Source organism: Acipenser ruthenus, chromosome 45 (genome assembly GCF_902713425.1).
Source record: "Acipenser ruthenus chromosome 45, fAciRut3.2 maternal haplotype, whole genome shotgun sequence".
Classification (NCBI taxonomy): domain Eukaryota; kingdom Metazoa; phylum Chordata; class Actinopteri; order Acipenseriformes; family Acipenseridae; genus Acipenser; species Acipenser ruthenus.
Window position 1 is genome coordinate 9662782 of NC_081233.1, and position 68790 is coordinate 9731571.

General features: G+C 46.0%; 5 protein-coding genes across 15 annotated transcripts in view; 3 read left to right on the forward strand and 2 right to left on the reverse strand.

The window, feature by feature from the left end:
• Positions 1-9366: 9366 nt before the first annotated feature.
• On the reverse strand, positions 9367-15496 carry LOC117971063 (coatomer subunit zeta-1). The gene is made up of 9 exons (XM_059013158.1): positions 15390-15496; positions 13529-13597; positions 12339-12420; positions 11816-11907; positions 11451-11506; positions 11097-11174; positions 10758-10809; positions 10305-10343; positions 9367-10185 (listed from the first exon to the last, which is right to left on the reverse strand). Exons 1-9 carry the CDS (start codon positions 15405-15407, stop codon positions 10138-10140), a joined length of 534 nt encoding a protein of 177 aa, XP_058869141.1. The 5' UTR covers positions 15408-15496; the 3' UTR covers positions 9367-10137.
• A 9535-nt stretch (positions 15497-25031) lies between these two features.
• Positions 25032-33906, forward strand: LOC117967086 (transcription factor NF-E2 45 kDa subunit-like). Of its 2 annotated transcripts, XM_034914270.2 has the most exons (4): positions 25032-25364; positions 28638-28716; positions 29547-29699; positions 30885-33906. In XM_034914270.2, exons 2-4 carry the CDS (start codon positions 28669-28671, stop codon positions 32112-32114), a joined length of 1431 nt encoding a protein of 476 aa, XP_034770161.2. In that variant the 5' UTR covers positions 25032-25364; positions 28638-28668; the 3' UTR covers positions 32115-33906. The 2 variants fall into 2 exon arrangements, with proteins under 2 accessions (XP_034770161.2, XP_058869095.1); XM_059013112.1 differs by lacking the exon at positions 28638-28716 and having other exon boundaries at positions 25033-25364.
• A 122-nt stretch (positions 33907-34028) lies between these two features.
• Positions 34029-44067, reverse strand: LOC117401033 (heterogeneous nuclear ribonucleoprotein A1-like). 7 transcript variants are annotated; one of them, XR_009319741.1, is made up of 13 exons: positions 43938-44067; positions 42772-42888; positions 42216-42362; positions 41139-41349; positions 40237-40332; positions 40017-40109; positions 39817-39888; positions 39242-39295; positions 38935-39096; positions 38285-38422; positions 37851-37926; positions 34502-34575; positions 34029-34146 (listed from the first exon to the last, which is right to left on the reverse strand). XR_009319741.1 is itself a non-coding variant. In XM_059013128.1 (12 exons), exons 1-11 carry the CDS (start codon positions 43950-43952, stop codon positions 37862-37864), a joined length of 1152 nt encoding a protein of 383 aa, XP_058869111.1. In that variant the 5' UTR covers positions 43953-44067; the 3' UTR covers positions 36600-37022; positions 37851-37861. The 7 variants fall into 7 exon arrangements, 6 of the variants coding, with proteins under 6 accessions (XP_058869111.1, XP_058869110.1, XP_033857318.3 ...); XM_059013128.1 differs by lacking the exons at positions 34029-34146; positions 34502-34575 and adding an exon at positions 36600-37022 and having other exon boundaries at positions 40255-40332; XM_059013127.1 differs by lacking the exons at positions 34029-34146; positions 34502-34575 and adding an exon at positions 36600-37022 and having other exon boundaries at positions 39823-39888.
• A 698-nt stretch (positions 44068-44765) lies between these two features.
• On the forward strand, positions 44766-53119 carry LOC117967088 (chromobox protein homolog 5-like). Of its 2 annotated transcripts, none has more exons than XM_034914274.2 (5): positions 44766-44923; positions 48988-49187; positions 49952-50156; positions 50762-50862; positions 51240-53119. In XM_034914274.2, the coding sequence occupies exons 2-5, from the start codon at positions 49036-49038 to the stop codon at positions 51391-51393; spliced, it is 612 nt and encodes a 203-aa protein (XP_034770165.2). In that variant the 5' UTR covers positions 44766-44923; positions 48988-49035; the 3' UTR covers positions 51394-53119. The 2 variants fall into 2 exon arrangements, with proteins under 2 accessions (XP_034770165.2, XP_058869135.1); XM_059013152.1 differs by lacking the exon at positions 44766-44923 and adding an exon at positions 45257-45445.
• Positions 53120-68092: 14973 nt separating this feature from the next.
• LOC117971639 (single-strand selective monofunctional uracil DNA glycosylase-like) overlaps positions 68093-68790 on the forward strand; it is a 4608-nt gene continuing 3910 nt past the window's right edge. Inside the window, exon 1 of one of the 3 annotated variants that reach the window (XM_059013144.1) lies at positions 68093-68659. In XM_059013144.1, the coding sequence (XP_058869127.1) occupies positions 68591-68659 (69 nt within the window). In that variant the 5' untranslated portion in view covers positions 68093-68590. The remainder of the gene's footprint in view (positions 68660-68790) is intronic. The other 2 variants (XM_059013142.1, XM_059013143.1) reach the window with 2 other exon arrangements.

A 68790-nucleotide genomic window follows, 5' to 3' on the forward strand; every position in this document is an offset into this window, starting at 1 on the left:
TTATTATTTTAAATTTTAATATAACTCTAGTGCTTGACCAATCGAGAGAGATGCCTACAAAGCTGTAATAATAACTCCCTACCCTCCAAGCATACACAGGTCCAGCGAATGGCTAACCTTTGAAAACTGACACCCTCAATAATTAACTCTCCCACAGGCCTTACCTGTTTCTCAGCCCCGGTAGCAAATGATGCGTTGATGCCAAGGTTAAAAGTTCACCAAGTAAATGGGAAACTGAAATGTAATTCGAGGGAAATTGCTTTAAAAAAAAAAAAAAAAAAAAAAAAAAGTAAAAAAATATATAGTAAACGAACAACAAACGTTTTGTAGGTCTACTGTCTGTCGTATACCGCGTTACGATTGTGGGGACATTAAAAAAAATGGTTAAATATTTACCTAAAACCAAATACAGCGAGTTTGTTGACGCCAAAAACAAAATAAAATTAAAAGGTAGACTTACTTGTGTTGGAAAGACGTGGAAATGACCGGGAACGTTCTGCTCTGTTTGCCGCCGTCTCGGTCCGTGACGCCCCGGTCAGCGCGAGAGCCGCAGACACCTTGAGCGTGACTGCGGCGGTTGGTCTCCTTCCCGCGCTCTCGGAGCGAGACGACCCGACACGAAAACACAGTACAAAAAAACAAAATATATATATAGATAAATAATATATAAATATATAAATAACGGCGATAATTCATTTGAGTGAGACTGAAGTACGGAGCATATCGACCCGAGGACCCCGAGGCAGCGTTTAAGAGAAACAGGTTACTTTTTAATCCGTTTTTTTTTTTTTTTTAATATGTGTTAATGAGTTTGTGACTCCTCTTAAAATTCCCTGGGAAATTGCTCCGCTGTTTAATTGTTTGTAAATACTGTAGGAAGGATGGTATCTTTTTCAGGTGGGGTTTTGGGGTTGAAATATATATATATATATATATAGAGAGAGAGAGAGAGAGAGAGAGAGAGAGAGAGAGAGAGATCTATATCTGTCTATCTATCTATCTATCTATCTATCTATCTATCTATCTATCTATCTATATATATATATATATATATATATATATATATATATATATATATATATATATATATAAATGTAACGTGCACACATACCAATTTATTTTAATACTATAGTTGACAGATTATTTAAAATGGGCCATACTGTACCAGGCTGTGTATCACGGCTTCTTAATCGAGTCATTGCATTGCTGTATTAATATTATTGAAGTGCTAGTGTCTGTCTACCTGCATTGCCATTGGTGAAGTTAAACACAACATTATATAATCGATCAAATCAGGAGTTCAAAAGATACATCGGCAGTTAAGAGTCACACGGAGTTAAAGTTTCATGTCTGGTCTCGTTCGATACTTTCGTTTTTATTGTAGTGGGAAAGAAGGGGTCAAGTCTGAGAGATACGGGCACAGCTGGGGTTGATCAGCTAAGAAGCACAGATAATTGCATGAATGTGTCATTTTTTTTATAAAAGAAAAAAAAAACCCTCTTGAAAATGTAATTGAATTCTAGGCCACTGTGAAAGTGGTGTGGCCATTCAGGAGAAATTCTATACCAGAGATCGATAAATTATGGGGACGAGGGATGGGTGGGAGTTATAATTGAAAAATCTAATTCAAGTCTTGGACACAAAGCACATTTTCACTTTCAGGTTCCGTGATGAGTTGCAATATTATGCACTGCTGGGTTTCTATCAACGCCGTTTGTAAGTAATGTCTTATTACTGGGACTTGGTAGCATAAGTATACCTTACATATATCAATTATAATATCTGACATAAACATGTTTCATTGTACAAAAACAGACACATTAGAAAAAGGGATCAGCTGTATTACTGTACAAATACACGATCTATGCGATGTGATCTATACAACATTTTTTTTTTTTTTTACCATATTCAAAAAGAGGTACATTATCTCAATAAATATGATCTATAACTTAAACAAGGAACAATTGAGACTAACTTGGCCTTTTTAATATGTTCTCACAATTTTTAGAAAGGCGGGCCAAGTCTCAGTGTAAATATATCTATCTATCTATCTATCTATCTATCTATCTATCTATCTATCTATCTATCTATCTATCTATCTATCTATCTATCTATCTATATACTGTGTGTATATCTATCTATCTATCTATCTATCTATCTATCTATCTATCTATCTATCTATCTATCTATCTATCTATCTGTCTGTCTATCTATCTATCTGTCTATCTATATATCTATATATGTAGAGAGAGAGAGATAGATAGATAGATAGGTAGATAGATAGATAGATAGATAGATAGATAGGTAGGTAGATAGATAGATAGATAGATAGATAGATAGATAGATAGATAGATAGATAGATAGATAGATAGATAGATAGATAGGTAGATAGGTAGATAGATAGATAGATAGATAGGTAGATAGGTAGATAGATAGATAGATAGATAGATATACACACAGTATTGTGTAGGGAGCTATGGTGCTATAAGCTGTTATCCAACCATGAGAGATTTGAGAGGTTTCTGGTAGAACTAGAGTAGGGAGGAAATGAGCTTGTATCTTACAGCACCCTGTACTACATAAGAATAATGAAGCAGCACAGCGAGCATGACCTCATCCCCATCTGATAACAATCTGATACAAAGACATTTCAGATGGGGTCTGCTATATGAGAATTGAAATGACTTTATCCATTGCATATATCATAGATTACACCTCTTGATACTGGCATGGAGAACACGACACAGGGGTGGCAAAGTATGGTGTCGAAAGCAAAACACCAACGACCATTACAGAGTGTGCATTGGGGGGGGGGGGGGGGGGGGGGGTAAATAAGTGAAAGATTGTTTTCCTGCCTGCATGTTGCAGTAAAGCCTCCGTCTGCTAACACTTTTCTTTTATGTCGCCCCTCCGAGCTGAAATAGCTGACCCCCGAGCTTGGAATAAAGTTTTAGTGCCCACATAAACACTCAGTGCCGCCAGGGTGCCCCTCTACCCCGGGGTAATCAAAGTGGGTTTGCTGTCCGCAGTATATTTCTGCAGGACAGGCCGTTCAGCAGAGGCACGCTACCTTCACAAACAGCTCGCCTCTCACGCTGGTTCTGTCCTGCATTAAAAAAAAAAAAAAAAAAAGTATCGCATGTTTTTTTAGTTTTCTGTTTTTGAATGCTTTAACGACCTTGTTCATAATGGGCTGTGTTCAGTTGCTCGTTGAATCTAAGCACTAACATCATTTAAAGCCATTGGATTAAAATCATTCTTTCACAGTTTTTTTTTTTTTTTCTCCCTATATTTTTACACAGATAAGTGAGCAAGGGGACTAACGTGCACGGTTCGATGTTTTGTAACCTTGTGGCTCGTTATACAGCAGTGAGAATTAGAGTTAAATTCACCGGCGTTTAGATCACTCGAATGTGCCTCGGTATCCCCAGAAATGGTCAGTTCAAAGTCCCAGTGGCTTGCACACAGACACCCTGTATTTGTCTCTTCCTGCTAGTGTAAATCCACTGCTGTTGTCAAGCTGATTCTAAAGGGTTTACCCTATACACGCATTTGTGAGGATAGGTTTTATATGATACCTACTGTCACAACTGAAAAAGTTTTACATGTAGTGTAAACTTAAAATAGATGAATAACAAAGCCAAAAAAAAAAATGATCCTTTATTATCGTATATTTTATAAAATCAAAATGGATAGGTAGATATTAAACCAAATCGATCTAAAAAAAATACTGTAAATACACTATACTGTATATTGGCTTTAAAATACTGAAATTACCCCCCCATCCTCCCTGCATCCTCTCTCTCCCTCTCCCCCCCCCCCGGGGAACAGTCTTTCAGTTTCTTTACAGCTGTAACTCGACACCGTTTCTGTGTCCTATCAGCAACAGGGTCGTAATTCACATCACGAAGCACCCGGCGACCAATCACAGGGAGTCCATAAATTAGCCTGTCATCCCTCAGCCAGTCAGGAGCGAGCATTAAATCAGAGCTGTCACGCAGGCGGCCAATGGCGTCGCGGCGGCGGTAAATCTGCCAAAAGCACTCGATTGTCTCTTAACAACCAAGCCGCCCGCTGGGGATTCAGCGAGGCTGGCGAGGGGCACAGCACCGCGGCACTGGAGAATCCAGGACCGCAAGAAAAATAAAACCGGCACACGAACACCTCGCGGAACCGTCGGATTGAGATAGCTGGGACCGTTCTGAACAAAACGATACCAAACACGACCCATGGGCGGTGTTTTACTTAAAAATAAATACAACAACTTTGTGTTAAAACACACGGTTAAGATTTAAAGCTAGATATTGTTTAACAGGAAGTCCACATGTAAACATTTCTTTTTTTTTTTTTAATTTGCAGTATTTTCTTGATTGCAATATTTGTTTTTGAAACGATTTAATCAATCTCAACACCATACAGAACTCCCACAGATCCAGTAAGCCAGGCACAAAGCATGCCAATGTGAAAACAGCTTCCTCAGCCGAACCTGTGTCCTCATGCCAGGGTATGCGGTGGGGAAGTGATGTACTGATGGGGATCAGTGTATGCAGCCCAGCCAATATTCCAGTCCCTTTATTCTCACTGTTTTATTACAAATCGATGCAAATAATTCTTACAGTCTTCCAGGTGAATATCAGGGAACACTGGGGGTGGCAGAGCAGCTGTGCGAATGCTAACAGCTGTGTTGAGTGTAAATATCCAGAGAAGTTAAATCGGGTTACTACAGAGTGGGAGCCAAGATTCTGGAATAAAAAAATAAAAATAAAAAACAAGACCTAAATCTTTTAGAAAAAATTCAGGTTAAAATAAGTCAAAAAAATGCTACCCCAATAAGGGGGGCAACTGGGTGGGAACGTGACCCAATACTTAAAGAATCCGGCTTCATTACACTTTGCAGTCGGAGTTCTCTGTTTTTTTTAAAATCCCTGGCCTATGTAGAGCTTAGAGATGCATTAAACTCTGTTTTCTTGGCAGCCACACTGGATAGTTTTAAACCTTACTGACTATGCTAATTTATCGATGGATCTCACACTCACACTCACACACACACACTAGCCGTACGCATGCATCAATTACACGTTTATGACTATCACACACACCGCTGGCACTTTTATGGTGGTTTATGTGCAGGGTGTCATACAGTCGCGTTTTGGACTGCGATACTCATTCCTGTATAATTAATATAAATTACCTTTTTAGTTTTTATCACCTCGCTCGGATAATTAGCGGTTATTTCGCATGAAAGCGAAGGTCTCTTTTTTTCGTGCCCTAGAGTGATGGAATTTGATAAGAAAAAAAAAACCTCATACTGGCGAACTCTAACAGATTAATGACTTTCTCTCTCTCTCTGTCTCTCTCTCTTTCTCTCTCTCTCTGTCTCTCTCTCTCTCTGTCTCTCTGTCTCTGTCTTTCTGGGAGTTTAGCTAGTTTTAAAGCTATCATAATTATGCTTCTTCATTTGCAGTCTGGTGTTAGATATGGGGCCGTGGGCACACAATGCAGCAGGGCAGAGGCTGGGATCAAACCAGCAGCCACACACACCCAGGGATGAAAATAATAAGACTCCTATTGCACAGCAGTTTCACCCATTCCAGGTTTTAATACAAGCCGCAGTGTATAGGGAACAAGCTCCAGCTGCTATGCAATGGGAGCCTTCATTTCCACCCTGCACACACTGCAAGCGAGCATGTTTTGCGGTATGAAACTGAAGGTACTGCACTTCAACAGGGAATAAGCTACCCATCTTTCTATCTGTCAGTCTGCCTCGCTCCGAGTGTTCCGAGTTGCTTTCAGGCTGTTTCGAGTCATTACCTCCTCCTCCCACCTTCCTCTCTGCCGCTTGACTGAGATCGCCCCTGTCAAAGTCCTCTGTCATCTGTCAAAGAAATCTGCAGTTTGAGACTGAGAGACAGGCGCCTGGAGGAGGGCAGCTTTACTGTGCATCTTGCACCTCGTAATCACAGGCACCATGCTGGCAGACATCACACAGGTTCCCATCGCTTCCAGCTTGGCACCCCCGTGGAAGAATGCGGCAGAGGAATGAAGCCATGTGTAGCTGTTATGAAACGAGCAAGATCACTAAGTTTGTTGTTGAAGAAACTTTATTTCTCTTTAAAAATATGTTTTAGAGGTTTTAGCACAGAGCAGAGGGAGGCTTTTAAGAGAGTATAAGAGCCTCCCTTTCTGTTTCTCTGCTGCTCCACCAGCACAGAGCAGAGGGAGGCTGTCAGGAGAGTATAAGAGCCTTCCTCTCTGTTTCTTTGCTGCTCCACCAGCACAGAGCAGAGGGAGGCTGTTAGGAGAGTATAAGCGCCTCCCTTTCTTTTTCTCTGCTGCTCCACCAGCACAGAGCAGAGGGAGGCTGTTAGGAGAGTATAAGCGCCTCCCTTTCTGTTTCTCTGCTGCTCCACCAGCACAGAGCAGAGGGAGGCTGTTAGGAGAGTATAAGAGCCTCCCTTTCTGTTTCTCTGCTGCTCCACCAGCACAGAGCAGAGGGAGGCTGTTGGGAGAGTAGGAGGGAAAGCTTGCAATGGCACCTACACGTAGTTTCTTCAAGCTGCTGGAAGTTTCCTCGTGCTTCATGTATCTTCCGTTCGGCATGCAGGTTGGGAGCATGGGTTTGATTTACTGCAAAGGAAGTTGCTGTCACTCTAATAATGAAGCTCCCCTGCTCCTTTGACCCCCGCCCCCAGAGAGCTCCCGGGCTGATGGATGTGGTAAGGGAGTGGGGGGATGTTCTGCTGGGGAGTGTCGGCACTGGGCATGGCTGAGCGCACAGGGAAGGGGGCACAGAAAGTCATTAACTTTTGTTATTGTGTTAAAACCTTGCTGAGGGGAATCTGCTGTTGTCTGCAAGACCCATTCCACCTCTACAAAGTTTACAAATGTTTTTTTTTTTTTTTTTTGCATGCAGTGGCCCCTGTTCATTCACAGCTCAAGATCTCCTCCATAGGGCGATTTCTAGTATAGAAGCATCTTAGTAGTTGACAGGTCTTTATTTTTCAATATCTTGTTTTGAAATAATAATAATAATAATAATAATAATAATAATAATAATAATAATAATAATAATAAAGACACTTGTTTTCTAGACTGTAGAGAGCAACCCTGGTCCTGGAGAGCCCCAAATCCTCAGGTTTTATGGGTGTCTATGTCATGAATGGCTAAAGATCTGGAACACCTGTTAACCTTGACTAATTAAGCCAATAATTAGTTCAATTAAGTAACAGAGCTGGGTTGAAATGAAAACCAGAAGTCCCAGTAGCTCTCCAGGAGCAGGGTTCGAGACCCCTGCTTGTAGAGCTTCTTCAGTTTGCAAAGCTTTGTATCCCAGAGTGCAGTTGATACCCAAAAGGGTTGAAAGGTCACGGGCAGCATCACGTGACTTTCTGGAATGAAGAAACCAAAAGCATGTTTCTCAGAAAATGTATCTGAAAGCCAGCGATAGGATGAATAATAAAATTAATAATTAAAAACAAAAAAAAAGCCTGTTAACATTGCAGCAACAGAACCACTCCTGGAACGATTTCAAACATAACAGAACTGTAAATACCGTTTGAATACCATAGACCCTTTAAGCAGTGTAACTGGAGTTATAAATCATGTGCTTAGATTCTAATCCTTAGAAGGTCTCATAATAATTGGGGATCAGTTTAAAAGTGACTTCAAAGCCCTGGTCGTTTTTGGGAGAGAGAATGAGGAATGTGCGTGTGTGTGTGTGTCAGGTGATAAAAGTTAAAGCCGAACCTGTAATCAGAGGTGATATATCAGCAGCAGGGCAAGCCCTGTGGGGCGTGTCAGGTAAATTGGTAGCTAGGAAGCGCGTGTCATTTCAGGCTCACTTAGAAGTGGGTTCCAGCAGATTTAAGAGCGATGCATTTTTGGGGGGGATACTTGTGAAAAGGTGAAAGATTGAAATCCACAGATGGGGTAATTGTATTGTAATACAATTGTAATTGTATTTCTATTCAGGACTGCCCAGGACCGGAGGGAGCACCCTTTCTCTTAGGGGTGTGAGGGAGGGAGTCAAAACATACAAATCTTGAATTCATCGTTTTTTGACTATAAATAGTATCCTGTGAAACGGCATTGAACAGCGGAGCACTTCTCAAAAAAAGGCCGCCAGAGGGCGCCATAACCATGTCAATGCTATACACAGAATAGAGCCGCAGTTTACCTGCAATTTATAATCCCAAATCGTAATGTGAGCTCAGGTAAACGAAAACTATTTAAAGTTCTACCAAAAAGTATTTAAATTTTTGTATGTAAGGTTTTATGTATTAATTTTGCGAGAAATCATTTTGCTGCTGTTTTATTTTCGATCCCAGCAGAAATAAACAGAATGTTGTTGTGCATGTAATTTCAGTTACGTGTCGCTAGATGGCAGCCGAACCTACGATATAAAATCACTGGTACAGCGGGACGCTGTAGATTCACCACACGGGTATTAAGATGTGTGTACAGTACAGACAGTTTTCGCTTCAGAAAAAAAATACAAAAATACATAAATCCAATGTTAAAGCTAATTCAATTAAACCCAAAGCATGTAACACACGTTTGTCAGAAAATAAAATAAAAATCTATATGTATAATTTTGTGTTTTTGGTTCCAGGTGTTGGTAAATCTTTCAGAAAATGGTTGGAACAAATACCGCCTCTGGAAAGGCAAGACAAACTATTTAATACAGGTGTTCTGTTTTAATATGTTTTAGCTCTATTGCCATGACCATTAGAAACGTGAATGAGTTATATTTTTTTAGGGACATGTTTATTTTTCTCAGTCTCTTGTATTCTTTTCTCCAGTTCTCGAGTTTTTTTTAACCATAACCTTTTACAAAGAAAAAAAAAATGCAGCGTGGCATAAATACACTGAGCTGAAGAAACTTCTCTTTGTTGTTTTTATACAGAGTGCATGCAAAGCCAGCTTGCTGTTCCTCAATCAATGCAACCCTTCAAGAGTGCCAGGATCAATGAGCTGCTAGCAAGCGTAATGACAAAAGCACCAGCCCAGGCATTAAGCTTGTATGCATTGTACTGAACCAGCATAGACACCCGGAGACAGACATCTCGTTATCAAGGGGCCCGGCAAGAGAAGGTAAGCGAGAAACGACAAGACAAAATCAACGACAAAAAAAAAAAAAAAAAAGTGATCATTCTCGCTAGCCTGCAGCGGTCTTGCACTATCTTACACTGTCTCCAGTACGCCTTTTTGAAGTTACAGATGAACTAGCTCTATGTTCCAGAACGCGAGGGTCGTCCGAGATCGGTGCCCCTCGGGCTCTGTGAGGCCGTCGCCGACGCAGGGAAAAGCACAGCAGCCGTCTACAGAAGATGAGCACTCAAAGGAAGAAGCACCCGTACGCCTTCGGAGAGTTTGAAGACATCTTTTATTGAAATCCATTGTGAATTACACAGTACATGCTGGAGCGTCGCTGCTGTCACGTGATCCACCTGCCCCCTAATCAAGGGGAGGGGAGCCGCATGCCCTTGTGAGCGAGCACCTAAAAATACTCATTGATTTACCCAACATTTCCAATAATCGCCCCGGAGAAATCCTACGCACTTGCACATGGGGGGGAAAAAAAAAAAAAAAAAAGTAGATCGCTTTCTTATAGGCGACGGACAGAAATGGTTTACAGTGTTCATAGGACCAAAAAACCACAATGCCTTTGATCAGAACAGCCGTTAAAATGCAGCAATTTTTGTATTAAGAAGGGACTGAACGGTTGTTCTCCGTTTCTTCACAAATATTTAACCAGCAAACTGCTCTAATCGGGACTGCACCCGCTTTTAAAAAGAGGTCCCTCACCCACTACACAGAATGCTAAAGGGAGCTGCGCTCGTGAATATTCATCAGCAAGGCGTTAATATTCATGAGAGTGGGCGGGTCCAGAGGCCGTGACAGCAATGCACCACACTTTATAAAACCAGGCTCATGTCATCAAATCAACCGGAAATTCTGAACAGTCTCGCCACTGTTCAACACAAACTTGGAATGAAAGATTACAAAAAAATACATATATATAATTACAAAGAAACAACAACATTGATGAGGTCCCTGTGTCTTTCTGATTGGTGGAGAGAGAGATGGGGAGGGAGGCTGTAGTTCCCCCTGGAAGGAAAGCTCTCGTTTTCAAATCTATCGTAGCAGAGACCACTTGATCTGCTCTTTCGCAGACTGAAGAACCTGAAGAGAGAGGGGGAGAGGCCCAGTGGGGTTAATAGAATATATACATATATAAACCAGACATTACTGGCAATAGCAACAATCTGAATTGGTTCCTCTTTGCTTAAATACCTACATACCTGAGTGACAGTCTGCTCTGTCAGAGGAACATCGTCTCCCTGGAAGAAAACGGGAGAGTGAGAAACGAGCAGGAAGGACGAGTCAATACGACCGTCTGTGTGACTGTAATGTGAAGCTGATTGAAGTCACTGTTTGTTAGTCAATGAAAGCAGCTGAACCATCACAACAACTATTACGTCTGTAAAATATTCAATTTTCAATTGTGTGTCAGTGCCTGTGTGTGTGTGTGTCTCTGTGTTGCAGGCAGTGTGTGTGTGTGTAGCAGTGTGTGTGTGTGTGTCTCTGTGTTACAGGCAGTGTGTGTGTGTGTGTAGCAGTGTGTGAGTGTGTGTCTGTGTTGCAGGCAGTGTGTGTGTGTGTGTGTGTGTGTTGCAGTCAGTGTGTGTGTGTGTAGCAGTGTGTGTGTGTGAGTGTGTATCTCTGTTGCAGGCAGTCATTGCTTCCTCTCTTACCCTCAGTGCCACGCGATGCACCACCTGCTGAGGATCACTCTCCAGAATCACCCTGCGAGAGACAGAGAGAGGAGAGAGATTCAATCACAGTGTTGGAATAAAGACTCCTGTTTGATAGCAGTTTCACCCAGTCCAGGTTTTACTACAAGCCTGATTAGCCCCAGTGTGATGGTAACAAGCTCAGGCGTGTGTCTTATTAAAAGCAGGAATGGCTCACACTGCTATGCAACGGGGGGTGTCTTATTTCCATCCCTGGATACACATTGGATGGTCACTAAGCAGCCACACATTCACAGCTCCTCTGGCCCATGAGAAAGAATTCCCTCCCCGGTGACTCACCCTCCATCCACGATCTCGTCCACAGCGAGAAACAGCCCCTCCATGTTCTCCAGCAGAGCCCTCTTCTCAACGTTCTTCCTGCGGGACACAAGACAGGGCTGGGAATGAGACAGTGTCACCCAGTCCAGGTTTTACTACCAGCTCAATTAGCCACAGCGCGTATCGCTAACAAGCTCAGGGGTGTGTCTTGTTAAACTCTCAGTGAAGCCAGGAATGGATCACACCGCTCTGCAGCGGGAGTCTTACTTTCATCCTTGTGATCATGGAAACTGTTTTCAATAGAAGTTTATTCTCTTAAATAAACAAACGCATTCCCTGTAACAGCCATTATTACAAAACATCCGAGTCTCTTACCTTAACATCTGACTGAGCGAGTCAAACAGGCAGTTCAGCACCGACATCAGCATCAGCTGAGAGGGGAGGAGGAATGGGGAGGGTTAGAGCACACAAATAAAACCAGCCCCGCACAGTGCATCACACGAGGAGTGAACACCATGCAAAGCACCCCCTGGTGACTCCTGGGTTAACTTAGTGAAACTACAAGACAATTCAGCAGCATATCTGTGAAAAAAAAAAAAAAGCTGCAATACTGTGAACTGGTAAATCTACACAATTACCAAACAAGACTGCCTGTCAAACTAACACTCCTTCATTGAGATTTGTATTTTTTAAACACATTGTGTTCCCTGTTTGATTCCTCTCTGATGGTCTTGCTTTACCTCGTTCTCGTATGAGCTGCCAATCACATAGAAGTACAGATCGATGCTGCTCTTATAGATGACAGTCAGCCCCTCCAGGAGAGCTATCTCACCTGAGAGAGAGAGGGAGGACGGACACACAGTTCTGTTTAATAAAGACCGCGGGGCTGATGTTTGTATTCTATAGTGTTTTGATGCATTTGCTTTGTCTCCCTGCAGGAGGGCAGGCTTGCTTGCAGGGTCGGGATCAATCCTTGTTTTTCAATTCCAATTCCTTTGATAAGATCGTGGTGATTATTATTCAACTGCTTTCATCTGAAGCCCGTTTAACTGACTGAGAAAACAGCGACTTCGGCTGAAGTCATTTGGTTGTCTGCGAGAAGCTCATTTAAACAGAATACCGCCAAAGTGCAATTCTGATCAGTGCGGTGTTGTAACAGATTCATACGGAATGGGAATGGCAATCCTTTTCAAAAGGAATTGGAATTGAAAAAGCAGGAATTGAGACGACCCTGCCTGCTCGCTCGCTCGCTCGCTCCCTTACTGTCTGTGCGGTGCGTCTTGTTGAAGATGTTCTTCTCGAAGGCTTTCTGCTCCTTCACCGTGGGGTAAGTGTCATCATAGTACTGCAGACACAGAGCACAGCGAGGGGGGGTGAGAGAGGGCAGGGCAGGGGGTAAGTGTCATCATAGTACTGCAGACACAGAGCACAGCGAGGGGGGGTGAGAGAGGGCAGGGCAGGGGGTAAGTGTCATCATAGTACTGCAGACACAGAGCACAGCGAGGGGGGGTGAGAGAGGGCAGGGCAGGGGGTAAGTGTCATCATAGTACTGCAGACACAGAGCACAGCGAGGGGGGGTGAGAGAGGGCAGGGCAGGGGGTAAGTGTCATCATAGTACTGCAGACACAGAGCACAGCGAGGGGGGGTGAGAGAGGGCAGGGCAGGGGGTAAGTGTCATCATAGTACTGCAGACACAGAGCACAGCGAGGGGGGGTGAGAGAGGGCAGGGCAGGGGGTAAGTGTCATCATAGTACTGCAGACACAGAGCACAGCGAGGGGGGGTGAGAGAGGGCAGGGCAGGGGGTAAGTGTCATCATAGTACTGCAGACACAGAGCACAGCGAGGGGGGGTGAGAGAGGGCAGGGCAGGGGGTAAGTGTCATCATAGTACTGCAGACACAGAGCACAGCGAGGGGGGGTGAGAGAGAGGGCAGGGCAGGGGGTAAGTGTCATCATAGTACTGCAGACACAGAGCACAGCGAGGGGGTGAGAGAGAGGGTAGGGCAGGGGGTAAGTGTCATCATAGTACTGCAGTTTCAAAAAGGTGCAGGAACTGACATTTCTAAATCAATTGTGGCACCTGCAAAATTCTCCATAACTCATTGTATTCTGCTACCTAATTGTGAAATGACTCTTAATTTCTAATATATATATATATATATATATATATATATATATATATATATATATATATATATATATATATATATATATATATATATTTACATTGGAAAGTTTGGGCTCAGCCTGTGTAATAACATTAAACAAGCCACTGAGCACAACGTGCTGTTAAAATGGAGAGGGTTATGTTTTAAACGAAGGTATCACTGACCGCTCAACACTGAAGAGCAGCCCTCTCTCCTGCATGCTGGTCCACAGTCACTACAGCCCCCCACCCCAGAGTGATAAACTGTGCACCCGGGCACTCTGACACACAAGCCCTGGACTCTGTACCTTTGCATAAAGCCTCTCGCCATCATTGTCAAGGATCAGAACAGCCTTCACTGTGTACAGAGAGGGTTCCTGTTGATAAAAGGGGACACATTATTATTAATTAGCAGACGCTTTTATCCAAAGCGACTCACAGAGACTTGGGGAGAGCTATGCATTATCAACAACTACTGCTGCTGCTGCAGAGTCACTTCCAATAGGACCAAGTTTGTTTTACTTCTCATCTGAACCCAGAACCTCCTGGTATCGAGCCCCTTTCTCTAAAAGGGGACGCTGTCACTGGCATCTATCATGTATATTTTATATATATACACACACACACACAGAGTACACAGCCTAATTAAAACATGCAAATGCTAACATGCAGTACACCTGTCAGCTTTTCCTGACTGACTGTAGTAAACGGAGCTGCTGCAGCCCCTGCCTCTCCTCGCTCTCCTGTGCTGGTCAGATCGGTCCCCTCGCTCGAGTCCCATGCAGCTGCAGCACCTGAGCTCCCGAGACAAAGTTCTGTGATGCACTGACTTCCCCAGAGTCACAGTCCGAGTGTATAACAGAACTCCACCTCAAACGCCCGCTCCGCTACGAGGAGGAGGGAGGGCAAGACCAAGACCACACACGACACGCTTCTTCTTATTATTTATTTAATATACGCGCCTTGCGGGGGTTTCCTTGACTTTATTTTGATCTTGTTTTTAACCCTACGCACAACAGTAGTATTTTGTGATGTCGCGCCGGCAGTTCTTTTCTGTTTTTTTGAACTGCACGACACAGCACGATGATATGAAAACAATGAAAGAGTATTGAGACGCCCCGGCCTTATCTTCAGCTCCAGAGGCAGGGAGGCGCTGTCAGCTCAGATAGTAACACGAGAGCTATGCCGAGGTGTTGGGAACTGCTTACTTTTGAGAGGGGAGGGGGAGTAAATATATATATATATATGAGAAAATAAATATATGGGAGCCAGCCACTGATCGGTGGGTTGAGATTTAGGACTTGCTGTTGGGTGTGTAATGCTGACACACTAACGATAGGGTTGATGTACTAAAGATTATTGTTACAGTATACCGCTAGCGTAGCATACACACACACACACACACACACACACACAAAACAATGCAACTCCAGACGATCAGACGTAAACAATCTATACATTTTGATGATGATGATTATAATGATTATTATTATTGTCATTATCATGTTCGACACGGCAAATGCGCTGTGCAGGGATCTGTACACACAGTTCAGGGAAAGTCCACGGTTCAGGTATTCCTGCCACACGATGTCACCTGCAATTTAAAAGCACCCTCGTTTATAAGAATTATTATTACTGTTATTGATACAGGACGTGTTTTAAACACGTAGGACGGCGGCAGGCTATGCCCGGTCACAGCGCTGGATCCTAAGCATCGAGAAACAGAGGACTCCTGCTTTTATATAATAACATTAATACACAAACACAGCATGTTTGTGACTCCCATTCATGCCATACAATCCATACAATCGAATCATCCTCGACTTCGGACTTGTGTCGGACATTTCCTCCCTCGGATCATCAGTCTAAGATGATTTTTTTTTTTTTTTTTACAACACCGAAAATTAAACAAAACGACTCCCAAGGAAAAGCGGGACCCTGTTAATCGGTTTCCGAGCACTTCCTCCCCATTTCTCTCCTTGCCTAGCGCCACTTTAGCCGGAGGCTTTACTTAGCGTGCAGGCCACGTATCGAAACAGCGCGCCGTTTGGACCGAACCGAGACATAAACCCGGAGTCAAACCAAGGGGCTTCGACTCCTCGTCCCGGTTATTTTAATAACCTCGAAACCCCGTTTCCTTTCCCCCTTCAGATCCCACAGTTACCCTACCAGTATAAGCGAGTCCATCTTCGAGCAATGCCGACGTGTAGCTGGTCCAAAAGGTAACTTGCTTCCGATTGGGTAGGGTGGCCTGCCAATCACACATTTGTTCTTTGCTATTGGCTGATAGTGGAAGTCAGTCACTATTCCGAACCCGCCTATAAAATACAAGACCCGGCCTTTTCGGGATTGAATCTGGAACACCCGCCCAAGAACCCGAATCCCATCCTTTATTGGATAATATCGCTGTCAGTTAACTGAAAGTGTTATATGATTGGTTGAAGTAGGGTGCAGTGGAACGGCGTACCACCCACCATGCGGTTGCCAGGTAACAATACTGTGCGTTCAACGGTGGAAATCTGAACGGTAAAATATTATAATATTTGGAAGGTATTTCCGTTCAAATAGCTATAAATACTAACAGACAGTGGCAACGAGTTACTTCAGCTGAAGTCTCTGTTTGTCAGTCAATTAAATTGGTTTCAAATGAAAGCAGTTGAACGATCATAGCGATCACGTCGCTAAAATATAAATTACAATTCCTTCAGATTGGGGATTGATTTTGGAAATGGAACTGGAACATGGAATATATGGAATCCAGCATGCCAGCCCCATCAATTGAGCACACAGCGAGATCAATCAGGGTACACAGATCGCAGGCGCACAGACATGAATTGCTTGTCAATGCTATAGCAGCGATGTTATCAATGTTTTCCATTGGAGGAATCTTTCTGAAGAGATTTTAAACCCCTCTTCCGTTCGGAGGTCCTGTTTTTTGTGTCCTGTGTCTCCTTGTTTTAGCCAACTGGTCTAAAGGGTCTTATATTGATCAAAGCGTTTACTCCAAGCTTAATTAACTGCTGTTTATTTTATTTATTAAAGAGATGAAACGGCTGTGGATTTTTACAAAACTAGAACCAAACAACTAAGTGATGTCATCAGAGCTCTCATGCCGGTTTTGTTTTTCATTTTGTAACATGTAAATATTTTTTTTCTCCTTTCTAAAAAGAGGAGTGAATTAAGGAATGGAGGAAACGCTCTGAAGATAGGTCCCTTGTCAGCCCCCCTCTTCCCCTCCTCCTCCTCCTCCTCCGCACACGCACACACCTAGTTTTCTCTGAAAAGGGGATGTTTCTCTTTCAGGAAAAGGCAGGCGACCTACTCTGGTTTTTACGAGACAGTTTGGCGTTGTGAAATCGGACAGGAAGCTGAACAGGCTTCGGAAACTAGCATTTCACAAGAGAGAGAGAGAGAGAGAGAGAGAGAGAGAGAGAGGGGGGGGGGCAGAGGATCCTGGGATACAGGAGGTCTTACCATGGAAGCTGGTGTTTTGTTACCATTGTCTAGTGTTCTTGTTTCCAGGCTTACGTACTTGTGTTCAAACCACAAAACTGGCCCATCAGCTAGCAGCAGTGAATGTCAGAGAGCAGTTTGCGTTTAAGATGTTGTCTTATAAAAGGTTCCTGCAAAGTGTGATAAAGCACAGTGAAACCATGGTAAAGCATAGGGAAGCATTGTAAGCACAGAGAGGCATGGTATAGCATAGGGAAGCATTGTAAAGCACAGAGAGGTCTGGTAAAGCATAGGGAAGCATTGTAAAGCACAGAGAGGTGTGGTAAAGCATAGGGAAGCATTGCAAAGCACAGAGAGGCATGGTAAAGCATAGGGAAGCCTTGTAAAGCACAGAGAGGTCTGGTAAAGCATAGGGAAGCATTGTAAATACAGAGAGGTGTGGTAAAGCATAGGGAAGCATTGTAAAGCACAGAGGTCTGGTGAAGCATAGGGAAGCATTGTAAAGCACAGAGAGGTCTGGTAAAGCATAGGGAAGCATTGTAAAGCACAGAGAGGTCTGGTAAAGCATAGGGAAGCATTGCATAGCACAGAGAGGTGTGGTAAAGCATAGGGAAGCATTGTAAAGCACAGAGAGGTCTGGTAAAGCATAGGGAAGCATTGCATAGCACAGAGAGGTGTGGTAAAGCATAGGGAAGCATTGTAAAGCACAGAGATGTCTGGTGAAGCATTGTAAAGCACAGAGAAGTCTGGTAAAGCATATTCCCATATTGCATAACAATGGGAAAAACATGTGTGCATGCACAGTGGCGATCATTTGATTACAATTTGGCTGCTGATGAGAAAATGTCTTGTGCTTGTCATATCAGATTGTTTGTGCGTTCCTCAAGTGCGTTTCGAAATGGGTGCAGATGGAGGATTGTGAAAGGGCTCCCTGGCATTGCAGCAGGCTCTGGTTAGCCACAGTGCTGCTGTGTTGAAAGGGAGGGGGGGGGGGGGGGGGGGGAGAGCAACTTGATAAAAATAAGACTTACAATTTCTGTTATCAGTTTGCACTGACCACCTCTATCAGTGTTAAAGGAGTGATGATAACTGAGGCTTCTAATTCTCTCTCTTGTAATTCTCTCTCTTGTAATTCTCTCTCTTGTAATTCTCTCTTGTAATTCTCTCTCTTGTAATTCTCTCTCTTGTATTCTCTCTCTTGTAATTCTCTCTCTCTTTAGCTGCAGTTCAGCTCTCGATTGGTAGCAGTATAAGTGCAGCAGCTTCGAATGCCGTCTGCTTTTTGTTCCACTTGCTTTACTATTTCTTGGTGTTTTGAGTTATTATCGGGGTCCAGTTTGTGCCGGATCACACCGGATTCCAGATCCGGTACCTTTTTATTCTGAGACGAGGAGAGAATTACAGAGTTTGCAAATGATGAACGGTATAAAATATATATATAAGAACATGTACAATAAAAACACATGTTCTGGAACGATATAGTTTAGGATGCAACATCAGTGGGTAAGAAAGTGTATTTAATTTAAGGGGGCATGTCGGAGTCTAGAATTGCTATTGCTTTATTTTTATGGTATTGTGTAAACAGCCATGAGGATCGCTGGCCCCTGTGTGTTCTGTAATATATTTTTTTTAATTGTCACACCTGGTTTCCCCTTCATCTCAGCTGGTGAAGTGACCTTTGCGTATAAGTACATATGTATCTATGACTGTACGTGATATTCAACTGGTCCTGTTATAAAGTATCTCAAAACAACAAAACAGCGACACCGAAAACCCCCTAAAGGGTTAATTCCGTTTCCCAGAAGAGAAACAGAAAAGCCCCTGTGAGCAGTGCAGCCTGGGACTGAACCACAGTGAGGAGGTCAGGCGGTCAGGCAGGCAGGCAGGGTTCCTGTAAACACTGCCCTGTGTTATACCCTCCTTCTCCTCCTCCTGTCTCCTCCCCTCCCTTCTCCTCTCCTCTCCTACACCAGTGGTTTTCAACGCGTACCAGTACTGGTGCGTGACAGGCTTGCAACTGGTCCACACTGGCAGCTGTTTTCTATGATGATATTTTGAGCACAGTACTCCCCTAATCGTAATGCATCAAGCTGTTTGAACCGCTGAAAAACAGAGAAATGAGAAATTATGATGAGAGGTGTTTGTTCTGAACTTTCAAAGTTACTGATGGGGAACCCACGCAACCACTCTGTGTTGTCAAAATAATTTGATGATGCCGTCCCATTTTCAGTGAGAAAACCTGGTTGTAACGGGGTAGGTCTCTGTTTTACAACAGCTGTTTCAGATTGCACATGGTTACTGGTGCACCTGGTGGTCCCCTGCTGGAAACACTGGTACTGGAGATGAAAAGGTTGAAAACCACAGCCCTGCTTCACTGCCCGGAGCCTTTGAGTGTCGCTATCTGTGCTGCACGCTGCTCCCCTGGGCTGTGCCTCGCTTATACCTTGATTCTCGGGACTCGCATTGTGTTTTAATGTCCATTTCACAATGTGTGTGCAGACCAGGCAGAACTCAAAGGGGATCAACAGCAAGGTTAGAGGCTTGACAAGCAGCCTCAGTGCCGGTGTGCTGCAGTGTAGAGAGTCTCCCGTCTGCTGTGCCACTCGGAGCTGGGCTGTGGTTACGTTTACAGATTTGGCACTTGTAGGGTAAACAAGCCCAGAGCCAGTAATTACAGTGCCGGGAAGGAGAGCACAATGACTGGCAGGATGGAGCCCGCAGTGACATCACTGCCATGAGGTCACACCAGCCCTGGCCACAGTCCTGTTCAGACTGCCACAGTCTCAATCCGCTCTGGGGTACAGTTCAAGCAGCAAAGGTCGTACCACAGGGCTCCTCTTTCACAGGAACTTGGGTCACCCCGAGTCACACAACCCTACGCAGGCTGGAAAAGGGGCTTCAATTTCTTTTTTTTTCTTGTTTAAAAAAAAAAAAAAAGTAGTTATAACAGAAACATGAACAACCTGATCTTAATGAAAGCCTGCTGCACGTTATTTTTTAAATTTATTTTTGTTGCAATGGGCGGAGTACATCGTTTTCGGGGTACCCTTACCTGCTATTTATTTCGGGTTGTAAAATTTGGGTTCTGTATATTCCGTGATTTCACCGTGCTGGATTCGAACCCAGATCCTCCAGAGAGGTATTTGTAGTGTGATTATAAACATGGTAAACTCCCCTCTCCAGTACAGTCAAACCAATAATCTTTCTTCCTCGTATTATTTTGGTAAACGCTTTTCATTTATTTATTCAAACTCATTTCAATGCCTACATTTCGTTCCTCTATTTGAATTTCCTCTTCTACACAATCCTTGCGCAACCTGGGGAGGTGAAAACCTACCGGTGCAAAGAGGAACACGGTCAAAAGGGTCAACGAGGAGAGAGAAAGACAGGGAGACAGAGAGAGGGACAGACAGAGGGAAATGGCTGTTCAATGCTTCTGTTTTGAGGGGCAATGTTAGCACAAGTATACGGCAGCCACAATGGGATGAGACTGGCATGGGTCGAATGCGAACATTTGTTATATTTTTGACACACCAAAATAATAACTGTAAACACGTGTTAGGACCACGACCAGTATATCGCTAACATTGCAATACTGCATTTCACTTCTGCAGCCCTGTTTGCGTGGCTGGCTGGTGATGGGAGTATCTCTGTGCAGTGGTTCGTAGGCAGGGAGTGAAATGACTGTGCGCGGCTCTTTAAACTGCACAGCAATTCACACTGTGAAGCGTGTGAGCTCTTCTCAGCACACACGCTTCCCTTCCCCCTTCTCAAAGAACACATCTTCCCACTCTCTCTTCCAATGAGTAATACCTTTCCAGACTCGTACAGAGTTCCACGCGATGACACGCGCGTCGCACTGCACTGTCGCCAGTATTCTTTATCGTAAGTCCCACCCCCTTTTAATCTGGCAGGACCGGTAAGCTAATTGCAGCCTGATGTTTATTTTTCAGGTGCTCTGGGAGCCTGGAGGTGTGCAGGTGTGTGTGTGTGTGTGAGTGTGTTTGTATCAGCGTGAGTGTTTGTGTAACTGTGTCTGTGTGTCTGTGTGTCTCTATATCTGTTTCAGTGTGTCTGTGTGTCTGTTTTTCAGCGTGTCTGTGTGTGTGTGTTCCAGTGTGTGTGTTTCAGTGTGTATGTTCCAGTGTGTGTGTTTCAGTGAGTGAGGGCTTGTGTTTCAGTGTGTGTGTTTCAGTGAGTGAGGGCTTGTGTTTAAGTGTGTCTGTTTTTCAGCGTGTCTGTGTGTGTGTTTTCCAGTGTGTGTGTGTTTCAGTGCGTGTGTTTCAGTGCGTGTGTTTCAGTGTGTGTGTTTCAGTGAGTGAGGGCTTGTGTTCCAGTGTGTGTGTTTCAGTGAGTGAGGGCTTGTGTTTCAGTGTGTGTGTTTCAGTGAGTGAGGGCTTGTGTTCCAGTGTGTGTGTTTCAGTGTGTGTGTTTCAGTGTGTGTGTTCCAGTGTGTGTGTTTCAGTGCGTGTGTTTCAGTGTCTGTGTTTCAGTGCACGGATGGGCTGCCAGGTTGAAGCCCAGCCCAGCCACACAGTGACACAATGGGCTGCGGATGAGAGGCTGAGCAGCAGCAGCGCGGAGTGAAGAGCCCCATTGTCTGGGAGCAGGACCCCCGCAGGAGGCCAAATTACAGGTTAGGATCCCCCACAACCCCCCCACCTCAACAGGCAGGCCTTGTCAGAGACTATAAAGTCAAGCATACATAGATAAGTATTCTCAGCGTAATTATAGGGCTGCATATGTAACATGTAACACACAGGCAGGGCATTGATAGCATGCCATGAATGCAAGGCAAACCAAGACCACTGAAACACAGAAATAAAAGAACAGATCATCCGAACATCTGGAGTACGCTTGACCGTGCTTGGGGCTGGTGCATCGTTCAGTTATTATGGTCGGGGTGGGGTGGGGGGGGGGGGGAGGCGTGGACTTGAAAAGGGGCCGGCTCTCAGAACCCCCCCCCCCCCCCCCCCCTCATGAAACCCCCGGCTCGCTGCCCGCCTCCCAGGGTACTCTTCCGATCACAGGCCTGTCTCTCCCCCTGCCAGTCAGTGCGGGAAGGAGCCGCAATGATATCATCCAAAAACCAGCGGGCAGAAAAAAAGGGAACCAGGTCGCGTCCCACTCGCTGTCCCACTCAGCCTGTCAGGGGATTGCCAGCCCCACCAGCAGGGTCACCGCAGCGTACTCACTAAAAGAAAGAGAGCGTTTTGTTTGTTTTTGGTTTTAGAAAGCCCACAGCAGTCAGTACATTTGTTTAAATGTGCTTTACAATGCTTCCCTATGCTTTACCAGACCTCTCTGTGCTTTACAATGCTTCCCTATGCTTTACCAGACCTCTCTGTGCTTTACAATGCTTCCCTATGCTTTACCAGACCTCGCTGTGCTTTACAATGCTTCCCTATGCTTTACCATACCTCTCTGTGCTTTACAATGCTTCCCTATGCTTTACCAGACCTCTCTGTGCTTTACAATGCTTCCCTATGCTTTGCCATGATTCCACTGTGCTTTATTACACTTTGCTGTGCTTTTTCTATGGGAAACTTTAGGGTTAGTTTACCATGGTTTGTTTTTTAATATCCCCTTTAGTCTCTGTGTGTAGACTTGCACCATGTTAAGTTTCCTATCTTGTATCTATTTTACAATGCATAATGTTTTTTTTTTGTTTTTTTTTCAAAGTTTTGGCAGGACAACTTCTCGAACTCCGTAGAGTTCACACGAACCGTTTAAAAATTTCTAAAACCTAAAATAAAACCTTGTGACCGAAGGGGGTATGCTTTGCAGTGCTGGTCTGTGCTGAAGCATGCTCCTGTAAGTGTGGGTCTCAGCGGTGTCCCCGGGTGGCTCCAGTGCGAGGATGTGGTTAGGGGAGCGGCGTGCGGAAGACCTGTGCAGGGCTGATAGCGCGGCTGCACGAGGAGAGGCACCGGGACAGGCTCCTCGCACTGCGGTTTGGCACGAGAGCCGAGAGGAATGGAGGCTGCAGGAACCGTGCCGCTATCACTGAGCCACTCCCCTCCCCCCCCCCCCTCCACCTCCCCCCCCTCCCTCATCTCTCCCTGCCTGAGAAGCTCAAACTCATTGCACAACACTGCAGGACATGGGGCAACACACACACACACACACACACACACACACAGATCTCTGTCATACACACACGCACAAACACACTCACTTGTTTGGAGGTTAGGCAGAAGAGTAGGCTTTTCATTATTCACTCCTGAGGTGCATTGGGGTTCAATGACAGTTAATAAGGGGCAGAAGTGAATGCTGCTGCATTCCGACCCTCATGTGCTGCCACTGCTGGAGACGTCCCCAGTGCTGGCTGGGCAGTGTTGCAATGGGGGACCCCGCTGTGATGGAGCTCAGAGAGGGTCAGTCTGAGTGCAGGCTCATGCTTCATGAAGGTTTGACCACAGAGGAGGTGGGACAGCGTCTAGACTAGAGTCCTCCACCCTGGTCAGTGGTGACACAGACTGGGGGAGACACACACACACACACCGGGCCACTGTCTTCCTGCCTGTCAGACACAGGGAGGGTGGTGGGGATGCAGTAATCCCAGTCCCAGTGGTTTCAGTGTTGGGGCTGGGGCAGCTGTAATCGGCCCAGTGTTCCTGGCAGCTTGTGGTTAGCACTCAGTCCCAAGCCAAGGTCTGGGTGACGAGATAATGACTCCCTTCGGAGCTGCGTCCCTCACAACAGTGTCCTCGCGGTCGGCTTTCATGGCTGTTATGCAGTTAGCCGGGGTTTTCCTTCTCATGCAGGTACTGTTATTGGAGTTTTATTTGACAGTGCTTTGCCATGCTTCCCTGTGATTGCTTTTACTGTACAATGCAATTCAGTACAAAGGTATTTTTATATATATGTTTCTAGAGTTACACACAAAGCAAGAGAGCTCAGTAAACAATACACTGCAGTTACAACCAATGATCTAAAAGCTCATCCCGAAAAGTGTGTTTTCAATTTAGACTGAAAACAATCCAGCGTTTCAACCTGCCTAAATAATGAAGTCCTTTTTTTAACCCTCATGAGAAATTATTTTAAATTTGAGTAAAAAAATGATTTTTTATTGTAAATTCGAGGAATTGATTTTTTTAACAAGTATGCTAAATGTGAGTGTATTAAAATCTGAAGCATCTTACGTCGTTTTTCACGTCAGTTTTGGTTGAAATATAACGTTAGAATTGTTTTGTTCTCACAAATTCCGAGAATTTTTGCCAAGTTTCTCAGACATTTGTCTTCAGTTTAAGGTCAACTTTTATGTGAATTTGCCCCAATGCTACCTGGATGAATTTGAGAGCCCTGCCTCCAGCCCTTCTGCCTCACTGCGAGGGCGAGTGGAGTTGCAGGCTGGGAGGCAGGGAGGCAGCGAGGCTGAGGCTGGGAGGCAGGGAGGCAGCGGGGCTGAATCTGGGAGTCTGGGAGGTAGCGAGGCTGAGGCTGGGAGTTTGGGAGGCGTGGAGGCTGGGATGTTTGGAGTCTGCCCCCCACCCCTCCAGTTCTCGCTTTGCTGGCCAGGCAGGTGGAAGAACAATGCGGCCTTTCTGCACAGCGGAGGTGCACATTCCAGCCCTCCTGAATTAAAGTCACAGCGTCCCCTCCAAACCGACGGACTTAACCCTTTGGAGTCACAATTCCCGGAATTAGATTCTTGGTGATATAGAGAGTTAATGAGAGTTGTGGCTGCCATTGGTAGAATGTGGTGCAGTTATACCAAAGAGATCCAATTGCAGCCACCCTGTACCTGCTACCATTACCCCACAGTACAGAACCATTGCCACTGTCGTGTCTCTGTCTGTCTGTCTGTCTGTCTGCATTGCCATCGAAGATCATTCAGGAAGGCAATAGCTAGCACACTGTGGTCCCATTCAACCAATGGCAGCCTCCCCCCATGGTAGCTGCCCTGTACTTGTGCTCCTCTCATTGCCTGCCTCATGCGTTGGAGATCGCTGGGGAAGGGCAGAGCGAGCATGCTGTTCTATCACTCTGACAGTGTCTGTCAGACCGGCCGGCAGGCAGCCTCTCTGTAGCTGGGGTGAGATAGAGGCTGCAGCAGGACATGCATCTGCTGTGGAATGCAGGATATGTGTGGTTTTCGGGTTTGCTGTGTGTGGAGTGGGGGTTATATTACTTACAAGGGCTTGTGTGACTGTTTCCTTGAACAACCACCAGATTACCAGAAGGGAGGGGAGGGCGGAGAGGGGTGGGGGGGTGGGGGGGTGGGGGGGACCTTGTGGGTTTAAAAGTTTATGTTTTTTGTCTTTAGCTTATAGATAATGCTGGGGGGGTGTGTCTGTGTGTGTGTGTGTGTGTGTGAGGAGGAAGGCTGGTTATATCATAACCCTTCCCAGTTATGTAAGATTAACCATCAGAGATAGGCAGTGTGGAGAGAGAGAGTTAGAGAGAGTTAGAGAGAGAGAGAGAGAGAGGGAGGGAGAGAGAGAGAGAGGGAGGGAGGCAGACAGGCAGACTCACAGGGGACACACAATACTACAAACACCTGCTGGAAGTTTGCTGTTTGTTTTTTTTTCTCCTGACGGGGAAAATCCACCTTTTTTTTTTCTTTCTTTTCATCAGCCCCTCTCTCGGATTATTCGACTCGTCGGATGTGAAAGTCGTTCGCCCCTCTCCCGGTTCTCTGCACAGTCACCTGCTCTGCGCGCGGCGCTGGAGAGAAATGATTCTCAGGTAAAGACCGGTTTGAAAAATGTGTGCTTGTTGGTGATAATGCTGCTGTGTTAACAAACTGCTTTGCATGGGAACTGCTTCCAAAGGATGCCTAGATTATTATTATTATTATTATTATTATTATTATTATTATTATTATCATTATGTAATAATGAAGTTAAAAATAATATGCTTTCAGAATCAGTGGCAGTTTTCTTATTTTTTACAATAATAATAATAATAATAATAATAATAATAATAATAATAATAATAAAGTCCTAGAAGTTCTTCTTTTTCTTTATTATTAGTTGTATATTATTATCTGTAGCAATAATAGTGATACTAGTTGTAGAATTGAACTACTCTGTTTGCAAATTCAGGACGTTCTGGAAGAGGAAAGTAGGTTTTTATGCCTGTGTTCACATCCTTTATAAAGTATTACATGTTGAAAAGAGCGTGCAGGTCTTTATTGGTGTCGGGACCCTGTGTAGTGACTGCAGCACAGGTTTTAAAATACTTTACACCTTCCTGTACCAACACCGCAGCCCCTCAGTGCACTGAGACCACGGACATGCCAGGAACCCGACCCTCTGCATGGCTGGACTCTGTTAGGCTGGGACCATTTCAGATAGGCAGGAACAGCGCTGAGTTTGTGCAGCTGCTTAAGCTCAATGTGAAGCTGGGATCAGCCCGGGTTTGCATGCAGTTAAACGAAAAACATATGATGTGAAAATGAGTGCCCTGTCTAAAGAAAGTTATGTGAAGAATGTTTTGTATTTGTCAAGGTTACAGGATGGGTTTTTCATTATTTATTTTTTTCAGTGTGTCTAATGCTGCAGAACAGTGGATCCAGTTTATTGCTATTAAAAAAAAATGTATGCATTATTAAAATAGATACCTAGCTAGAAAACTTAACCTGGTAGAATTATACACACCGTGACTGAAAGGGGTATTACTGATGCAAAACAGTGCATTTACTGTGAAACACGAATCAAACCCTGAAGATAATAAAACACACAGCAAGCCTGGCGAAGGTGTGCTGGGTGAATGTGCACGCGTTAGGGCTTGCAGAGTGGCACTGGCAGCTCACTAACTCTCCTGGTTTGCTTCGTAGTATAGAGCTATACAGGAACCTCCAGTGAATGCTGTACTTTTGTTGCAACACGCTGTGTTGAAATATCATTGAAACATCGTACAACAGCGACAAACGACTGCAACTGCACCAGGGCCAGCGGAAGAGATGCATAACCTCCCGTTAGATGCTTTTATTATGACGCCTCGATTTAAAATAAGAAACTGAAGCCTAAAAATGATCAATGTGTTTGGGAAGTGGGTAGCCAGCACACTGGGGTCCCATTCTACCAATGGCCAGCCTCACCCCATTGAAGCTGCCCTATGCTTGTGCTTCCTCTGCCCTTGCCCTGCACTGCCTGTATGCATTCACATCGAAGATCTTGTGGAAAAGTCATTCTTCCACAAACGTTTATATGCAACATAATCAAAAAAACATTTATACAAAAGTAAAAAAAAAAAAAAAAAACAAAGAACGAAATTCCTCTCAATTAAACCTAAATCTCTGTTTACATGAAGCAGATACTTTTTTGGGGATAATTATGAAATTACTGGAACTGAGCTCTCTAAGTAAACACATATTTTAAACCTTATGTTAAAAAAATAAATAAAATACAATTAAAAAAAAAACTGATTGCGTAAATCTTCTTTTCTGCAAAAACAGAAGAAGATTGCGAGGTGACTGGTGGCTCAGTGACTGGGGGGGGAGTCCTTCTACTGTGATATCCTGTAGTAAAAGCACAGCACAGTGTAGTAAAGCACAGACAAGATAATGAACCAGCCCCCTTCTCAAAGCACAGTGAAGAGAATGAACCAGCCCCCTTCTCAAAGCACAGTGAAGATAATGAACCAGCCCCCTTCTCAAAGCACAGTGAAGATAATGAACCAGCCCCCTTCTCAAAGCACAGTGAAGATAATGAACCAGCCCCCTTCTCAAAGCACAGTGAAGATAATGAACCAGCCCCCTTCTCAAAGCACAGTGAAGATAATGAACCAGCCCCCTTCTCAAAGCACAGAGAAGATAATGAACCAGCCCCCTTCTCAAAGCACAGTGAAGATAATGAACCAGCCCCCTTCTCAAAGTTTACTGCTTTGGTATCCCCAAAGCATGGGGAAGCAAAGTAACAAGCTGACTGGAGAATGTAAAGGAACTGAACTGTCAACAAAGGATGCACACAACAGGTTAAACTGTGGGAGGATGTGGTGAAGTGGCACTATCGTAGTGTCAAAGTGAACATGACTGTGGGCTCTGTCTGCAGCAGCAGCGAGGCTCAGTGGAGTTCGGTTTGAGGGTTTCAGTGTTTTTGAGCTGCTTTGTAACAACGTCACGGCTGTTTTCTCTTTCCTTCTTTAAAGCGAGGCTGGGGCAGGGGCAGCTCAGAGGGTTAATGGGTTCAGTACGAAAGCCCAACACGTGGGTTACTGTGACCGGTGAAAGATTATCTTATCAGCAGAGAAACAGCAGCTCTCTGCGAGAGAGATAGCGCCAATCCTGCGCTGTGTGGTAACTCCAAAAAGAGAAGAAAAAAAAAAACAACATTCCCTCCCAATGACATTTCTAAGCAGTTGGGGACAAAAAAACACCTCTTCTGTGCTGCACCCTACACTTTACCATGTACAGCTCCGGACAAAAGTGTTGCATTACCTAGAATTTGAGGATTGAGACATCATTAAATGATATACATTTAAAGAAAATACTAAATGGTATCACAAAAAGTCTACCGGAAGCCATACTAGTAGTACAGTATTTCATGTTCACCCAGCATTTTTGAAATGTCACGTTTGTTTTCAGCTTTTGTCAGTATATGGAAAACTACAAAGCGGTGTGTAATTCAATATGTTAACGTAACTTTATTCAGCAGGTTTCATTCAACCTTTATGAGTTTATGAGCAAAATGAGTTCATTCTAGAGGGTGATGCAAAGCTTTTGGCCAGAGCTGCATAAGCACGTGGCCAGCTGCTCTGGGAGGGAGATGAGGGCGTGGATTGGGAGTAGGGAGAGACCCTTATAAAAGTGTCCCATAGTAAAAGCACAGCAGAGTGTAATAAAGCACAGTGAAAGCATGGTAAAGCATTGGCAAGCATGGAGAGGTATGCTTCAGGAAATACAAAGCATTGTCAATCCACAGTGTATGCGTGGGAGTAGCTTGGGGTGAGTTTGGCATTGCCGTTGCTGTGGTGCAGCGTGTGCTGACACGACCCTGTGCTGTCTGTCCCTGGCAGGAGGGCCCTGGGTGCCGCTAACTCTTGGTGAATGTGTGCGTCGGCGAACTGTGTCCTCCAGGCCCAGAGGAACTTTGAGGTGAGCACCTGGGCATTCCAGGGGAGTGGAGAACACTGCTGAACTACGAGAAATCTGCAATAAATACATGCCATGTGGCACAGACTGAGAGGGAGGGAAGCAGTGTGGCTCTAGTGGAGCTGAGGAGGGACTGGGAGGGAGGGAAGCAGTGTGGCTCTAGTGGAGCTGAGGAGGGACTGGGAGGGAGGGAAGCAGTGTGGCTCTAGTGGAGCTGAGGAGGGACTGGGAGGGAGGGAAGCAGTGTGGCTGTAGTGGAGCTGAGGAGGGACTGGGAGGGAGGGAAGCAGTGTGGCTCTAGTGGAGCTGAGGAGGGACTGAGAGGGAGGGAAGCAGTGTGGCTCTAGTGGAGCTGAGGAGGGACTGGGAGGGAGGGAAGCAGTGTGGCTCTAGTGGAGCTGAGGAGGGACTGGGAGGGAGGGAAGCAGTGTGGCTCTAGTGGAGCTGAGGAGGGACTGGGAGGGAGGGAAGCAGTGTGGCTCTAGTGGTTAGAGCTGAGGAGGGACTGGGAGGGAGGGAAGCAGTGTGGCTGTAGTGGAGCTGAGGAGGGACTGGGAGGGAGGGAAGCAGTGTGGCTCTAGTGGAGCTGAGGAGGGACTGGGAGGGAGGGAAGCAGTGTGGCTCTAGTGGTTAGAGCTGAGGAGGGACTGGGAGGGAGGGAAGCAGTGTGGCTCTAGTGGAGCTGAGGAGAGACTGGGAGGGAGGGAAGTAGCGTGGCTCTAGTGGTTAGAGCTGAGATCTTATTTTACTATGATACACTGTTATGCCAGCCCCTTTCATTTCTGTAATCTGCAGGTGTTTCTGTCTTTCTCAATCTCTCCCTCTCCCTGTAGGGGTTGGCTCCCCAGGGCAGGCTCCATGCGGGGGTGACGATGGCCCCCGTGGGCCCCCAGCCGGGCCCTCGCTCCAGGATGCCTCACCTGCCTCACTGCGAGCCTGACATGGAGTTCACCTGGCAGGAGCTGATGGCTCTCACTGATCTGCAGGTCAGTAACGCCGCAGAGCAGCACAAACAGGCTTGTATTGTACAGGCTCCACAGGTAACAAAATAAAGTCAAGGCCAGTCAGCATACAGGCAGTGCTGCAGTCTGTACAAGAGTTTAATCGAAACAGACTTCCAAAACGAATAAACTATCTAAATAAATAAATCAATAAAGTCCTCCAAGCTGCCTCGCACACATAGTGAAATGTAAAGAGTACAGCTGTGGCTTGGGTGATGGAAATGCTCCTGGACTGTGACTCCTTTTGAAAGGGAGCGATCCTGTTCAGTGATCTCTCTTATCTAGATATGCAGCAGCAGCAGCACATAGCTGGACACCAGCAGGCCATTGGCTGCTCTCAGGTCCAAATCGCCCCCCCCCTGCTCCCAATGTTAGTCTAACAAAGAGCTTATTGAAGTCAGGAGGGGGGCTGTGCTTGGGGGGTGCAGCGCTATGCAGCAGACAGGCTAACCTGGAACTACACAATGCCCATCTGTTACACCAGGAAACCAGACTCCTTCTGGGACCTCAGCTGGTATCTCCAGGAGGGGAGGGGAGGGGGGGGGGGGCAAATCATTAGAGAAGAACCCCCCTGTTTAATTTAAGGATCCTTTTTTTTTTTTTTTTTTTTTAACTGTTAACAACTGGCTTAACGTTAACAATTTTTTGGCTCGTGTTTTTTTTTTTGGTTAATGGTTAGTTTATATATAGCGTATTCAAGAATTAATCAGCAAAGCAGAGGGACAGAGAGGCGGGGATCAGAATAACAGGAGTGTCGCTGTGTGATAAGAGGGGCTGAGGAAGGGGGGGCTGAACACTGGAACACAGCGAACAGGCTTCCTAAACGAGCTCGCACACACACGCGCACGCACGCGAAGACACACAATCCCGTCTCCATGACAGGTTTTTGTAAATTGCTAAGGTTTTGAAACGCATTGTCACCAACCTTAGCCAGCTTAGAAAGGAAAACAGAAACATACTTAAATCAAAACCAAATTATACAGGAAAATCAACCAGTGATACTCACAACAATACTACTGCTACCAATGATATTATAAAAAACATCTAGAAAACTGTCATACAGTACCTGCAAAGAAAAAACTTAAAAAATGTGTAACAGCTCAGTGTGTGTCTCAGTGTAACAGATATTGACCCTCCTCTCTCTCTCTCTGCCTCTCCTAATCCCCACAGGAATTCGAGGTACCCGGTGAGCCCTCCTACGACCCTGCAGTCTCCTACCTCCCCTCCCCGCAGCCCATGATGCCCCCAGGGGGGTTCGGAGCTGCCCAGCCCCTTGCTGAGCCCACCATGCCAGCCTGCGGGCTCCCCCCTGCCCTCTACCCAGACCTGAACCCGTCCTGCCAGAGACCGCAGATGGGCAGCATGCTGGGGGGGTGCTACGGGGGCACGAGTGCGAGGTACACCAGGCTGCTCCCGGCCCCTTCCCCCTCCCAACCCCCCCCCAGCCTCCACCTGCAGCCCCCCGCCCCCTCCCTGCCCCTCATGGGCCTGCTAGATCACCTTGTGCTGGCGGGGTCCGACACAGGCCAGCCCAGGCAGGGAGTGGCCAAGCCACCCAGCCAGGAGGAGCTGGAGTCGGATTCGGGCTTGTCCCTGGGCTCCAGCCCCGCCCTACCGTCGCCTGGCAACCCGGGGGCACTGTACCCCCCCGAGAGCGTGTGCTTCAGCGAGGCGGAGAGGGAGGGGGGGTCGTCGGGGAGGATGAGGGCCGACTTTGCAGAGCAGATGTACCAGCTGGAATACCAGCAATACCAGATGGGCCAGCAGGCTGCTTACAGCCCTGTGCTGCCTTCCTATGGAGCTCCACCCCAGCAGCAGCAGCAGCAGCAGCTCCAGAGCCTGTGCAGCTTTATGCCCGGCAGCAGCAGCAGCAGCAGCAGCAGCAATGGCAGTGGGGTTATGGTGGGGGCCAGAAAGCCTTCCCTCAGCCCTCGGCGGGACCTGAGCCGGGATGAGAGGCGCGCCCTGGCCCTGAGCATCCCCTTCCCCCTGGAGAGGATCGTCAACCTTCCCGTGGACGACTTCAACGAGCTGCTGGCCCGCCGCCCGCTGAACGAGAGCCAGCTGGCCCTCGTCCGAGACATCCGCCGGCGGGGCAAGAACAAGGTGGCCGCCCAGAACTGCCGCAAGAGGAAGCTGGAGAACATCGCGCACCTGGAGGGGGACCTGGAGCGGCTGCGCTCCGAGCGGGAGAGGCTGGAGAGGGAGCGGGCCGGCTGCGAGAAGGGGCTGGCGCTCATGAAGGAGAGGCTCGGGAAGCTGTACACCGAGGTGTTCGGGAGGCTCAGGGACGAGCAAGGCAGGCCCTACTCCTCCGAGGATTACTCCCTGCAGCAGACCAGCGACGGCAGCGTGTTCCTGGTGCCGTGCAAGCAGGAGGAGGAGGAGGGGGCGGACTGAGGGGAACAGGACCCCTGGGGTGGGGTTAATGTTCGTGAGGGGGGCTTCACGGAGACTCTTAAGTCTGGGATTGAAATCAGACTTCTGCTGCATAGCATTTTGGTCCGTTCCTGGTTTTACTCTGAGCTTGTTACCTGCACACACTGGGGCTAATGAAGCTCGTAGTGAGACCTGGAATGGGTGACACTGCTGTGCGATAGGAGGCACTGAAGGGGACTCGCAAAGCGATTTACTCCAAATGGTCATTTGTGCAGAACTATGAAACACTCAACAGTACGAATGAAGAAATACTAAACCAAGCCTCACAGTCCAGACTTTCGTCATCAAATGCTTTTTTGTGAGCTACTTCTAGTATTTCCAAATTGTCATTGCCTCAAAAGAGACAATCAAGTAATAAATAATAAATCTGATTCTAGTTCAGGCCACTCCCTTTCATTTTTAAATGAAATCAGTCCTTAATGTAATCTGATACAATTCAGGTGTACCGGGCTCCAGCAAGCTGAATATTTACTAAAAGGGACTACAGGACAACTAGGCATGTGTGTGGATACCCGTACATGTGTGTGTATTGGGTGTGGGTTCCCGTACATGTGTGTATTGTGTGTGGATACCCGTACATGTGTGTGTATTGGGTGTGGATACCCGTACATGTGTGTGCATTGGGTGTGGATACCCGTACATGTGTGTGTATTGGGCGTGGATACCCGTACATGTGTGTGCATTGGGTGTGGGTACCCGTACATGTGTGTGTATTGGGTGTGGATACCCGTACATTTCTTAAATATTCAGGTCTGAACTGGTTTTGGCTTGATCCAAGCTTTGTATTCTGGTCTCATTGTTGCTGGAAGTATGACTCACAGCAGACAGAAAGCAGGCAGGGTATCGGAGACCAAGCTTGGGACAAGCTGAAAACAGTTCCTCGTCTTAAGATTTTCATTAGTAAAATAAAAAATATATACCAATATATTACTTCAATGCCTATACATGAAGTTTGCCATAAGGGGTGGTTCTGTTAAAACCAACCATCATTCACAACAGCAGCTTGGGGTAATAGTTCAAAAATCAAGCCTCGCCACCTTTTGGAGACTCCGTCAAACAGGAATTGGAAAGACCCGCCATAACACTGTCAGCAGGATGCAGGCAGCCAGGATTCCATGTGGCAAGCTTGCAAGGAGTTTGTATCGTTTTTGGACTTAAAACAAACAAGGTCTTCCTGCAAGCGACTACAGCAGCAGCAGTTGTGGTGCATGGTTCACCCCCTAATCTCCAAGTCACACTGGATAAAAGTATCTGCTAAATGAGCAATTAGCTCTTATTCACTTCGTTACATAGCATAGTAATGCAACCCCCCCCCCCCCCCCCCCAACATCCAGCTTCCCAACAGAAGTCCACAGCCATTTTTATCAAGTTGGGAAGAGTGCTTCACAAGACTGCAGCCTCCAGAAGCTCAGCCAATAAGGTGTCAATACTGTAACTAGAGGAAGCAGTTAAACTCCCTTCCTGTAAAGACCCACACTGGGGCTCTCCCATCAAGTCCGGGTGCTCAAGATACCGGCTTGGCTTGCCGCTCAGAATTTAGAACCCAGAACTCCTGCGAGACCAACGTTCTGATGCCTTTAAAGACCAAGAGTGTAATACAAATGAGAGCAAAGAACTGGTGATTGTAACTCAATGTGTTGCATCTCCTACCAAGGTTTAAAAATATATAAAAACTATTTGTTTTATTGTGAAGTACTACGATAAATTGTTATTTAATTATTGGGTGGAAAAATAAAAGATAAAACATCTTGCAGCTTTTGCTTGTGAATTTTTTTTTTTTTTTTTGCCTGCTTTTATTCCATAGAAGTGTTATTATAGGTGGACTTGCAGAGAGGGTCAAATCAGAAACATTAGGAAGTACACAAAACAAACCAGTTCACAAAAATTACTTTATTGAAAAAAGTGAATTAAAAAAAGCTGTCCAGCAGCTTGGATTAAAAAATATCTTCCATCCAAAAAAAATAAATGTAACCATCTTCATGTAAAAGCAGCCCTGGAACAGAAGACAAGGTTTATTAGAAATGTGTATATATGCACACGCACAGTTGCCCAAAGCAATATGAAAAATGCAACAGCTGTTAGATTAAATAGCAATTTTTTTAAAAAAAAGCACAAATTTCCATTGTGTTCAAAATCAAGCTTTAGGCAAACATCACAAGAGGGTCATCCGAGAACAGCTGGGTGTCATTAAGCTACAGCAGAGACCGTTACAACAGCAGGGGTGTGTCAAATTAAAATGCTGCAGGCAGTCAGTGCCGTGGTTTGAGCATCTTTCCATTGCTGTAGAATAGACCACAATCTGAACTCCACCCCAAAGCAAGGACTTGCAACTGGAGATTAAAACACACCTCTCAGTATTCGGGACAGGGGTACGTGTTTCCACAGCTCAGTCAGTCAAGCCAAGAGATACTCCATGGTCATCCTGAGAAGAGAGCAAGGCGATAGTGAACTCCAAATGCAAGAAAACACTGAAACACACACACAGAGAGCTCAATAGTTAAAAAGGAGTAGCGACTAGCATTTCGTTTGGACGATGCGTTCATCTATAGATCTGCGTCTGACGTTCTGGGCAACTCCAATTGGAATGAATTCTTTTTTTTTTTTTTGTAAAAAAAAAATGTAAGTGCCAAAATAGTGTTAAACCCCCATTTTCAAAGTACTAGCTCTAAACAGTCCTGGACGAGAAATCCAAAATTGTTACTGTGCTTTCCACAACTTACTGAAACCATCCAAATTTCCACCGCATGCAGAAGTTGAAGAAAAAAAAAATAAAAAGCCTGATTTACTGCATTACACATTTGACCTTGTGGGGGAAAATCTTAAATCTTGGATGTTCGAGACAGATCAAAACAGTTCATGTTAAGCAAGTTACTTTTACAGTAAATCTAATATAATAATGATAAAAGTCTGTTCTTACCTACTAGCATGGTATAAAAACCAGGCCCCTGTGGAAGCTCCTGACTCTGCTAGTCTCACTAGCTCTCGCTCTGCACTCAAGTCTCGCCCCTGCTTGACTGGCTCCTTCCGATGGCTCTGCTAGTGCTCTCCCTCAGCTGCTCCAATGGCTAGCCTGCAGTACAGTGTAAGCTAGCTTCCTCCGGCACGCTCTCTCACGCTCCTCTGCTGCTATCAAAAGGGCTCTGCAGTTCTACTGTGTGTTTCACCTCCCTCTGCAATACAGGCTAAGCCGCAGAGTGCAGGGACCCCCCCCCACCCCAAAAAAACCACAAGTCACTGAATGTGACTCCCTGCTAAAAATCTGCTCTGAAGTGACTGGACATGTTACTGCCAATGAGGAATGTAGGCAAGGATGGGGGGGGAGGAATAAATAAGACACACTTGCTATCTGGGATAGTTTTGCAATGCCCAATTTAGAGCAGAACTGGAATCCAGCGATTGCATGCTAGTTTAGTTACATGTACAGGACTTGTGGCTTTGTGACCTGCTAGTGCAAGAACACGAAAGCTCTGTACAGCACGTTTGTTACATACACACTACATATAACCTGAATGTGTACAAGCCATCAATTTGGAAAGTGGTCTTGGACAAATGTATATGATTTATTTAATATATATATATATATATATATATATATATTAAATTCAAAAACCAGCCATCCCTTGTGGTCAATATCCAAATCAATAGGCTCTTTAAAACAAGCAAAATAATGAAGTTAAATTCTAGGTGCCTGTTCACTCGAGACAGGACAAAGCCTTGGCGCGATCATTTACGGTTTAAAAAGATCCCTAGTAGAAAAGGGCAATTTCAGCAACTTAAAATTAGTCTGTTCCACTTCACAGCTTGGGACAGAATCAGAGTCAAAGAATCTACAAAACTTATTTATATTTACAGGAACAAAAAAATCTATTCTGTTCAATCCCTGTTTTTTTGGGGGGTGGTGGCAGCAGGAATGTCTCTGGAATAAAGTCTTGATATTCACAACTTTTCCCCAGTCAGAGTTGAAAGCAAAGCAAGGGACAGTTACCTGGGAGCCCCCGATCCCCTTCTGTCTATGCAACAAACTTGTTCAGGATCCAACGCAAGCAACTGTGCAAACTGGGGCAGGATTGTATGTTTAGGCAACCCAAGTCTGTGCAGAGTTTCCAGGGATCACTCCTAAAGTTTGCCTGTCTGTCTCTATGCATAAACAGAAATCACTGAAGCTGCCATGGTATAAACTGCACTTTATAACAGAACATCCTGCACTTCAGCACAGCAATGATTCTGCTTGAAGACTTCCACTCCCTGAAACGACACCAGCTTTAGAAGGATCATTCAAGGACCCCCCCCCCTGCCCGCCCCCGGAAATCCAGAACTACAGGATTTAAAACCCTTTCAGGTGTCAAGCCTGATCCACAGGAGACTAAAGCTGGTGTCAGCAACAGTACACAAAGAAAGAAAAGAGAGGAGAGAGAAAGGATAGACACATGACTAAACTGCACAAACTTTGGTAAAAAAATTGAAAGATGATTTTATTTCAAACTTGATTCTTCCTTGCTGACGTTACATTTAAAAAAAAAAACCTACGGGTGCATTTAAAAAAAAAAAAAAAAAAAGAGAACTACGTAGAACCTTACTGGAATGCTTTACACTTTCACAGAAACAAAAGCAACTACAGAACACCCTGCTTCACAGCAATTGACAAACACAGAAAACATGTTTGAAGCCGTCACATGATTTTTCTTCTCTTTTAAAAGTTCGGTCAGTCTACATATTTATAGTTCATTGTATAGGTTTGCTTCCCCACCCCACCCCTTCTCTTCGTGAAGCAGATGAAAACCTGCAACTGTGCTTGGCTGAGCAGATCTATGGAGTAAGCCTGCTGCTTCCCTGTCACCTCTCTGGCTGTCCTCTCCTAAGTACTGAATCCTGTTGAACAATACGGAACAACATTGTTAAACTGGGCACTGTCTTCAGAAGAGGCTACATTGAGTCTGGGGGCAGCTGCAGCAGTAAACCTTCATTCAAGACCATTGGCTGGGTTGGCATGGAAACGTTTGCCAACGGTTCTGGCTATAGCTTAAGTTGCCTCCCCTGGCTAACAGGCATGGCTGCGGTCGAGCTCAGTGTGGAGACTGGATCTCAGTTCAAGTGAAAGCTACCGTTTCCATGTGCCTAAAGCGAGACACAAGCCAATTGAAAAAAATTACAAGGCAAAGCAAAATAAAGGAGGGGGGAGGTTAAGATTTTGCAAACTTCACCTACCAAATCCAAAAACCATCAGGAAAAGATCTAATCTGGTTACACTAGCAGCTACGCTATGTGAAAATGCAGCTCACATCATGGCTTCCCCCAATCAAAACAAATTCAAGTTTCCTAACTTTAGGTGGTCTCCCAATAAAGGTTTGCTACTGGATGCCCTTAAAGATATTTTAAAAAGGCATTGTTCTTACTCAACTGAAGTTTCACATTTAAAATCTACACAATATACAGGAGCACCTCCTTTATAAGAGACAGGCTGCAGTCTGGTTAAGAGACCGCGCTGTGTATGCTATCGATGCTCGTGTAGCAGCAGGAGAGGACAACTAACACCTGGACTACAAAGCCTTAAACGAGGGAGCGCTGCATTTAAACACATTAGAGGAGGTGTAAATGCAGCTGCACTAGCCTGGATAGGAAGCAGAGGAGTTCTCTGGATCTTAGAGACTCTCCAGGTCTGTGAGCTGCAGTGTAGAATTGAGCTCCTAGACTCCTTACCTTGTCCGGGTTTAAAACCTCCTGCCACCCCCGCTGCCTCCATAGCCACCACTGCCAGAGCCACCGCCATAGCCACCTGGAGGAGACACAGGAAGAGAAGGAGGAGTCACAAGCAGCTCGGTGAAGAGTCCAGCCATCCCAGCGTGACCACGTCTACACCTGCATGCGGTCTGATGAGCTTCCATCAGGAAGCGTGCTCACTGCAAGGCAGGACCGGGGCGTGCCGATACACCACCACAAAATCGGAACAGGAGGTGCGAAACTCACTGCACTGTTATATACACGTATATGAAGTCAAAAAACACATGAAATGCACGCGCAGGTTCTGTGCAGTATTTTAGAGCAGAAGCATTTAAAAATGCCAGAAGTCTGATTAAAATGAAACTCGTTCTCTTTCATTTTGAAGCACACAGCGACCCTCCCCACACACACACCTCCGTAGGGGCCCCCCGCGTTTCTGCCGCCTCCGCCCCCGAAGTTGCCTCCCTTCATGGGGCCGTAGCTGGACGAGGCCTGGCTGTTGTAGCTGCCAAAGTCGTTGTTGTAGTTTCCACCGCCGCCACCAAAGTTTCCTGGGGAGACAACAAAAAGTCAACCGATTAAAAAATCACACGCATTTCCCTTGTTAGTTTTACATATTAAATATCTATAGCGGTTGCATTTTAAAATTAGATATGGGGAATGCCTTAGTTTCACAGAACACACACTTTTCAGAATAGTCAATAAGTTCATGAAGAGAGATTTCACCATGCAACTGGTTCCAAACCACAGCATCGATGCACACCGAGCTTCATGCTACAGCTTCTAGAATAGAAGTCCTGCGTTGTGAAATTGCAGAAAACGTTGCTGGCATTGCATGAACTGCACAAGGATTTAACTCAGCAGTCTAGTGGAGCTCTGTGGAGATGGCATAACCCTTTAATTAAGGAATCTCTATACAACAGGACAGCCTTCTGTTCTTCACATATTTACACACGGCCTCAGGATTGGCAGCTGGGGTGTCCCAGAGGTTGCAATAGGATTCCTGACAGTGTAGGACGTCCGGACTGAAAGGGTTCGAGTCTGGATGTCGAGTCGCACTCACCTCCCCCGAAGTTCCCTCCTGCTCCTCCTCCTCCTCCTCCTCCGTTGTTGTAGCTGTCGTATCCGCCCCCGTTTCCTCCATATCCGCCTCCCTGGTTACCATAGCCCTGTCCTCCACCGTAACCACGGTTACCACCCCCATAGCCCTGGCCTCCACCGTAACCTGAGGGGGAGAGAGAGGGAGACACGGTCTGATATTCTGATGTTGCATCATCACAGGGATGGAAATAAGACTCCCGCTGCAGAGCAGTTTGATCCATTCCTGTTTTTTTTGGTTGTTTTTTTCTACTGAGTTTAGCAAGACACACCTGAGTTATTTCCATCCCCGCCATCATAAGAATTCTGCCTGGCGGTTGTATTAACTGTTGAGACAGGAAATAAGTGGAAAGCCAAAGAGTCAGAAAACACACTTGCAGCAAGTTAGCATCCCACCCCAATACCCCTCCAGTGTCACTATACAGGGCAAGGCTTGGGGGTCCAGCGGTTAGAGAGAGGGGGGCGTGTTACCAGGAGGGTCCCAGTTCAAATCTCAGCCACCGACTGTGTGACGCAAAACCTATTGCAAGCGACTCTGCATGTGGAGATACCAACTGGGGAGTTCATAATAGAAAACAAGCTGCAAAACTCCCAAAGCCTTTTGTCGATTCAGAAAGCAGAGAGAGGTTAATGTCCGACAGGGGCAGAAGCAGCACATGCCTGCTCTAATGGGAGCACTGGATCACCCCCCCCCCCCACCCAGGGATAACAGCATGCGAAACAAAAGGACTCCGAGACCAGCTTTAGAAGTAGAATCCGATTTTTATATCCCAAGCTTATCTACAGCCTTGCCCTCATTCTTATTTATATACAGGTCCTCCCTTTAGTGCATAATTGCTCATATTACCCTCACCGTCTCCTCCGAATCCGTTATATCCGTCTCCACCGCCATAGCCCCCCCGGCCGCCACCAAACCCACCTGCAAGAAAAGCAACAAGACTCACGGTCAGCACTGCTGGACACACAAAACGCTTTCACTTACAGAGTTACACCTGGAAGAACAGGACCACGAGAATACAGGGGGGGTGTGGTGCCGTCTCTACGTACCACGTCCACCGAAGTTCCCATCGCGGCCAAAATCATTCCCACCGAATCCACCGCGGCCACCGAAGTTACCGGAGCCTCCGCCGCCACCGCGCCCTGCAAGAGGAGACACCGAGCTTAGAGCAGGAGCGCCGGAGCCACGGGTTTGAATGCCACAAATGCAGGAGTAGGAAAAAAAATAAATAAATGAAAAGTCAGACCATGAGAATTTCCCACAGCCTACCTCTCATCGTTTGCATACCAGCACTCGCCATCTCCTGCTTCGACAGGGCTTTCCGCACTTCACAGTTGTGGCCGTTCACCGTGTGGTACTTCTGAACTGCGGAGACAGAGAGAGGAGAGCAATGTTAACAAAACCTACAGACTGTACAGGACCGCTCCCTGCCCTTGTAGATCTCCTGATCCGCCCCTCCTGCTCTGGACTCGCCTGACCTCAGCCCCACATTACTGGATCCTCAGCTGATGCACTACAATGTCCTTGTAGAGACAACTTGCTGTGATCCTATCTTTCTGCATCCTAGTTCACATTGTATTCTTGCAGTATGACTGCACTTCCTGCAAGCCACACTAATTTAAATATTAAATCTCACATTGTAACGCTGCAGGTCGCCTTAGATTAAAAGGATCTTCCAAACAAAAACGGACGACTAGCAAGACTACACTTGCCACCAGTTCCACAGACACAGCCGAGAGGATGCAATATGCAAATCACTAGATGCATTACAGTCAGGGTCAATTCCTTAAATAAAAAAAATTTGGGGGATTTACATTTGAGCCACTGCAAGGAAGTAACTTACAGAACACTGCTAACTAACTAATTTTGATCAGTGTGTTGGAATGGAAATTTAAAAAAGAAATTTGAAATTGGACAGGAATCAAGCCCCCCTAGCCCTGGTAAAGGTCTTTTAAAATATCATCGGAGATCAGACTACTGAAAAGGAGATGAAACTTGAAAACAGGAGATGCATAGCCATACCCACCAATAAACCCTGTCTGTTGCTTATTTAAAAGCTATCCGATGGTGGCTGTGGAGGAGTTTTAAAATCAACCTTGCTGACACACAGAACGCACTGCAGTAATGACAGTCGGATGTGAAGGACCTCCGGCGCGCACACACACACTTACTGACGATCTTGTCCACAGAGTCGTGGTCGTCGAAGGTGACGAACGCGAAGCCTCTCTTCTTGCCGCTGCCTCGGTCGGTCATGATCTCTATGACCTCGATCTTGCCGTACTGCTCGAAGTAATCCCGCAGGTGATGCTCCTCCGTGTCCTCCTTGATGCCGCCCACGAAGATCTTCTTCACCGTCATGTGTGCGCCCGGCCGCGTCGAATCCTGGAGAGAGAGAGAGAGAGAGAGAGAGAGAGAGAGAGAGAGAGAGAGAGAGAGAGAGAGAGAGAGAGAGAGAGAGGTGTGAGCAGAGAAGCACGTCTGTATCACAGACTTCAGAAACAGCACCCCCCCCTTAACTAAACCCTTAGTTGTGGAATTAATAATTGTCTTAATTAAACCTTTTTAAAAAAGGTTCTCAGCTCTTAAGTTTGGAGATTAAGTTAACCATAAAGTGCTTATAAAGCAACTTGAAAATCTGCAGCTACAGGACCCAAACAAAACAGACCAGGAGTGGAAGGGCCAGCTTGGGTCACTCTTGCTCTCAAGTCAAGTTCCTATATAAAACTACTTGGCATTGGACTTCCCTGACCTCAGCACCACATTACTGGACCCTCAGTGAATGCACATAGACAGAACCTCTTAACTCCAACTTGCTGCATCCCAGTTCATACTGTAGTCTACTGATATTACTGCACTTACTGTAAGCTACACTAATTAAAATATGACACTTGTATTGTAACCCTGTGCTGCTCTGTAACACCTGTAAGGGGTCTGAATTCTAGAGACTGCTGCCCCACACAGGACAGGCTCAGCTCTGAAATCTAAAAGAGAGACTGCTGTCCCACACAGGCCAGGCTCAGCTCTGAAATCTAAAAGAGAGACTGCTGTCCCACACAGGCCAGGCTCAGCTCTGAAATCTAAAGAGACTGCTGCCCCACACAGGACAGGCTCAGCTCTGAAATCTAAAGAGCCTGCTGCCCCACACAGGACAGGCTCAGCTCTGAAATCTAAAGAGCCTGCTGCCCCACACAGGACAGGCTCAGCTCTGAAATCTAAAGAGCCTGCTGCCCCACACAGGCCAGGCTCACCTCTCGGGACACGGCTCTCTTGGGCTCCACCACTCTGCCGTCCACTTTGTGTGGCCTCGCCTCCATGGAAGCATCCACTTCTTCCACAGAGGAGTACGTGACGAAACCGAACCCTCGCGAGCGCTTGGTGGAGGGGTCCCTCATCACCTGGGAGGGGGGAATTAAACAAAACTAAAATTAAAACAAGCAGCGAGAATATGCCATGTAGAATTGCAAGCTTTTTATTTCTTGAAAGTTTTTGCAGGGCAAAATTCATTAACTCCACAGGAGTTCATAAAAACTGGTTTAAAACTTCTAAAAACCGTGACCCAAGGAGATACTGTACAGGTGCGATTGATAAATCGAGTCCTGTAGTGTTACCAGGGGTTACTGCATTCACTCATATTAACGTGTTTTGAACAGTAGCCAAATTGTGATCTCGGTTACATGTACTGAAACACGCACTCCGATTACGTAGTCTACAGCTATGAATCAAAATAAAAAGCCCTCATATAACAACTCAAAGGCTTTGAAAGCACATATATTTTAATTACACACAAGATGTGTCGCTTCTTACCACGCAGTCTGTAAGGACGCCCCATTGTTCAAAGTGGGCCCTCAGGCTCTCGTCCGACGTTTCGAAGCTCAGGCCGCCTATGAAAAGCTTCCGCAGCTGCTCGGGTTCACGGGATGCCTAAAAAACAGAGAAATAAATAAATTAAAAAACAAAAAACACTAAAATATAAAACAGCGTGGCGCCACGGCCTTGTACAGTAGGCTGAGGGGGGAGGGGAGGGGGGAGTAATTATTCAAGCCGTTCGGCGGCAAAACCAATGTTATAAAGTTTACAAACACGAAATATCAAAACTTGACAATAAAAATAAATAAAATATGGAGATAACTAGTTTGTATAAACAACCGGCTTCGTTTTTAAGCGGTTTTATCCGTGCTTGCGGGTCGTGTGCGCATGCGCAGCTCCCTCACGGAGGCGCGCTTTGTTTACATCTCTTTACCCGGAGAGAGGAAAAAATAAATAAAAAACAAAAAACAGAGAGAGACTCGGCTGCCGTTTATATCATGTAATCCTCATGTTACTTAGCTTTGGGGTTAATCTGTACTCGTTGGAAGTTAAGGGAGAGAAATAAGATAAGCCTAGGGAAACGCCTGGGACGCCATTTTTGTTTCAGAGAGGACAAAAGGGACATTTCTCTACGCAAATAAAACCCCAAAAAACAATGTTTTTACATTTTAAAATCGACCACAGAGCCGGTAAGGACGCGTCCCGGAGCAGCAACGCGTCCTGCGAGACATTGCAAGCCGGTTTTAAATGTGTAATGTGCGCGGAATCCGTTATCCTGCGTTTGCAACCGCATGGACGCAGACTGCGAAATGGCGGACATGCAAAAACACAAGCGCTGCACAATCCCTGAAGAAAACTAAAAGGATAAGAGAAAAATACAACACGCACAATTAAAAAAAAAAAGGTAAAAGCTTTGTATAAGCGAAACCAAAACCTAGCGCCCACCCTCCCAATTTAAAAAAATAAATTAAACACACACACTACAGGAATATGGTAGTCATGTTTTTTACATAACAAACCGTGCACTTACTGCAATGCATACGTAATTAAACTACAAACTCAATTTTAAAAAACCGAATAGAAAAAAAAAACAGCAATTGCACGTTTTATTGTAAGTGTGTTTTACTTCCACAAATGGAAACGGCATCTTTTTTTCCCCTCACCTCGGATTTCGACATGTCGTCCGCTGTCTCTGTTCGCGAAGTCTGATCCAGAATAAAAAACAGCCGCCCGAATCTTCCCGAGCCGACCGCCTTCGGGTTATGAAGAGTGCAGAGCCCGCCTACCGGCCACCGCGATTGGATAGACCCGTCCTAGCACGTCACAAAGGGTACAGCCCCCCGAGCGTGCATTGGGCAGTGGACTGTCTATCGTGAGCCGCCCCGAGTCTTTCACCAAATCCGCTTCGGAGTTTGATTAGCCCCGCCTGTTTTTACTCGCTCCTGATTGTGTCCAATCCCTTGCCAATCATCTGTTTTGAAAATAATCAAAAAGTGAGGCGTGACGTAGTTCCACTTAAAAAAAAACAAAACAAAAAAAAAAAAAAGTATTTATTATTTCGTTTTTTTAATTTACAACACAACACACATATATCACAAGATATCACATTATTTTTTACATACAATTCCCCATTTATACAGTTAGGTTTTTACTGGAGCAATCTAGGTAAAGTACCTCGCTCAAGGGTACAGCAGCAGTGTCCCCCACCTGGGATTGAACCCACGACCCTCCAGTCAAGAGTCCAGAGCCCTAACCACTACTCCACACTGTTTATATGATTTATAAACATAAACAATTCTGTTTATAAATCATATAAGACCCATAGCAACTTCAAAAAACTCGCATCTGTGAGCAGATGTGTGTGTGTGTGTGCGTGTCTGCTTTTATTTAACGCCATTGCCAGTAAAATCAGGAGTGGATCGCGGTGCTGTGAACGGGAGTCTGCAAGGGGGAGGGAGGGCGCGTGCGCGTGCGCGTGCGCGTGCGTATTTCAGCGCGCGCGCGCGCGTCTCTCTCTCTACGCAGTCAGGAGTCTCGAGCTCAAGCGGGAGAGGCGGTTTCGGCGGTCGAGGGAAGAGATCAGAGCGGCAAAAAAATATAACAGAAAAAACTAACAAACATCCCGGGTTCAAAAAGTGTATTCCATTTGGTGAGTAAGTCTTTGTAAGCTAACTCGGCACCGGCTTGTCCGTGAGTTTTTTTTTATATTTTTTTAACGGTAAAATGGTGGTTTTTTGTCGCTGTTTTTCAGTCTCTCTCACACAGGGTTGAAAAGAAAGACGAGAGAGAGGGGGGGGGTGGGGGGGGACAGCGAAAAAAAAAAAAAAAAAATCGCAAGGCGGTTGATTGGCAGCCGCGCTGGCAAATCAGAGGTCGGGATCTCGCTCGACCTCGCGGGCGCTCTCGGGAGCCGTGCAATGAGCGCGCGGCAGGGGCGGGGGGCTTCCTGTCCCTGGCAGCGCCAGCTTCCAACCACGCGTGTTTGTGTTTTGCTGTTAATCGCCATCATTGGAAAAAAATATTGGCGCTTTAGAGCCTTAGTTCGAGGTTTTAATTTCACCGGTGGTTTAAATATAAAGAGCCCAGAGCCGAAAGGAGGTTTTTATAGGATATTGACGAGAACAACAACAACAACAACGCGAGGCTTTCCGGTAGCGCCGGGCCGTACCTGGTAGGGGGGTAGTTCTGGGTCAATTTTTTAAACGATAGTTATTCCTGTTTTTGCTGCGATGTATTTGATATTTGACATGAATGTTAAATGTTTTTTTTCTCGCAGTTAGGACGCTTAGCTTAAGACTCTACAGTCAATACCAGACTGTAAGCAGAGCAGAGAAATTTCACAGAAGCGCGCCTCTTTTTCCCGTTTGCTAGTTTCTTCACTTAAATAAATCCTTTTTATAATATTGCAAACTCTGTTCTTTTCGAATGAACTACTAGATTCATAGTAGTCGTAGCTCGCAGCTAACTTTTTCTTCAGCGGAATAAAACGATCGTCTGTGTTTATCCTGTTGTAATGAAACCATGTATGCGTTGTCTGTATGAAGCGGTTGTCCCCGCCTGTATTCGGGCTGTATTGTATATTGTATCTATATAATACATTTTTAAATGAAAGTAGTCGGGTGCCTTTTTTAAGTTTTAATGAACTGAATGTTGGCTTATAATTCTGCACGATTTGTTTTTGCCTGGCATCCAGATAAATCTTGTCGTGGTAATGCATCGCGCTCCACAAATCTACTCCTACTTGGTAGCGTGGATTGTAACGCACATCAACACCCTTATATACTGTACGCCTCAAACTTCACTTTGCACACTCTTGTTACACCAGGGCTTCTCGGACTCGGTGCTGGGGTACCCCCCCCGGCTTTTATTCAATCTCAGCGCTCATTAACTACACCCTTAATTGAACTGATCATTTCCTTAGACTTTTTTTTAACTCGTTTTCAGCTCGTAAACAGTTGCAGAGTTCAAGTTAGCTATAGCATTTTTATAAGTAACTCGAACTTTGCAACTAAGAGTAATTAAGTGGGGTGGGGGGATACACCACCCCACCCCAGGACAGAGTTTAAGAACCCCTGCTCCACTCCTAACGCAGCTCTCTGGTCCACATTCACAAAGCATTTCAAATAACTTTTTTTTTTTTTTATATACAAAGCGCACCTTCATTCAGTAGTGTGTGTGTGTGTGTCTCCTCTCTCTCTCTAATCTATCTATCTATCTATATATAATTTTCTAGTTAAGTATGTGGGGGGGGGGGACTACAAAGCGGTATGCAACTCCATATGTTAAGGTAACATTGTTCAGCAGGTTTCATTCGACTTTATGAAGCAACATTAGTTCATTCTAGAGGGGGATGCAAAACCTTTGGTCAGAGCTGTACTTGTAAATGCCTTCCTTATCCACATCCATACTTCAAAGACCGCTGTGACCGGATAGTTAGAATAGCTTTGAATTGGAGTCACTTTCTGTAATTGTTAGTTGGCAGCAAACTAAGGCTGCTGTGAGGGGGCTAAAAAATACCTTTCTCACCCTCCCCCCTCAACCCAGCCCCAACAAGAGTTTAGAGAACAAACATGCAGCGGTCAAGGTCTGCTGGGAATCTCTGTCTCCCGCTCTCTCACGCTTCCTCTCTGAGTGCAGGCGGAGGGAGTGGAATCCACACACTGTCCTGCAAACAGTCTGCACACAGGCGGAGTGAGAGCGAGGGAGAGAGCTGGCTGACTGACTGACTCTACTCCTCAAGCTGTGGGGGGGGGGGGGGGGGGGATCTGTCTCCTGCAACTCCGCGGAGAAAGCAGAAGCAAACAGGGCTTTGTGTTTTTTAAAAAAGAAAAAAAATCTAAGCCTTGGGCAGTATTTAACACATTCACAGATTTTTAATGATGGGGCTTTTGGTGAGGGGTGGGGATAAATAAAAATAAATTCTTCACCTTTTCAAAATCGCAGACGCTCTTTATTTCCAGTGACTTTTTCTCATCACAAAGTGAGAAACATGATGCCCTTTAACAATTTCACTTTATTTACTTTTTTTACATGCTTATTACAATAATTTAAGAACGCTGCTTAGAAACGGTGTATAAAACGCACACTGAGATATAATATATAATCTCATAAGTCAATCGGTATTCTAAGATGAAGTAACAAGTCCACAAAGATTTTATGTTTCATTTTAATTGTTTCCTCTTATCGTCCTTGACGTACGTTTTCTCAGTCATCAAACTGATCTTTTGAGAACCCCGGAAAAGCAGTTTTTTTTTCTTAATTAACCAAGCCCTGTTGCTGTACATATCAATTCAGTGCCAGACACACATTCACACCTGTGATGACCTGTGGATAAGAGAGCCCTGCTGAGCACCCTCCCCTCCCCTCCCATCCTGATCGCTTTACAATTCAGATGCACCGGTTCACCCTGCAGGTCTGGGTGCTGCTTTTCACTGCAGGGGAACCAACAAAACAGCAAGTAAGCCAGTGAGCAATTTCATTTAATCACAAATAAATCGGAAGCAGCGCTCGGCTTTCTTCACGCTGCAGAATCCCAGACTCTGGCTCGTTTTTATGTTTGCCCAAATTCTGCTTCTAAAATACGTGGGTGCGCTCGCTGCTTTTTTTGTGTGTTTGGTGCAACATTTGGAGCTTATTGGCTTTCCAGTTACATTTATGCAGTCCAGTATGTATGGCTAGTTTGGTAAACGTTGTTCAGCTTAGAGTAAAATGTTTGCTGACTTGTGTGTTCAGCTCTGGCCAAAAGTTTTGCATCACCCTATAGAATTAACTAATTTAGCTTCATAAAGTCGAATGAAACCTGCTGCATAATGTTACGTTAACATGTTGAATTACAAACTGCTTTGTAGTTTTCCATTTTACTTAATAAAAAAAAAAAAACTGACCAATAAATAGATGCAACATTTGGAAATCTCACATGAAATACTGCTGTACTGCTATTATGGCTTCCGGTTGACTCTTTTTTTGCAATATTTTGTAGTTTCTTTGATTTAGCATAATAAACAAAATATCTAAATTGTGTTCATTTTGCTTTTTTTTTTTTCATGCATGAAATGATTAAAGTTATGCATGATGGATTGAAAGTACATTTCTGTTTGTTTATCACGTCTGTGACCCGACCCAGGATTTTTAAACAAGGCGATCCGTTTGCAGCACAGATTGTATTAGCGCTGAGAGGAGAGAGCTGCGATGCTGCCCTGTCTGGCTGAGGAATCTTAAACCCCTTACAGAGTCCTAGCTGTCTTCCTTTTAGATGTTAATCCAGCGAGAGGCTGTGAATGAGGACGTTAGCGCTGCAGGGCAGGAGTAAAGAGGAGGGGGGCAGTGTCGTTAAGTGTTACTGACTACACAGAGTGTTGGGGTCCATTCCTTTTTTAAAATCTGTTCCCAATCCCCAATTCCCTTTTTTTCAATCCATTCCAAACACGTCGCTGATCAGAATTGCACTCTGCGGTGTTCTGTTAAAAAGAGCTTCTCACAGACAGCGGCAAACCAATCACTTCAACTGAAGCCGCTGTTAACTGAACAAGCATAACAATTACGTTTCTAAAAAATATCATTTCAGTTTCGAAAGAATTTGAATTGGGTAATGAATTTTTAAAAAGGAATTGGAATTTAATTGATTGATTTTATTTATTTTCCCAGGATAAAATGTGTGTGTGTGTGTGGTTTTTTTCATCCTTGTAACTTTTAATGCCTCCTCCTGTCCTGCAGAGAGACACTCGAATCCAGGCTCGTCTATTTGTTCCTGGTCACTCCAGCATGGGTAAGAAGACTCTGCCGCGGGAGGAGGAAGAGGAGGAGGAGGAAGAGGGGTCCTCTGAGGAAGAGGAGTACGTGGTGGAGAAGGTGCTGGACAGGAGGGTCGTGAAGGGCAGGGTCGAATTCTTCCTCAAGTGGAAGGGCTTCTCAGAGTAAGAGCTTCTCAGAACACTATTCTTTGTGTTGTGTGTGTGTGTGTGTGTGTTTTATAAAAGCAAAGTTTCAGCTCTTCTGTAATCTGGTTCTGGATTCTCAGATATGGAGTCCAGTGAGAACCTTGTTGCTCCTAGTGGCACCAGATAGTATTTACAGTGAATTTAAATATTACCTCGTAACCTTGGAAATATTAGATCAGAACTTTCTCACAGTTAATGAAGACCAAGTTAAGTTGAATGTCTTTTAGTAAATAAAGAAATAGAAAATTTCTAGAAAAGCATGGGAATTTTTTTTTTAATACTGTTTAATGAAATGGAGGCGCTGTGCCGGCAGGACTGCTGCTTTGAACAAGCGCTCTATTTCCTTGCGCACCTTCACAGGTTAGTGCAGGGGTGTCGAGCTCCACCCCTCCAGGGCCGCGCTGTCACCTGGTTTTCATTCCAACTAAAGCTCTCAATTAACTCCAGGGATCGAATTGTTTGTTCAATTGGACGTGTAATATTTATTATCAAGGCTTTTTTACAGGTCATTTAAAAAAAAAAAAAAAAAATGCACATGATTTCAAGGTATCTATAAACATGAGGAGGCCTGGAGAGAAGTAAAATTAATCAAATACTTCGACCGATTAAGTGACTGAGAGCTCGGGTGGAACGAAAGCCTGAAGACACTGCTCCCCCTCCAGGAGCTGAGTTTGACACGCCTGGGTTCGGTGGTTGTTCTAACCCCCCCCCCTTTTTTTTTCCCCACTCGCCTCGCGCAGGAAGAACAACACGTGGGAGCCGGAGAAGAACCTGGACTGTCCGGAGCTGATCTCCGCGTTCCTGAAGACCTACAAGAAGAAGGAGAGCAGCAGCGGGGGGGGCAGCAGCACAGCGGCCAGCGGGGGGCGCTCTCGAGACACTGGGAGCAAGAGGAAGAACCCCAGCGAGGATGACGAGGAGAGCCGCGCCAAGAGGAAGAAAGAGGTGAGAGGGTTAGGAAATCTCCCTGGGAGAGACTGAGCCTGTGTGCGGTGACGTGTTCACAGGGTTGGGTCAATTCCTGTCTTTCAGTTCCATTTTAATCCATTCCAAACCGCACATCATTGATCAAAACTGCACTTGGCAGTGTTCTGTTAAAGTGAGCTTCTCGCAGACCGTGGCAACGGGTTGCTTTTAAATTGAAGTCGCTGTTTGACAGCCAATTAAACTGACTTCAAATGAAAGCAGTTGAACAAGCGCAACAATTTTTATTATGTCTCCTAAAATATCAATCTCGGTTCCTTCAAAGGGAGTAGGGAGTGGGGAATGGAATTGACCCAACCCTGCATGTACAAGACAAATTAAAATTGATGCGTTTCAAAGAGAGTGCTTCACGATCCGGCTTGACGAACTGTGGCAGATCACAATACCATCAGCATTCCAAAAATAAAAAATAATGTGTGGGTCAGAAATGAACTGAAGACGGTAGTGCGGGCGTTTGGGGGGTGGGGCTTGTATTACTGAAGCGGTGGAATCCTTTCCCTCTGCAGTCCTATTCAGAATGACTACACTTCTCTGTGTCTAACCGTTTCAAACCTGTGTGTGTTCAGGACGACATCCTGATTGCCAGAGGCTTCGAGAGAGGTCTGGAGCCAGAGAAGATCATCGGAGCCACAGACTCGTGCGGGGATTTGATGTTCCTGATGAAATGGTGAGTCTGACGAGCGCCTGGGGCAGCGAGGAGGGATTCGTCAAACCCCACTTAATAACTTCAGTTGCTGTAGTGCTTGTATTCCTTCATTTCAATTGGACCCTGGTTGTGTTTTTAATGCAGTTTTTATTTGTTGTTAGTTAGCGTGGTCGCTGCCGGTTGGGAGTTGCTTGACTCAGTTTCTTCTAGTTTCAATAACACTGATGAAGGCACTAGCATTAGAAACGCCTGTCTGCTTGACTCGGTTTCTTCTAGTTGCTGTCTCTAACGCTGAGGGCAGTAGCTGCAGTGTCTCTGCCCTGTGTGTGTGTGTGTGTGTGTGTGTGTGTCTCTGTCGCTCTCTCTCTAACTCGCTGCTGCTCCCTGTCCCGCTGCAGGAAGGACTCTGACGAGGCTGACCTGGTCCTGGCGAAGGAGGCCAACGTGAAGTGCCCGCAGATCGTCATCGCGTTCTACGAGGAGCGGCTCACGTGGCACGATGATGGAGAGAAGAAAGGGAAGGAGAAGGAGAAGGAGAAGGGGGCGCTGTGAGTGTCCGAGCCTGCAGACACACCTCCTCGATACCCACCCACACTGACCGCCGACGGGCAGCAAGGTTACAAACAAACGAAACACACTCCGGAAATACCAGGCGAAAGTACAGCCACTACCGCTCCCATTGCACCGGGATCATTCATTCATACATTCTGTCATGTTTAAATATGCGCCTGTGTAATACAGGGCTCAAAAAAAATAAACAAACAGGACGTGAAACTCTGGCTGAAGTCGCCAAGCCGCAGAATTATCCAAGGATTTAAACGGTTCAAACATCTCGTCACTTCTTTCTTTCCAGGAACCCATTACTACCTAAAAATAAGTAAACGGTCCAACCAAACCAATTCATTCTCGTCACTCTCGCCAATTCATTCCAGGGGCGTTATCAAAAAAAAAAAAAAAAAAAAAAAAAAAAAAGATCGCGCTTAAACTTTTTTTTTTTTCATGTAAACAGGATATTGATTTTAAATTGGGTGTCTCCTGCTTTTTTTTTTAGTATGTGGCGACAAACTAAAATACACGAGAGAAAAAAAAAGGGTAGCCTTGGTATTTCTTTCTTGTTTTAATCAGACAACACAGAGGTCAGGCTACAGGTGTCAGTGTGTTGTGTTTGTGTTTTTTCTCCTTTTACCCAACACTGCACTGCTCTCCCGGTTGCTTTTGTAAAGTGGTATGATTAAATTGCTCCCTGCCATCTCCACCAGAACACACGCTGATTATGTGATTGGCTGGTTTCACAGACCCCCCCTACCCCCTGTAATGTTCCCTCGGGCAGGGTGGTCGTCCAAGACTAGCGCTATTCAGCGCCTGTCAAACAGGACGGTAGTGTTTTTAAAAACTGTTTTAAACTTAAATCCTGGAACACGTTGGGTCTCTTGCACATCTTTTGTCGGTGTAAGTCGTCCCTTTTCTCTGTTAGTTTTTAGAATCTGCTGCTGGGATTCACGTGACTGCGTGACTCTCTTTTGAAAGGCGAGGGATCGGATTAGACGTGGTCTGTGAGATTATTCTGAGCACATAAACGTGTCTGAGACCCGAGTCTGTGCAGGTCCAGCACTGAGGATTCGCAACAGCACTGATGTGACTATTACAGAAATGATGCTGACTGGGGAGTGTGTGTGTGCCGGGCTTCTGACAAGGAAAAGGGGGAGGGGGGCGGGGGCGGGGGGGGGGGGGGGGTTGAAGAAGAGTCAACGGTTTTTTGAAATGAGGCGAGATGCATTTCTGGTCAATCTTATAAGTAATTAAAAACAAACTCTCGACTTGTGTGGGTTTCTCTTGTGTGGTTTTTGTTTTTAAATGCAGGTTTCCTGCACTTGGAAGTCTGTCACGGTATCTCTCTTTTTGCAAAGGTGTCCTTGGCATGGTGTTCCTGAGCGTGCCGAGTAAACAGGGTTTGACACAACTTTTTTGCTGTAGACTAGTGAACAGTGTACCTAGCAGTTTGAGTATTAACATGCAATTCCTTAGATTTTTTTTTTTTTTTTATATGTAACATTTAAAATTTCACCCCCTTGTAACTCTGAGATCCAGTTCATTGTTTTTATTTTTATTTTATTTTTGTTTTCGATATTTCAATGTTTTTTAAAAGGCGAGCAACGTTTATCATGTCATTGGAAGTGTTAATGTAATAAAAAATTGAAATAAACTGCTCTGCACTTTTTATTTTGTATGTTCTTGTATCAAAAATGTAGTAAACTTTTAGTTTTCAACATTCTACAAAGTGATGTGTTTTTATTTCTTTATTGGACGGGGGGGTGGAGAGAAGCAGCAGCAGGAGGTACAGACTTTCCCCTGCACTCTGCAGAGTGCCTCACGATCCAGCTCACTTAACCCTGCACGAGTGCTGGCCTTTATTATTAGCTGGGCACATGAGGGGCTGTATGTGTCTTTTCTGAACAAACTTGTGACAAGAATATGTTCCACAATTGCACGCAGAGGATACAAGTCACAGCATATGTACACCAGCTGAGACATTGACTATATCTTGGGGCAAGGTGGCGCTGTGTGCCAATTCACTGGCACGGCTGCTTTTCACATGTAAGTCGCTTTTAAAAACTTTTTTTTTTTTTTCAGTGGGGGTGGTACAGCAGGGACTGTTTCTAAGCAAGCTTTGCAGGAGGTGGGTGATGAGGGCAGGTAGATGTGACAGTTGACTAAGTGTGAGGTGCTGGGCACTTCCAAATGGGAGCTTTAGCGGAGTTGTAGGGACTCCCAACCGGCTGCTTCATCTCCGCTGGCCACGACGTCGATATACGAGGGGGTCAAACAGGTGTGCAGCTGTAGGTGGTTATGTAGGTAAACAACATTGGGGAAAACAAGGTAGGCTGTGTGGTCCAGTGGGTAAAGAAAAGGGGCTTAATACCAGGAGGCTCCTTTTTCCAAATCCCGGCTCAGCCACAGAGTCCCTGTGTGTGACCCTGAGCAAGTCACTTAACCTCCTTGTGCTCAGTCCTTCTGTATTGTGATGCATAGTACCCCCCTGTCCTCCCCCCCCCAGCTCTGCAAGTTGCTTTGGATAAAAGCATCTGCTCAATGACTAATTCATAATAATGTAATGTAACCGCATAGGAAAAACTACTGTTATTGCAGGTCAGGACTGAAGAGTTCCAATTGAAACCAGCAGAGGGTGCTGTGGGGCAGGCAGAAGAGCAGCGTGCTCAGAAAAGTGCAGCCCTTATAATGCTGTTATAATATTGTAAACAACCTCTATCTGTCTATAATGTCGATTACATATCTATATGTATGTGTAGTTTAGAGAAGAAGTAGCGCATAATCAGTCTCTTTTAAGCTTTATTAATATCGCTGCTCCCTTTTATTGCGCTTAGTCTTTTGGCTCGGTGTGGGCGTGTGTGTGTTTTGTGTTTTAAACTCAGAAATAATAACACGCTGTAAAACTGAAGACGGGCTTTTTCTGATCGGCGCGCACCCTGTGCGGGGCGGCGTCTGCATCGTTCTGCTCTACTTCAATTGCACAGGCTCTTACTGTTTCATCAGCCGTTTTGTTCCTTTCCGTTATGCAACCTTTGCTTATGTTCCCCCTTTAAATGGTAAATAAGTGATAAATCATTGAAACTGTCTGAGCATTGTTTGATTTTTTCTTTCCTGTGTTTTAATGTAAGCTCTGAATCAACGCAGGGTCAAGGAACTCTTTAACCCAAGCTGTACAGAGCTGGTGTGCGACAGCAGCTTGCAATCGCCAGCCTTGTCGTTCGACCTTGTGTGCTGCGTGGGTAGAGCGTCTGTGAGAATTGAGCAAAACTCTTCTCAAGTTGTTCTTGAGTGTAACTTTTTGTTATCTGGGTTTCTGCTGATCTTGGTGAAGTGAAGGAAGAACCGCAGATGTTCACTTTTAACGCCTTGTGGATGTATTTGCTTTATTCCTGACTGAACTCTTTTGAGCGCAACTGCCTGATGAAGACGGCTTATTATCTTCAAGAAGAAATCGAAACTTACAGCCGGTAACTTATAAAATAGTCAAAGTCCTGCAGCATCGCCTTTTTATGTATTTTATTTAACTTCAATATCCCTTCAGTAGTCCGGTGCTACTGAGGGCTCACTGTATTTTTGATATATAATTTAATCTTACCCCTGAAACTTTGTTGGAAGCCGTTTCACACCCGAAATGTGTCCAATATTAACAACCTCTTCTGTATTTTACTAAACACTCTTGGCTGTAAACTTGGCGCTCCAGTTGCGTTGCTCAGCCTACATCGTAACATAGTTTCAGATCAAAAACCACGTGGTCAGTACCTGTACTGCACGTTATATAACGTTCTATAAAAGGTGTATCTACGCTGCTGGGAGTCACAGTGGGGCAGCGGACTTTGATGGTGCAGGCGCTCGGTTGGCAGGTGCTTCTCGACTCGAATACTTCACGATTGATGACGAACGCCCTCGACGCTCTTGCCCTGACAGGGCTGATGTACGATCTGCAGCGGCACACAGTTCACTCTCCATCCAGCGCAGACAGCCTCTGGATCACGAGTTCTGCTACAGTAAGTGCAGTATTGTAAATCAGCAAGCTCCTCCATTAGAAACGCTCGGCTTACTGTGCTTGGCTGTCGTCGGGTGTGGGAACGGTGATGATGTAGTATTGTAACTCGCACGCACGTACCATGACGTTTCTAAACGGTAAATTGTGATATTCAGCCAGTCCCTTTCTGTGTAAGACCAAGGGGTGGTCGCGCTTATAAATGGAAAAGAAAATGTATGCTCTGCAATGGGAGCCTTATTTCCATCCCTGGTGTGTGTGCGTGTACGTGTGCGTGTGCGTGTGTGTGTGTGTGTGTGTGTGTAATGCAGTTTTGGGGCCCTTAGCACTAGCTTCGAATAAGTTTGCACACAAACTGGATGCTCCGGTTATTGCCCACGAATGGATGGATGTGTGTGGCTGGCTCTACCCCACAAACATAATGAGGTGAATGCCAAGGGGCCCACTTCGACTGGGGCTTGGCAGGGATCAATGCAACCCCCCCCCACCCCCCACCCCCTTCTCCACCGAAACCTGGCTCGCCTCCTCTCTCATTCTTCATCATCCAGGCTCGCGCATTTCCATGGCAACTCAAAGACTGGAAAGAGAGCCGTGACCGCAGGGTCTCGCACAGCGAGTCGGGGGCTGAGCTGGGATTGAACCAGGCACCTCCTGTCAAACCACAGGAAGCGAGCGATGCTTCATCCTTCTTTTGAACTGCTGCTGAAATCAATTGATTTATTTCAAAGCGGACTGGCAGCCACACATCATGTCACGGCTGAAACAAACGAGAGGGAGAGAGAGAAGCGATGTGAACAGCGACGCCTGTGCTGTGATGCCTAAAGCTCAGGCAACATGAAGGTTTCAGGAGACTGTAGGTTTCAGGACACTGCACGGCACACCAGGGGAGACTTGGGGTTTGATACAGAAGCGAGCCTCAAACGAGGTCTGCCGGTGGTCTCCTGGAACCAGGTTTCTAGCCGCTGCTCCTGAGAAAGTGGCTCCGTGTTCCCTCGGGTTTACTTATGTGACACCCTGTGTTTATTGGTTATATGCAGTTATCATTGTGAGCGGTAATGTTCCCACTGTCCTGAAGAGGGCGATGGTGTATATACGAGTCCCCCAGTCTTGTGTGTGAATGCAGGATGCTGCAGCCTCAGCTTCGAGGGAGATTCAGAGTGGTAAAGGGAGCTCGTCCTCTCCTCGCTCCCCTTCACAGACGCACAGCTCTCCGAAGCGCCAAGAACTCCCAAAGGATTTGGTTCCCTTCCCTTTGTTTCCTCTTTTCCACAGCCGCGGATGAGTTATGCCCGCCATAAAAAGGCAGATGATGCATTGTTAACTAACCCTGTCTGCACGTCGCTGATATATCCCCGGCGCTACATTTCCATCCCATAATAGAATGCTAATGCTAATGGTCGTCCTCGCAGAGTCTGGATCATTTTTCATATCCTGGGGGGGGGGGGGGGGGGGGGCTCTGTAAAGCACAGAGAGGTCTGGTAAAGCATAGGGAAGCATTGTAAAGCACAGAGAGGTGTGGTAAAGCATAGGGAAGCATTGTGAAGCACAGAGAGGTCTGGTAAAGCATAGGGAAGCATTGTAAAGCACAGAGAGGTGTGGTAAAGCATAGGGAAGCATTGTAAAGCACAGAGAGGTGTGGTAAAGCATAGGGAAGCATTGTGAAGCACAGAGAGGTCTGGTAAAGCATAGGGAAGCATTGTAAAGCACAGAGAGGTCTGGTAAAGCATAGGGAAGCATTGTAAAGCACAGAGAGGTCTGGTAAAGCACAGGGAAGCATTGTAAAGCACAGAGAGGTCTGGTAAAGCACAGGGAAGCATTGTAAAGCACAGAGAGGTCTGGTAAAGCATAGGGAAGCATTGTAAAGCACAGAGAGGTCTGGTGAAGCATAGGGAAGCATTGTAAAGCACAGAGAGGTCTGGTAAAGCATAGGGAAGCATTGTAAAGCACAGAGAGGTCTGGTAAAGCACAGGGAAGCATTGTAAATCACAGAGAGGTCTGGTAAAGCATAGGGAAGCATTGTAAAGCACAGAGAGGTCTGGTAAAGCATAGGGAAGCATTGTAAAGCACAGAGAGGTCTGGTAAAGCACAGGGAAGCATTGTAAAGCACAGAGAGGTCTGGTAAAGCATAGGGAAGCATTGTAAAGCACAGAGAGGTCTGGTAAAGCATAGGGAAGCATTGTAAAGCACAGAGAGGTCTGGTAAAGCATAGGGAAGCATTGTAAAGCACAGAGAGGTCTGGTAAAGCATAGGGAAGCATTGTAAAGCACAGAGAGGTCTGGTAAAGCATAGGGAAGCATTGTAAAGCACAGAGAGGTATCTTTTTTTTAAAGAGCTAGCGCCATCTAGTGGTCTGCCACTTTGGCTCAAGTCTCCTTTTGTCTGGTTTTGCTGGCAATACACTTGCTGATATACAGACCCTGGCTGCTCTAGCCTACATGACACACGGCCCCTGTGTTGGTGCTGCACTGTGGAGATGTCCCTGTGCTGGCCCTGCGGACACAATACAATACCTGCTTCAGGATGAAATGTGTTCTTTCCAGTTTTACGTCATTGAAATGCTTCTGTTCCCTTCAGCAAGTGTTGCTCTTGCTCCCGGGGTTACAGTGTAAACAGTTACAGCACGAGCACACACGATGACAAAGCCGCGCTGTGCAGACGAAGCCTCTGAATCCGGCTCATGCATTTTATTGCATCTTCTCTCTCGCAGCCCCCACGCCGCACAGGGACAGACTGGATTATTAGCAAATAGGACGGGATGTACCTCTGCGGGTACCAGGGTTAGTAATAATCACAATTGTAACGCACTGCAGTTACATCCTTCCTCCACCAGGAGGCTCCGAGCAACGGATTGTGACTGATTGACGGATTGTCAACCTGAAAGGCGAGGGAACAGGAACAGACAGCACAGCTCAGTGCTGATGTTTACAAAACCTAAAAGAATCCAACGACAAACGTTTCGACTGGAATGTATTCATATCTATGAATATTTCTCAATGAAGCTGCATTCCGGGTTAATAGTTACGGGCGTGGGCGTGTGCAGTAATAGAGTCCGATCTGAGTTTTCTCGTGGTTCACAGGAAGTCGTGCAGGGAAGGGAACGTGTCTGTCTCGGGCTGGAAAGCACCGTCTTCAACTGCTATTCTTGGGTCACTGTGCAGCTTTTTTTGAAATTAGTATTATTTTAATTAATCTAACAGATTGGCGCTGTCAGCAGCATTGTAATTAGCCATGAGACGTGCGGGCTTTCGGCTCAGTTAAGCAGCTCGGAGTTAAGTTATCTTTTCACTTCACTCGCCCGGCGGGCTCTGCATTGATCCCTCGCTCTGTGGAACCTGCTCATTATCATGACACCGGGCGCGTTATAAATGGAGCCGCGCCTGATGACTTCACCGGCCCCGGGGGCTTCCCAGCAAGACCGCGCAGGACTCCTTTTAACCACCAGGCGGCGCACAAGTCCTTTGAAAGATTGCGCTGTGCAAACTTTGCTATAAATACAGTACGTTATACTGACTGAGGAGGGACTGGGAGGGAGGGAAGCAGTGTGGCTCTAGTGGAGCTGAGGAGGGACTGGGAGGGAGGGAAGCAGTGTGGCTCTAGTGGAGCTGAGGAGGGACTGGGAGGGAGGGAGGCAGTGTGGCTCTAGTGGAGCTGAGGAGGGACTGGGAGGGAGGGAGGCAGTGTGGCTCTAGTGGAGCTGAGGAGGGACTGGGAGGGAGGGAAGCAGTGTGGCTCTAGTGGAGCTGAGGAGGGACTGGGAGGGAGGGAAGCAGTGTGACTCTAGTGGAGCTGAGGAGGGACTGGGAGGGAGGGAAGCAGTGTGGCTCTAGTGGAGCGGAGGAGGGACTGGGAGGGAGGGAAGCAGTGTGACTCTAGTGGAGCTGAGGAGGGACTGGGAGGGAGGGAAGCAGTGTGGCTCTAGTGGAGCGGAGGAGGGACTGGGAGGGAGGGAAGCAGTGTGGCTCTAGTGGAGCTGAGGAGGGACTGGGAGGGAGGGAAGCAGTGTGGCTCTAGTGGAGCTGAGGAGGGACTGGGAGGGAGGGAAGCAGTGTGGCTCTAGTGGTTAGAGCTGAGGGACTGGGAGGGAGGGAAGCAGTGTGGCTCTAGTGGTTAGAGCTGAGGGACTGGGAGGGAGGGAAGCAGTGTGGCTCTGGTGATTAGAGCTGGGGAGGGAGGGAAGCAGTGTGACTCTAGTGGTTAGAGCTGAGGGACTGGGATGGAGAGAGAGAGAGAGAGAGAGAGAGGGGGAGAGAGAGAGGGAGAGAGGGAGAGATGGAATCATCGCTCCCACCTGTTTGGCATTGTGTTGGCTTCCTGCTGCCCTGGAGTGAAATAAACACGCAGATTAATGAGATTGAAACGGATGCTTTGAAACTGAGGAGTCACCCATCCTGTCACTCCTCCCTGTGTGAGTGGACGTGCAGGCGGGCCCAGACAGAGACCCCCCACTCTGGGGGAGGTGGGGGGGGGAGAGTTTTTAGTTTGAAAAAATCCGGGCCAATTCACAAACGTAGCAATTTTGCAGTCTTCCCATGGCTCTGTGGTTATACAGCACAACGCATTTGCTGTAGTTTACCCTGGCTTACCATGGCTTGCAATATGCTTTACCAGACCTCTCTGTGCTTTACAATGCTTCCCTATGCTTTACCAGACCTCTCTGTGCTTTACAATGCTTGCCTATGCTTTACCACACCTCTCTGTGCTTTACAATGCTTCCCTATGCTTTACCACACCTCTCTGTGCTTTACAATGCTTCCCTATGCTTTACCAGACCTCACTGTACTTTACAATGCTTCCCTATGCTTTACCAGACCTCTCTGTGCTTTACAATGCTTCCCTATGCTTTACCAGACCTCTCTGTGCTTTACAATGCCTCCCTATGCTTTACCATTTTGGATGCATTCAGAAAACGTAATGATTCAGAATCAACGTGTAGACCTGTCACTAGAGCCTTCCGACAGTAATTTCCGTGCGTGTCGTCATACTGTGCCTGGTCAGATAATAAATGCATTGAGGAAGCCTGCCTGTGCTTGTAATATAATATCACAAAAACAAACAAAACCACAGGGGTAGGCAAGGCAGCTTCTGTAATTTCAGGGCAAACACCTGTGCTCCCCCCCCCCCCCCCCCCCCCCCCCAGGCAGGGAGACATCTGTGAGGCAGCGGCCTGTCAGAATGCAGCTTCCTTCAAAGAGCAGCTTCATTTTTCATCTTTCTTTGAGGAATGAAGATGAAATTAGAAGAGAAGAATTCCTTTTGTTCATGAGTCCCGACAAGCACTAATCTCAAGCGAAGTCTTCACTCTGCCCTTGCAGATCTCTCCGGATCCGCCCCTCCTGCTCTGCGCTGGACTTGCCTGACCTCAGCACCACGTTACTGGACCCTCAGCTGATGCGCTCTCCTTGCGCTACGAATACATCTCTGTAGATCTAACCTGTTGCATCCTAGCTCATATTGTATTTTGGTAAACTGCACTGTATTTAAATGTTAAACTTGCATTATAACCCTGTCTGTACTGCCCTGTAACAACTGGAATTCATAGCATGAAACAGTGAAGGAGGAGCTGGCCTGAGTTTCTGGTTTAAGAAGGTCCATGTCAACATGCCTCTGTCCACTAGAGGGAGCACCCGAGGCGTTCTCATTCTCGCACGTTTTTTTTTATGAGGGCTTTGCATTGACTCCCTTATAGGGCAGATTTCCCATTCTACCCTTCAGAGGGGCCTGCAGAGGGATCAATGCAATAATGAGAGTTTCATCACAAGGACATGGCCTGTGTCTTCCTAAGGTAGGGTTCGTCAGGGTTATCCAGTAGATTCATGTCTCTCTGCTCCAGTAGATTCGTGTCTCTCTGCTCCAGTAGATTCGTGTCTCTCTGCTCCAGTAGATTCATGTCTCTCTGCTCCAGTAGATTCATGTCTCTCTGCTCCAGTAGATTCATGTCTCTCTGCTCCAGTAGATTCATGTCTCTCTGCTCCAGTAGATTCATGTCTCTCTGCTCCAGTAGATTCATGTCTCTCTGCTCCAGTAGATTCGTGTCTCTCTGCTCCAGTAGATTCGTGTCTCTCTGCTCCAGTAGATTCATGTCTCTCTGCTCCAGTAGATTCATGTCTCTCTGCTCCAGTAGATTCATGTCTCTCTGCTCCAGTAGATTCATGTCTCTCTGCTCCAGTAGATTCGTGTCTCTCTGCTCCAGTAGATTTGTGTCTCTCTGCTCCAGTAGATTCATGTCTCTCTGCTCCAGTAGATTCATGTCTCTCTGCTCCAGTAGATTCGTGTCTCTCTGCTCCAGTAGATTCGTGTCTCTCTGCTCCAGTAGATTCATGTCTCTCTGCTCCAGTAGATTCATGTCTCTCTGCTCCAGTAGATTCGTGTCTCTCTGCTCCAGTAGATTCATGTCTCTCTGCTCCAGTAGATTCATGTCTCTCTGCTCCAGTAGATTCATGTCTCTCTGCTCCAGTAGATTCATGTCTCTCTGCTCCAGTAGATTCATGTCTCTCTGCTCCAGTAGATTCATGTCTCTCTGCTCCAGTAGATTCATGTCTCTCTGCTCCAGTAGATTCATGTCTCTCTGCTCCAGTAGATTCATGTCTCTCTGCTCCAGTAGATTCATGTCTCTCTGCTCCAGTAGATTCGTGTCTCTCTGCTCCAGTAGATTCGTGTCTCTCTGCTCCAGTGCAGTGTCTGTCACCTCGCTCCAGTACATACAGATCACACACAGAGCCTCGCGGGGAAACATTTCTTGAGCTGAAACCTTTTGGTGTTTCTTGCTAATTATCTGCCAATAAATTAAGCTCTTCGCCCAAAGGGGTGGCTCCGTTTGAAAAGCCCTAGAAAGGAGATTTACTGTCTCTCTCCCGAAACGCTGCTCTTGAAAACCAACAGCCAGGGAATCCCGTGTTAAAAAACAGGGTGCTGACAGCGGCTCCGATTCATCTCTTGTCATGTGGGAAGTATGTTGTGGCCAAAAAATATATATTACAATTTATTACCACTGTGCAAAGTCTGGGGAAACTCAGGAGCTGCTCGTTCTGGGGATTACAAACTACTTGGATTCAATTTCCATGGTTTTTTATATATTATTTTTATTGAACTACAGGAAGCTATCGGGTTTCACAAGATTTCTAATGGCCAAAACAAACCACGCACACACACACACACACACACAATACAAATACAAAGTGTTTTATTGGGACCCTAACAGGTTACAATCTTCAATGATAGGGCAGCTTCAATGGGGTGAGTCTGGCCGTTGGTGGAATGGGACCCCAGTGTGCTGGCTACACCCTTCCTCAATGGTCTGTATTGTATTGTATTGAGGATGGCTGGTGAGCTGGAGCCTGGCTCTGAAACATGGATTTCCTTCCCGCTGCATGTTATTGTAAGAGATAGGGACGCTGTGAATTATTTGGCAGTGTTATTTATGACGAGGGTGTCCTGTGGTTAGGTGTTGCTGTGAGGAGCAGCTCAAACCACTTACTGTGCCATAAATTACAGAAGAGCAGCAGTGTCTCCTCAAACCCAAAGAGGCTGCCCTGAGATAAACCCAGATAGCAACCTTCCTGACCCTGCCTGTCTGTCTGTCGCACTCAGCACTAACCACTTCACCCCACTGCCTCCCTCACTCCCACTCTTAAAACACTGCAGTTTTGTCAAAGTGTTTTTTGCCAGAAACAAAACAGCACCAGACTGGCTGAACCTGAGATCAGAGAGCAGTCCTGTCTGAGATCAGAGAGCAGTCCTGCCTGAGATCAGAGAGCAGTCCTGTCTGAGATCAGAGAGCAGTCCTGTCTGAGATCAGAGAGCAGTCCTGTCTGAGATCAGAGAGCAGTCCTGTCTGAGATCAGAGAGCACTCCTGCCTGAGATCAGAGAGCAGTCCTGTCTGAGATCAGAGAGCAGTCCTGTCTGAGATCAGAGAGCAGTCCTGCCTGAGATCAGAGAGCAGTCCTGTCAGATCAGAGAGCAGTCCTGTCTGAGATCAGAGAGCACTCCTGCCTGAGATCAGAGAGCAGTCCTGTCTGAGATCAGAGAGCACTCCTGCCTGAGATCAGAGAGCAGTCCTGCCTGAGATCAGAGAGCAGTCCTGTCTGAGATCAGAGAGCAGTCCTGTCTGAGATCAGAGAGCAGTCCTGTCTGAGATCAGAGAGCAGTCCTGTCAGATCAGAGAGCAGTCCTGTCTGAGATCAGAGAGCAGTCCTGTCAGATCAGAGAGCAGTCCTGCCTGAGATCAGAGAGCAGTCCTGCCTGAGATCAGAGAGCAGTCCTGTCAGATCAGAGAGCAGTCCTGTCTGAGATCAGAGAGCAGTCCTGTCAGATCAGAGAGCAGTCCTGCCTGAGATCAGAGAGCAGTCCTGCCTGAGATCAGAGAGCAGTCCTGTCTGAGATCAGAGAGCAGTCCTGTTTGAGATCAGAGAGCAGTCCTGCCTGAGATCAGAGAGCAGTCCTGCCTGAGATCAGAGAGCAGTCCTGCCTGAGATCAGAGAGCAGTCCTGTCTGAGATCAGAGAGCAGTCCTGCCTGAGATCAGAGAGCAGTCCTGCCTGAGATCAGAGAGAGAGAGGGAGATGGAGAGAGCGTGTGTGTGTGTGCGTGTGCATGTGCGTGTGCGTGTGAAGTAGCAGAAAGTAGTGAATTACACATTAAGTAAAAGTCGCCCAGTTGTAAAATAACCTTCCTAGTTGGAGCAGCTCTGTGTTTCTGAGCTTCCCTCTTCCTCTCTACCTGCCCCCCCCCACCCCCCCCGCGTCGAACGCACCGTCTCTGTGTCAATCTGAAAAACAGCTGGTGACCTTCAACCCTAGTGTCTGAGGCCAGGAAGAGAGAGAGACAGGAGAGATACGCACACGCACACACATACACACGCAGACAGATTGAATGAGTGTTTAGCAGAATAAAAATGCCAGAGATGAAGCACTGAATAATATTTTCATATTTGATGCTACTGAGTGATATATATATATATATATATTTTCGACATCTTAAATTCATCGAAGTCCAACCACAGATTAAGCAGCTGAATCACACTGCACCAAACTGATCTCAGTTTGCATTTTTAGGCCCTTGCTTGATCCCAGCAATCCGTGTGTTTTTCTGGATGAAGGGGTGAGCCTGAGAAGGCTGCTGGCATTGCAGCCTCCTCTCCACAGCCTGGCTGCCTCCGTGTCTCACGTGGGCCGTAAACATTTCACAAAACGGGTGTTAATCACACAGCATGAACCCCTGAGGCACAGCAAGGACATAGCAGCCTGAGAGTCAACACTGATAAAGAAGAAACAGAAAGAAAAAACCTCCGGGGGAAAGAAGGAAAGAAGGGAAGAAAGAAGGGATGAAAGAAAGAAAGAAGAAAGAAAGAAGGGAAGAAAGAAAGAAAGTATTTTTTTGTATTTGGAACAATTTATTTTGTACAGAAAAATACACACTGTGTTTCAGGTTTATGTTATGGAAGGGAAGTGTGTGTGTGTGTATCAGTGTGTGTGTATCAGTGTGTGTGTGAGTATGTGTGTGTGAGTGTGTGTGTGTGTGTATCAGTGTGTGTGTGTATATCAGTGTGTGTGTGTGTGTGTGTGTGTGTGTGTGTATCAGTGTGTGTGTGAGTATGTGTGTGTGTGTGTATCAGTGTGTGTGTGTATCAGTGTGTGTGTGTATATCAGTGTGTGTGTGTGTGTGTGTCAGTGTGTGTGTGTGTGTGTGTGTGGGTGAGGCCTGCTGTTTTCTATAAGCCTGGGGCTCGCATTCTTATCCAGGGCAGGTGAAAGGGGGGAGGACAGGGGTTTTGTTTATGGCTGTCCAGCCTTTTTTCCTTCTATTTTTTGGTTTATTCGTTTATTGCTCTTGATTCTAGGAAGTGCTTATTTTGAAGAGCACAGCTGCTGCTGAATTGCCCTGCCATAAAATGTGTTAGTGCTGTAAAACATTCCGTTTGAGAAGCAGTTTGAAAGCCCAAGGCTGCAGACCCCCGTCTACAAGACGCAGCAGCATGTCATACAGACACAGCCACTGGAATGGGTCTCATATCGAGAGCGTGAATGTCTGTGTAAGATGTTCAGAAATAAGTGAGGGTGCTTACCAGGGCATCAGAAGACTAGCAGTACAGCCACTGTGTGTTTACAAGCATGCTTTCCATTGACAAAGGTGTGTGAAACACTGAGAAACTGGCTCTTCTGAGCAAAAACGTGCGTTATGTTTCAGATATCTTTGTAATGCAGCATAATTTATGATAGAAATGTATTTTTAAATCTATTCTAGAACGAAAAAAAATCATTTAAATAAGAATATATTTAAAATTATTAAAAGTTCGAATTTTGTATGTATTTGAAATATGTTGCAATGTTAAATGCAGCCACATTTCATATATTGACATGCATTCCATCTCTCTGTATGTATTTGAAAACATGTGTGGATTGTCATGTGGATATTTGGTCATGCATTTTATTGAATTTACACTCAATTTACACATCCTACCAATCATTCCAGCCTCCACCTTGAATTTGACCAGTCATTCCTCTCTCTTCCACTAGACGGCGCAGCTCTGGAGCCGAGTCAGCCCCCACCCCCGTGAAAATAAAATAAATGCCCAGCAGGGGGAGCAAGTGGGACAGTTTCAGAATTTAAATGGTTTTATGAGACATCAGTCTTTCTTTCTTTCTTTCTTTCTTTCTTTCTTTCTTTCTTTCTTTCATTCTTTCTCCTAAAGATGTTATATTTATATAATATATTCAATTCTGATTATCAGAAGTGTAGTACCTCGATCTCTCCCATATAAACCTATCAAAGGAACAGTACATGGGAACAGCTGCAGCCGAAGACCATTGGCGCGCGGTTTTAACAGGCAGGTAAACCAAAGCCAGATGGAAAAAAAAGGGCTGATGCTGTAACTCGGTCTCACCGCAAGGGGGCGCGTTAGACCCACGCTGAAGATTTAAGGTGACTGAAGCCTATGCGAGAGGCAAGTAGACAGAAATCGTACAATGTATAAATAACACACGCACACACACACACACACACACAGGTTCAAAAGTTCAGGTCCATCCCCTCTGTCTGTCTGTCTGTCTGCATTGCCACTGAAAGCCATTAGTGAAGGGTAGCACGCTGAGATCCCATTGCATTGCCTTGCAGGTGCTGTATATAAACTCAGGCTGGGGAGCTCATGAACTCTGGGCTGTAGAGATCAGCATTGAGGGGTTTAGCTGAAATAGCAAGCACAGGCCACAAGAGGGCACTGTCTGAATTACTGCAGCCAAGAGACCCAGCCACAGCACAGGCGGACAGGCAGTGCTGCTTCAGGGCAGCGCTAGTCTCATTTAGTCCCTCGAAGAGAGCCTAGACAACAACAAAACAAACCACTGACCTCCGAACTGGAAACCAGTTTGCATCTCAATTGGACATGAAGTTCAGTAACGGTTTCATTAGCGTTACTGAAACTAGAAGAAACCGAGTCAAGCAGACAGGCGTTTCTAATGCTAGTGCCTTCATCAGTGTTACTGAAACTAGAAGAAACCGAGTCAAGCAGACAGGCGTTTCTAATGCTAGCGCCTTCATCAGTGTTATTGAAACTAGAAGAAACTGAGTCAAGCAGACAGGCGTTTCTAATGCTAGTGCCTTCATCAGTGTTACTGAAACTAGAAGAAACCGAGTCAAGCAGACAGACGTTTCTAATGCTAGCGCCTTCATCAGTGTTATGAATGAGATTCCACCCTCAGAACTGTTCTTTATGTCCCAGAGGAAGACAGCAGCTCGTCTGCTATGACCCGCCTCGTGTCCGCACAGTGCGAGGATTCACCATCCCGGATCACAAACCTCCTCTGTAATTTGTGTCATTTCAAGAGTAAAGAACAAAACCAAACAGAATTTTAGGAAGCCCGTTTACAGGACAGGCCGACCCTGACAGGAAAAGCATTTTGTAAGCCCCGCTAAAGGCAGCCTCCTAATATTCCCCCATTAATAATAATTAAATCCAGCTTTCATCTGCCTCCCCCCCTCCTCTTTCTCAGTTCTGCTCCGACTGTAACCCCATCTGCAGCAGCTCATCTTCCTCCTTGCGCACCGACCCTCCTCATCCCTCAACGTCAACACTGCGCTCCCAGCCATCGACCTCCGACCCCCGGCTGGGTTCAGCGGCAGGTCAGGGGGGCGTTTCCTCCCTGGGTTTCAGCTGCAGCTGCTGCCATGGTAACAACAGAGAGTGCGGCCTAGCGCCTGGGACACTCCCCCCCCCCCCCCCCCCTCTCCCTCTCTCTTTCTCTCTCTCTCTCTCTACAATGCTGTAGCATGCTTTTTTTGCAAGGAACTTTTATAAGGGGAGGTCGGTTTTGCCTTGGGGCAGTCAGGCAGCCAGGGTTCAGCTCTTAAGACCAGGCCAGCACTTGAGACTGTGGCTTCATACGGGGCCTTTCACTGTCTGAGCAATAGGTGGAGCTGTCTGCACAAAACAGAGAGAGAGAGAGAGAGAGAGAGAGAGAGGGAGAGAAAGTACGATATCATTGGAGGGAGGTGGGATAGAGGTGTGCAATATATATATGTATGTATATGTATATTTTGTTTAATTGCAATATATTAGCTCTTTTATATATATATATATATATATATATATATATATATAGAGAGAGAGAGAGAGAGAGAGAGAGAGAGAGAGAGAGAGAGAGAGAATTAGCAAAACATTTTTTTTATTAAAAAGTAAATAAAAATAATAATTAAAATCCTGTAAAGTTGCAGTGGAAGTAACACGCAGCTCCAGTGTGAATGCGAGACGCCAGCGCAGGCACGATGATTCATTCCCGGGATGATAAGAAAAGCGCTTGTAACCAGGAGGTCCCCGGTTCAAATCCCACCTCAGCCACTGACTCATTGTGTGACCCTGAGCGAGTCACTTCACCTCCTTGTGCTCCGTCTTTCGGGTGAGACGTAATTGTAAGTGACTCTGCAGCTGATGCATGGTTCACACACCCTAGTCTCTGTAAGCCTTGGATAAAGGCGTCTGCTAAATAAACACATAATAAAGCCCGTCACTCCGCTGGTGTGTGGAATCTGGAATTCCTTTTCTGTGTGGCAGAGCAACAACACGGGCTTAACTACAAAACTACAACCCCCAGAAGCCTTCTCGGATGTCTTACTTAAACGAGGCTTGAGTTCGGGACTTGTAGTTTTATCCAGGTACCGCATCCACACCAGTCGACGCGGCTGTCGGAACAAAGAACTACAACGCCCGGAATGCAACGCTCACGAAGGGGCGGGCGGCCGGTTCATTGTTGCCGGAAGTTCATTGTTAAAGGGACCGAGGTAAGTGTCTGTGTTCCGTGCATTTAAATGTAAATAAAATGACCCCGCTGTACTTCCCGTTCTGTATGAGTGAGGATTTTAAATTAATCAAAGGAAAGAGAGGGGGAAAAATCCCAACAAAGAACCACACA

Excerpts from the sequence above, each read along its gene's own strand:
- LOC117401033 (XM_034001427.3), bottom strand. Across the intron at positions 40,333-41,138 it reads CTCTGTGGACAAGATCGTCA|TTCAGAAGTACCACACGGTG; the intron begins GTAAGTGTGTGT and ends CTGTCTCCGCAG. Across the intron at positions 39,296-39,816 it reads ATTCGGAGGAGACGGTGAGG|TTAATACAACCGCCAGGCAG; the intron begins GTAATATGAGCA and ends CTGTCTCAACAG.
- LOC117971063 (XM_059013158.1), bottom strand. Across the intron at positions 11,507-11,815 it reads GCAGCTCATACGAGAACGAG|CTGATGCTGATGTCGGTGCT; the intron begins GTAAAGCAAGAC and ends CTCCCCTCTCAG. Across the intron at positions 10,810-11,096 it reads GACGAGATCGTGGATGGAGG|GGTGATTCTGGAGAGTGATC; the intron begins GTGAGTCACCGG and ends TGTCTCTCGCAG.
- LOC117967088 (XM_034914274.2), top strand. The coding sequence starts at position 49,036 with ATGGGTAAGAAGACTCTGCCGCGGGAGGAGGAAGAGGAGGAGGAGGAA. Across the intron at positions 49,188-49,951 it reads AAGTGGAAGGGCTTCTCAGA|GAAGAACAACACGTGGGAGC; the intron begins GTAAGAGCTTCT and ends CGCCTCGCGCAG. Across the intron at positions 50,157-50,761 it reads GCGCCAAGAGGAAGAAAGAG|GACGACATCCTGATTGCCAG; the intron begins GTGAGAGGGTTA and ends GTGTGTGTTCAG.
- LOC117967086 (XM_034914270.2), top strand. The coding sequence starts at position 28,669 with ATGTGTGCGTCGGCGAACTGTGTCCTCCAGGCCCAGAGGAACTTTGAG. Across the intron at positions 28,717-29,546 it reads AGGCCCAGAGGAACTTTGAG|GGGTTGGCTCCCCAGGGCAG; the intron begins GTGAGCACCTGG and ends CTCTCCCTGTAG. Across the intron at positions 29,700-30,884 it reads TGGCTCTCACTGATCTGCAG|GAATTCGAGGTACCCGGTGA; the intron begins GTCAGTAACGCC and ends TAATCCCCACAG.